Genomic DNA, 72089 nt, shown 5'->3' with positions numbered 1-72089 from the left:
AGCTTTACTGTTAATTCTGGTAATTGTAATAAATTTAACGATTAATTCAAATTCCAAATTAATTGTATAGTATATGAGACTGATATAACTAAATTGGCTATCATTTGTTGTTTTTAACTTAATACCTCTAAAGGAGCTTGGCATTATTCAGGTCATTGGAACTTTCTCAGATCAGTACTCAACCTGAAGTGTAACCATGAAGGAAAGGTTCAAGTCACTCAGGGGACTTTTACACCGGAAAGAACCAGGGGCGAGTTCGGAGCTCGGGCCAGATTTAGCACCAGTTCTTCGTCTTTCCACGGCCAAAGTCCGGGCCAATCAGGGGCTAAACTGGTGCTTCGCTGGCCCCACTTTGTCGCTGGACCAGAGCGGGGCCAGAGCGTGGTCTGACACGTGATCAGCGGGCGGAGTTATCATCGGAGTTATCGCTACCTACAAGGCAGAAGAGACGCTGAACCGGCTTTCTGAAATCTGCAGCGAACACAGAGCCCCAGAGTGGTTATAGAGAAAAAAATGAAAATAACGCGTAGGAACAATATATTAAGTCACTCCCTCAAGTTAATAATGCGAGGGAGCGAAATAATCTAATCTGTGCTCGGAGCCGTGGCTCTCGAGATGCTGCACAGGTCCTGCACTGCTCTGTCAGCTGCGTCGGATATAATTTAGAAGTAGTTTTCCATTGTCATTTTTTTCACGTCTTTTAAGGTAAGATCATTGTAACTAACTTCACTTCCAACTCTTGTTTTGCGTTATGACCGCAGGCTGAGGTCTGCGTGCGGCTGCGTTATGCTCCGCTAAGCCCCATTATTATCTTCTACCCACAGAACTTCTTTATAATGAAGCCATACTTGGTTCATCAGCAACTACAAAACAAACTACATACTACTGCAAATGACAGCTTGGATTTTTTACCCATAAAATGAGCCTTTTAATGGCGCTTCATGTGAAACAGAACTTTAATCAGCATGTGTTTACGTAGGTTGCCATAGGAAACGGTTGTAGAGCTGCTTTCTATCATTCTACACCTCCATTCCTCCGAAATGTTGAAGCATTTGATTCAGACACGTCCAGAAATAAAGTGAAAGGAACAGAAATTCACTATGGAATGCCAAAATGTTGAAAAATAAGACCCAAGCTCATTCACATGTTTTTGGTTTTTTTGGGGGTTTGTTTTGTTTCTCTGGTGCCACTCCGGGGCTCCGGACTAAAGCAAGACGGATGTGAAAAAACACCAATAGAGCCACAAGGAGATGCAATGTTTTCTCGCTCTTTGGTCTTCGTCCTGGACAAAACCGATGATGAAATCTCCTCGTTCCTATCGGTGAAATCAGTGACGTGTCACGTTTTGCAGTGATGCAATGACGTGGCTCTCACTTAGCTCCCTTAACGGTGGAGAAACAACCGGTTCATTGGCGGTGCTCATTTAAGAACTGGCCCTAGCACCGGGCCTGAACTAGAACCTGGTTCTTTTTGGTGGAAAAGCCCTAAGAGTGAGGAGCCGATTAGCTCTCTGGCCTCAGAGTGACCTGGTCCTGGTGTGGAGCAGAAGGGCAAAAGCTTGTTTGATCTTGATTATCAGTATGAATACAGACCGTGAAAGCAGGGCTTCGCGATCTTTCTGACTTTTTGGGTTTTGAGCAGGAGGTGTCAGAAAAGTTACCACAGGGATAACTGGTTTGTGGTGGCCAAACGTTAATAGCAATGTCGCATTTTGATCCTCCAATGTCGGCTCTTCCTATCATTGTGAAACAGAATTCACCAAAGGTTGGATTGTTCGCCCATTAATACAGAATGTGAGCTGGGCTTAGACCAGATTTCCTCAATTATTTCCCCCCGAGGGCCGAAATCAGACCAGCAGGCCAAACCAAGGGCTGGAACCGTCACGGGTGCTTTGCAGGACATCAGTAAAAGTTGTCTTAATTGCAAACGTTAGCTACTATTACCATTATTACTATTAGTATTGTTGCTATCATCATTATTATTATAGTAGTAGCAGTCAAGGTGGTTGCAGTAATAATTTAAGCCTGGGATTTTAATTTTGTGTTGAGGGTCACATAAAAAAGCACTCTTGAAAAAAGTAAGTGTAAAACCAAAAAAGGACTCGCAAAACCAACAATCTAATTATTACACACAGCGTAAAGGACCCAAATAGCTTGTTACTGTTGCTAGTTTTATTTTGAAGGTGCTTTTACACTGGTATTACTTGTTTTTCCGGAAGTTATATTAGAAATGGCAGGTTTTATTTTGAAGGGCTATAAAAACCAGAAGTCCAGTGAGACTAGGCAGAAACGGCACAGAGAAGACAAATAAGTTACGGTATTTAAAGTTTATTTTATTTCACAAAGCACCTGGTTGATAGAGGCACAAGGTTTGTACACATTTCAGGTACTATGTAAATTTATTTGGAGCAGTTTGTAGTTTTTTGTAGTCTCTTTGTGTTTGTGTGTTTATACTAACGTTTTCTTTATTCATTTTTTTAGCTCTTATGGTGTGTTCATGGATACAGAAAGGAACGGCATGAACCATCAGTAAAGGAGTCAAGTCATCAGTCAACCGGGGATGCTACAATAAGAGCTTTACCTCTTCTCTCACCATACTCGCAAATGGAAGCCTCTGAAAACTGAAACGCTAAAGACTCAGACCAGCCGTTAGACGACCGTCAGGCCAGTGAAAAGGAGGAACTTCGCCGCTCAGGTCGGTCACGGATTCCCACAGAAAAGATGCTGGCATTTCAGACAGAGCAGGCTCACAACAGGAGGAAGGGCTCATGCGTCTTTATGAACAATGGAAGACCCAGGCACGAAAGGCTCGGTAACAACTTAAAGAAGACATACCTGAAAGCCAAATTGCCTCTCTTATAGACACACTAGAAAGCAGTAAAGAAGATGTTACTAACTGTTATGTAGAAATCAGAGATCACCTTACACCATCTTGTGAGACAAGACGTTGTATTGATGCGTGTGAGGCAGTCACAAGGGACATTGTCAAAATTGCCTATGAACGGATCTCAGGTGTGGATGGAGAGTTTGACAGTGAAACTGTAAAACATCGTCTTTGCGAGCTGAGGAAAAATGATAACGCTGGTTCAATCTATGGCTCCACAATTACTCTGCCAATTCAACATTCAGGTCATTCAAGCCATTCCTCTGCAAGTTCCATTGTGGCTGCTGAAAGAGCAGATGCTGCAGCAGAGTTAGCAGCAAAGGAAGCAGAATATGTAATGATATTGGAAGAGGAAAGGCAAAAAGAAAAGATTCAGCTCCTGGAAGAACAGCAGAAGCAAGATCTCAGAGTCCAAAAAACGAGAGCTTGAAAGATTAAAAGCAGAGAAAGATAATAAAGCTGCATGAGCCTGATTGTTTTTGTTATAATCAGGAAATAACACGGGAAGAAGGTGTTTTCCCAGCGAGTATAAACTCTTACAGACAGCAACATGTCTGTTCACCGCATCCTGTAATCTCAGCTCCCTTTCAGCAGCCCAATTTTGCTCCAACTGCTGCACTTCTCCCAAGGACAGATGTGTCTTATCTTGCTCAGACGGTGCAAGATGCTATTTCACTAAACAGGCTCCTGATGCCCGAACCACCTGTGTTTACTGGTGATCCGATTCACTTCATTGAGTGGGTGGCCTCGTTCATTGCACTTATACACGGAAAGAACATTTCTTCTGCTGACAACCTGCATTATTTGACAAAGTATGCAGGACGTCCAGCCCGAAAGACTTTGGAAGGCATCTTTTTCAGAAGTGATGGGGAGGCCTACAAAGATGCGTGGAATCGTCTTAATCATAGGTATGGTCAGCCCTATGTCATACAACGAGCATTTCGAGAAAGACTGACACGTTGGCCAAAGATTCAGCCAAAGGATGCAGATGGATTTAGGATGTTGGCTGATTTTCTTCATGCATGTCAAGAAGCCATCCCTCATGTAAATGTTCTTGACATTTTGAATGACTGCAAGGAAAATCAAAAACTGCTGCAAAAGTTACCTGACTGGGCAGCGTCACGGTGGAATCGCCAGGTCACTCAAGTTATGCAGGATAAGCAGGAATATCCAAGCTTTCAAGATTTTGTCACCTTCACGCTAATTGAAGCAGAGATCGCATGCAATCCCATCGCTTCCTACCATGCTCTTCACACAACAGAGTCACATACAGACAAGCATCACATTAAAGATAAGTAATCCAAATCCAGTGTTTTTCTTACAGATTCAGTTACTGAGAATGAAAGACAAGTGAAGTCAAACATAGATGTAAAGCTGCCATGTATGTTCTGCCAAGATACTAAGCATCGTCTGCATGCTTGTCCTCAGTTCAAAGAGAAAACTCTGGATGAAAGAAGAACTTATGTAAAGGAAAAGAAACTCTGTTTTGCTTGTTTGAAACCAGGCCGTGATGCAAGGGACTATCGTCACAGACTGTTATGTGTCACGTGTAAGGGACGGCATCCAACCTGTCTCCATGATGACGATTTCAGGGCAAAGCCAGCTGTGGTCTCACACCAGAACCCCATAGACGAAGAAGCAACAACTCTGGCTCTCAACAATGAAACTGAGGAGTCGTCCAATGACACTTCAATGATCGTCCCAGTTTGGGTTTCTTCTGACAGTCCAGGTACAGAAAAACTTGTTTACGCTCTTCTAGACACACAAAGTGACACAGCCTTTATTGACAAAGAAATCAGCTGCAGCTTACAAACCAAGGCAATTCCTGTAAAACTGAAGCAAACCACCATGATCGGAAAAGATGAAATAGTGTACAGTGATAAGGTTTCCGTTCTCCGAGTGCGAGGTTACGACTCAACAGTCCTCATTCATCTCCCCTCAGCCTACACTAAAGATTGCATTCCAGTGAATCGAACGTACATTCCTACCTGTGAAACGGCAAGGCAGTGGAGACACCTCGAGACTAGCAGATGAAATCCCACCACAGCTGGATTGTGAAGTTGGTCTCTTATTAGGATACAACTGCTCAAGGGCACTGGCACCACGGCAAGTAATTTTTGGAGGAGATAATGAACCTTACGCAGTTCGCACAGATCGAGGATGGAGCATTGTGGGTTGTGCACCAGCTCATCTTGACAAATCGAACAGCATTAACTTATGCCCCAGACTAGCTGTCAGAGAGCTTCCACCAGTGGCTCCATCAGATGCCCTTAAGGTTCTTGAGCGTTACTTTGAAGACAACGGCAAAGATACCAAAACTGTGTCTCAAGATGACATCCTATTCTTGAACATCTTAGAGGAAGGTATTCAGAGAAACACATGTGGCCATTATGAGATGCCACTCCCCTTTAAAGAGAGATCCTGGACAATAAGCAACAAGCAATTATCCAACTCAGTCATCTCAAAGGAAAACTGCTTAAAGACTAAAACTACAAGGCACAGTATGTGAAGTTCATGACTGAGGTAATTGAGAAGGGTGAGGCAGGAGAAGTTTGTGATAAGGGAAAGGAAGGAGGAATATGGAATATTTCTCATCATGGTGTATATCACCCAAAGAAACCAGGAAAGCTTCGTGTTGTGTTTGACTGTTCTGCCAAGCACAGGGGGACAAGTCTTAATGACCATCTCATGACAGGTCCAGACCTGATAAATAATCTTGCAGGTGTACTCATCAGATTCAGGCAGCACAATATTGCACTGTGTGATATTGAAAAAATGTTTCACCAGTTCTATGTCAAAGAAAATGACAGAGACTTCCTACGGTTTGTCTGGTGGAAAAATGGGGACCTGAGTACAGAGCCACAGGAGTACCGCATGAAAGTTCACCTCTTTGGCGCTGCATCATCACCTGGATGTGCCAATTATGGACTAAAGTATCTCGCCAAGGAGAATGAGAAGCTGTTTCTTCTCGCCTCACAGTTTGTAGTGGTAGTCTAAGACTACACAAGTTCATAACAAACAGCAAATCAGTGTTGCAAAGCAGACCATCATCAGAATGTGCCATTGAGTCAGAGGCTCTGAACTTTGCTTTCAAAGAGCCCATCATGGAGAGAGCCTTGGGGATCCACTGGCACATTGAATCGGACACTTTCAGATTTCAAATCTGTTTAAAGGACCAACCAGCAACACGTCGAGGTATTCTGTCCACAGTTGCATCCATTTCTGATCCCCTGGGCCTCGTAGCTCCAGTCCTGCTCATCGGAAAAAGAGTGCTACAGGAAATGTGTCGACATGGCACAGGATGGGAAGACCCTCTGCTTGGTGAACCACAACCAGTTTGGCAACATTGGAAAGATGATCTTTGGAGAAAATCAACATACCTCGCTGTTATGTGCCAGCTGACTTTGGGAAAGTTTGGAAAAAAGACCTACACCATTTCTCTGATGCAAGCACATATGGACACGGCCAGTACTCATACTTGAGACATGTCAACGAAGATGGAAGAGTTTCCTGTGCTCTGGTAATAGCAAAATCCAGAGTCGCTCCCAAAAAGGTCCTGACAATCCCAAGGCGAGAGTTAACAGCTGCAGTGGTTTCAGTGAGAGCAAGAAACATTTTAAAGGATGAGCTTGATCTTAAAGACACGGATGAATACTTTTGGACTGATTCTAAAGTAGATCTCGGGGACATCAACAATGAGGCACGGTGCTTCCACACATTTATATCGAACAGGATACAAAGGATGCATCTCAGCACAACTCCTCAGCAGTGGAGATATGTTCCAATGGAAAAGAACCCTGCAGACCTTGCTTCAAGAGGTTCAAATGCAAGCGAACTCTGTTCTTCAAAGTGGTTCACAGGGCCTCAGTTCTTATGGGAGAAGGACTTACCTCCAGCCACGGAAGTCCTCACAGAAACCCCAGGGGGAGATCCTGAAGTGAAAAAGGTGCAGACGCTGAATGTACAAACCACAGAGCAAGTGAGCCTAATAGAACGTTTGTCAAAGTTCTCTTCCTGGTACAAAGTCATGCAGGCTGTTGCACGTCAGAGAAGTTTAAATGTGCTTTGTGACAAAATAAGTGATTTATGGCCCTGTTTGATGTCCGGCCTAAAAGGGGCGGGGCTTACAGGAGGCAGGGGTCACAAAAGGTGGAATTAAGAGTTTTATGACCGTTTTATGACCATTTTGTGGTCATTTTATGGCTTCAAAAGAGTTTTATGGTTTTATGAGGGGTTTGAAGAGTTTGCCAGATGTTTTTACTACTCTTTACATGGTTTTATGACCATTTTATGGCTTTCAAATGGGGTTTTATGGTTTTATGACGGGGTCTGAAAAATTTAATGAATGTTTTTACAGCACTTTAAATGGTTTTATGGCGGCATCTGGTGTAGTGTTTTCATAGGTGTTTGTTTTGTTTTACAACTTAAAGGTGTAGAGGGGGAGTAATGCTGGTGGGAGGGGGGAGATGAGAGCGAGGAGAGGTCAGGAGGGAGGGCCTGTACTTTGGATGGAGCGGTTCACGAATCTTTACTTAAGAAAGCTAAAACTCTATACACACGGTACATATATTCTATCGTCGTTTTTCAATAAAGTATCTTTCCCTCACACGTTAGGCCAGTTAAACTTTTGAAACTACGGAAGGTAAGATGGCCGAGAAGAGGGTCATAAAAAAACGTATTACAATCCTGTCCATCCCGGTAACCTGGGACGTGTAGACAGCTCGTGTAGAGGTAAAGGAGTCAAGTCATCAGTCAAACGGGGATGCTACACACAGAAAGACAGAAATACAGGAGAGATTTACAGTTTGTTATTTTTAAATTCCATAATTGTTGTTTCAGTGCTGCTTTGGTTTCTGTTCTCATTTCATCCATTTATTCTTTTTAATTGTGGTCTGTTGCATTTAAAGTATAAAAACTGCTATATAAATAAACTTATTATTACTATTGTTGTAATTTTTGTTATAATACACCAGTTAGATGCCAAATAAAAATGAATGAACAAAAACCAATGAATTCACTCACCAATCAGTGAGAAAAATGATGGGATGAGGAAATCCCTCTGATGTATGTTGCATCAGAAAATCTGTTTCTGGATTCTGTTTCTTTAAGTCAGTGATCAGAGGTGAAGAACTCTCCTCCACTAAATCCTCCACTCTTCTAGTTGCAGTATTATCCAACAGTTACCAAGATCATTTTCCATCATTCCTGTCACATTCCTGACATTCTTCATGTGACCTAATCCATCTGAATATCGTTCTTAAATGGGCCTGACATTCCTGATATTCCTGGAACATCTTTTTTATAATATATCTTCCAAGAATATCAAGAATCACCTGTATTGGTGAAGTTAGGAACTGAGCGTGTGGATTAGTAGTGATGTGTGTTGATGTGTTCTACAGTGTTACAGCATTCGCTCCCTGCAGCATCCTCCTCTCTGATCAACTCCATGGAGTTTCTCTGAATGCTGAGCGCTCTGGAGTGTGTCAACTGTTCAGTAGCTGCTGGTAGAAGAACTGGGGGGGGTGGAGTCACATATTTTTATACCCAGTTGCGGACCTGACTTGTTTTACGCCCTGGGCGAACACCCACCTCCACCAGACGCACCTGAGACGGTGATTCTCATGTCCTCTGGTTCACGGTGCGCTCTGGCGGCTGGACACGTCTCTCATAGTAAAATCCACAACTAAATATAACAAATTCTCCTGATTCACCACATTCCTGACAGATTAATGATAGAAAACTACGATACGCCTTTTCCGAGTTGAACACTTGTTCCCTTTATTTGCAAATAACTTGTTCTATACATACAGCTTCTTTCTGGACCGTTCTGCATCAGTCTGATACACCTATCACAGGTTATATTAAAAAAAAATCAATGCTCTAATTTGGCGATCAGGGTGTGCTACTGACTTCAACACCATTTCCACAAACCATTGTCATTAACATGAAAACACAACCGTATCTATCTATCTATCTATCTATCTATCTATCTATCTATCTATCTATCTATCTATCTATCTATCTATCTATCTATCTATCTATCTATCTATCTATCTATCTATCTATCTATCTATCTATCTATCTATCTATCTATCTATCTATACTGTATATCGTTGTTTTAGAATTGGCAGGAAGAAAAACAGAGATCCTCGGGTTTCTTTTTACATTGAACATATGAACATATAGAAGTTACCCAAACGGTTGTATGAAAAAAACAATAAAAACTCTTAATTGTCTTTTGAACATTCAAAGTGTCCACAAACTGTGTAACTTAGTGGGCCACCCACTCACCATACCAGGCTGGGGGTCTTCGCTGGCGGCTCGGCTTTGGAGAATGCAGACCCTGATGGTGCAGTCCCTCTGCATTGTCTGTCCCGCCCTGGGGAATCTCAACAGAGGAAATGTTCAGGTGAGAGGATGTGAAAGAGGGTAAGCAAGGCTGCTGCACCGGCGCCCTCTGCTGGGCATGATGAGGTGGGACTGGTGGCCTCCTCTGCATCAGTGCTGGAGAACAACTGAGACAGACCCAGCTCTGGATCCGCAGGATCTGTGTCCAGTGATGGGGAAGACACCTCTATGGGTGCCCAGCTACGAGCCTGCTCCATGGCCCAGGCGTTGTCCAGCGACTCGCGACAGCGTTAGGGCTTCAGCTGGTCATGGTGAACCACTTTGGTCTTTGTCTTTGGGCCTTTTTGTATCCTATACACCAGGTCATCCAGTTGTCCCAGGATGAAATACGGGCCATTATAGGATGGAAGGAATTTTCTTGCCCTGTTCTTGACCTCCCGTGTACCCTTGATGAGGTACCACACAGCATCCTCAATGTGATACTGTGTGCGACAGCAGTTCTTGTCATATTGTCTCTTTGCACGTTTCACAGACTCACCAAGTGCGTCTCTGGTGTCCAGACGCTCACGGAGGTGTTGGACATATTCAGGAGCTGAGAGGATTGCGTCTGGGTCTGGGGGCAAGCCAGTTACTAGATCCACAGGCTCACTCACGGCTAAACAACATGAAGTTGGTGGTGAACCCAGTAGCACTGTGCTTTGTTGCCCTATAGGCCATGACAGCATAGGGGATCATGAGGTCCCAGTCCCAGTGACAACGCTCAGCAGTGGTAGCCAGAATTTTCTGCAGAGTTGCATTGAATCTCTCAACCTGGCCCTCAGACTGTGGTCGAAATGGTATGGTGTGCGTTTTGTCTATGCCAAACAGAGTACACATCTCCTGAAACACCTCAGATTCAAAGTTTTGACGATGGTCACTGTGCAACACCTGTGGTGCTCCATAACAGCACACCCACTCTGAGGCTAGAACTTCAGCCACAGTCACAGTTTTGTCATCAGGCAAGGGGAAAGCTTCCACCCATTTTGTGAAGTACTCCTGTATCACGAGTACATAGCGGTTCCTACGCTCTGTTTCATTAAGTGGGCCCATGATGTTGAGGGCCACACGCTCCATGGGGGCCCCCACTGTGACAGTCCCCATTGGTGCCTGTGGTGTCTTTCGGGGTCTGGCCTTGGCTGCACAGTTGGTACAAGTGTGACACCAGAGCGACACGTCTTCTCTCATTTGATTCCAGTAGTGGCGGGTCTGAAACCGAGCCACTGTGCGCTCCACACTAAAATGTCCGCCCACCGGCCCTTCATGCATCTGTCTCATGACAACCGACTTGTGGGTAAAACTGTGTGTCATCCAGACAGTAGAACCTCCTCACCAATATTCCATTATGAATGTAGAGCCGCTTCCACTGGCTCCAGTATGTCTTAGTGGCAGGACCGTGTGGTGAAACTGTCACCCATGGGGGTCGCTCTCCTCCAGCCTCCATCCATGCTTTAACAGGTGCAATGTCTGGATCAGCTTCCTGGGCCTGCTGGAGCTCCTCCTGGGACCAACCAGAGAGCAGTGAGGCTTCATTGGTCTTAGACAGGAAGATCTTCTCAGAAAAGTTCTCTGCGTCAGTGCACTGTGTCACCTCTACCCCCACTGGACTCACCGCAGTGGTAACAGGGTGTCTCTCTACCCCCACCAGACTCTGCGTCGATTGCTCAACAACAGAGTCCAACTCACACTGCACAGCTTGGTGACTGATGTTCTCTGGCCGAGGGGAGGGGTCTGGCAGCTTACATGGACAAGACTGACGGCAGGGCCTCCTGGACAGGGAATCTGCATTGCTGTGCAAATGGCCAGGGCGATGATCTCGAAATTGTACTCACCAAGCTTTTCTAGCCACCTGGCGAGCTGTCCCTCAGGCTCCTTCATTCTCGTTAACCAGCGTAGGCTGCTGTGATCAGTACGCACGACAAAGGGCCGCCCCAGCAGGTACTGACGGAAATGTGATGTATACTCAACCACAGCTAGTAGCTCTTGTTGCGTGGTACAATAGTTCCGTTCAGTTGTTGACAGCTTACGACTCATATTAAGCCAACACTCGCTCCCTCCCCCCTTGAACTTGGGAGAGAACGGCACCAATGCCCACATCACTTGCATCTGTGTCTAATAACATGTCACCTTGGTCGAGTGGATAACCCAGGACTGGTGCAGTAGTGCGGAGGGGCTTCAGTTCATCAAATGCTTCTTGGCACTTTTCGGTCCACTGAAACCGGGCGTGCTTCTTTGTCAGCGTATGAAGGGGCTCAGAGGTGGAGGCAAAGTCTTTAACAAACCGGCAATAATATGAAGCAAGGCCAACAAATCTGCGTACCTCTTGAAGTGACGTGGGCACCGGCCACTCCTGCACCTTTTGGATTTTGCTGGGGTCCGTGGCCACACCGTCCTCGGACACAATGTGAGTTAGATAGGCCACCTGGCGGCGGAAGAGGCAGCACTTAGTGGGTTTCAGCTTTAGGTTGGCCTCGTGAAGTCTTTTGAAGACCTCACCAAGCCACTGCAGCATCTCTGGTACGCTGCTGCCCAGTACGATGATGTCGTCCAAGTAGACTAAGCAGGTCTCCCACTGCATGCCTGCCAAGACACGGTCCATCAACCGTTGGAATGTTGCCGGAGTATTGCACAGTCCAAATGGCATGACATTCCATTCAAACAGTCCATTTCTGCTGCAGAAGGCAGATGCTTTGCGTGCTCTGGGTGTCAGATCCACCTGCCAGTAACTGGAGGCAAGGTCAAGCGTGCTGAACCATTTGGCCGTAGAAAGCGTATCCAAAGTATCTTGAATGCGGGGCAGCAGGTAAGCATCTTTAAATGTGCATTCATTCAATGCTCGGTAATCTATGCATAGATGATACGTTCCATCTTTTTTACGTACCATCACTATTGGTGATACCCAGCTGCTGTGACTGTCGCGGGCCAGCCCTGCATCCAGTCTCTGCTGTATCTGTCGGTCTGCATCCTGTTGTTTCTCCCCTGCCATACGGTGTGGAGACTGCTTGACTGGGGCACCTGGCTGAGTGATGATCTCATGTTGTACCAGACTGGTACGGCCAAGGTCGCTGGGCCCGGTTGAGAACACTGCCATAGGTGGACAGCAGCTGTGCCAGCTGGAGCTGCTCTCCTCTGTTGAGCTCGGCGGAACTCTGGGCATAGAGCTCCTGCAGGTGTGGTGGAACAGGGATGGATGTTGTCACAGGCTGCTCAGGTTGGGCTTTGGCTGTGGAGTCAGCAGGTTGCACGGCTTATGCAGGCTGAAGAAACCCTGCAATGGCCCCCTCTTTGATAGTTATGGCCCTACATCCAGGATTGAATAGATGAAGTGGCACTGTCTTGCAAGGTTGAGCATCCACCAGGACTCGAGCAACCAGCACTTTGTGCTTCTCCACAAATCCTTTGGTGGGGCTCAGCATCACCTCCCCTCTTACTGGCTCTCTAAAATGAGGGTTACCTCACACTAGGTACTCCTGCCCAGCTTCCAGTACTACAGTGCGGGACACTCTCACTGCGTGTGTCTTTGGTTTTCTTTGGATGCCAAAATATGGCACTTCCTCGCCAAACAACATGATGCGTTGGTTCCCGAAATCAAGGCGTGCTCGAGCCTGAGCCAGGAACGAATGCCCTAAAAGGGCCTCATCACCAACTATGTCATCGACCAGGAAATGCATGCTTACTTGGCGGTTGTTGATCTGGAGAGGAATGGCGGTCTCACCAAGTACAGGCACATCTCCAGGGCCGACACCCAGCAGAGTCTTAACAGCTGAAATCTCAAGTGATGGGCAAATATCAGGGTGAATAGTGTTGTAATGGCGTAAAGGTAACACACTTTCCCGAGCACCACTGTCCAAAACATCGCATACTTCAAGATCATGCACGAGCATATGAATGCTCATTTCTTGGTTCGGGGTTTTAAGATGAAGCACATCAGGCTCTTGGTATTCAGTGGCAGTTGCTGAGCCTGACGATCTAGCCGCTTTCTTTGGCGAGGGGCAATTTCTCCTCATGTGGCCCAGGCCAGAACAATTGTGACAGCGGATCTTGGCCCATTTAGAGTCTGTATGGCTGCCTCGTTTAGATGGCGTGTACTGAGGGCGGGGGAACATGGGCTGCCAGCTGACTGTTGGAGGTGTTGCGAAGGCCCCCATCTCATCTCCTCTTATCCCTTCCCTGACCACAGCAGCACGGGGTCTAAGGTCAGCCGCGTGGCATGCCCTGGCCTGCATGAGGCTGGTGACATATGAGGCAGCCCGCTTGGTAGTCTCATGACGGCAAGCAATGTCATAAGCATGGGCTAGTGTGCGGGGCTGCAGCTCTAACAGTCTTTGTACAATCTCTGCATCTCCAAGAGCGCTGGTAAAAACTTCAACACAGACAATGTCCTGTTCAGTCTCAGTTCTGTCACTGTAAGCCACTGACACTTTGCCGTATATGTCATCCCTTAACACATGAAGAGCTTCGCTTGGCTCACGTACTCATTGTCTCAGCTCAGTGGCCATGGCAGCTGCATGCTCTGATGATGAACCATATGCCTTCTCCATTTCCTCCACCAGGCGGCAGTAGTCCCACTTAGAAGACCTGGGGCTTCTGTGGATGATTGCCCCCGCTGCACCCACCAGGCAGAACTTTAGCTGGATGGCCATAGTTCTTTCTGACCAGTAGTTGGCTCTGGCACAGCTTTCAAAACGGTACAGGAACTAATTCCAGGCAGTGCAGCCATCATACTGGCCAGGGCGTAAGGTGGGGATCGCAGTCTTCCTCACTCCCAGATGAAAGCTGATAACGCGCATGGGAAGGCTGACGGGGGCGTTGCTTGCCACACTTATTTCTGGTGGGGGCGCTCTGTAACTGCACAGTCTCATCATTAGTGTTATTTGGTGACATGCAGTAAGGGGCAGGCAGCCCGGAGCATGAGGGGCATGGAGAGTGACAGGGAACTGGCAAACACACAGAAAGGGATTTGTATGGGGTGTGCAAACAGTGGTAGCTGGTGGCATCGCTGTGGGGTGGTTGTGCACATAACGTTGTGGCTGTGGACCCTGAACACCAACCTCACAGTTCTCATGGCAGCAGAGTTCTTCATCCACGTTAATAAAGGCGCTGCTGCTGCAGCCACGCTTCGCCTCCTGTCCATCCGTTGCTCATTGCAGATAAAAGGGTTATAGTGCCCAAATCTCTCACTTATTTCACTCACACTGTCCCTTCCTGTTTCATAGCAGTCCTCGTTTACTGCAGTCAACGTCATGAATGGGTTACAGTGGCTGGTTACTTGTCCAAACACGTCATTCATGTCCAGGGAAGCTGGGACGTGGTTAGCGGCCGCCATCTTAGCTTAGCTTCTGACGAAGTAACTGCTAATTTTGCACTTTCAACTATAAGTCCCGTTTTTCTTTTTACTGTTTCGATGCTGACCACTGCTGTTCAGCTATATGTGAAGTAGTCCCTTCGTGGTCGCCAGTATTAACTTTTCCTGCTCCGGTCTTCAGACCATAGTCGGGAGAAACGGGGGAGACCAACTTCACTCCAGGGCCCTGTGGCAGCCAGTGAAAGAAACAGGACACGGGGCGCCGTTTCCGAGTTGCACACTTGTTCCCTTTATTTGCCAATAACTTGTTCTATGCATACAGCTTCTTTCTGGACCGTTCTGCATCAGAACACATGCTCCCTCCAGGACGTTGATCAGGCCAGCCAGGCCCCTGTTAAAGGGGCCACGCACCCACACATACACACTCTGATAACACTTTGTTTAATTTTGACTTTACTTCGCGGGTCGTGAAATTGAAATCCGTGGACGTCCGAGGAGAGCGCGCATTGACGTAATTACATCAGATGCGCACAGACGCCGGCTCCGACTACGGTGTGGGATGAGGTCCAAACAAGTTAGAGCAGCTCATTTTCCCCCACAAATCCCACTTTATTTTACGTTGATGTGCAGCTCATGGGCCGGCGCGGGCCAGACAGTTGGCTCCCGGCCCGCGGGCCGCCTACTGAGCACCCCTGGCTTAGACCATTGTGAAATAGGTCAGTAGCCTCCTGGCGATGTGGTGTTGCAATATTAATTCTATCATTGGTGTGGATGGCGTGAAGTTCCTGATGCATATCAATTAATTTGGACCCCAGAGGTTGTCTTTTTATTTGAGTTCCATTCTCATTTATCATCAAAAAAGGGCATAAAGTACAATATCAAATTACTCCCATTTCTCTCTGCTATGGCGATGGTAAGAACCTTCTTGTTCCCAACTTCCACACCTTCTCTTCACCTGTACTCATCATTACCTTTAACCTTTCACCTAAAACCCATGTGACTAATGACACCCTGTGCAATACAGCTCCAAGTGGTCAAAATAATGATAAACAAGTCTAAATCAAAGAGGTTATGACTTCAAAAGGCCCCTACACATGGGTTTAACTCTGTGTGGACTTTGCCTGTTCTCTCTGGATGGATTGAGGCAATGTGTTAACGACAGTGTGGGCTGTTGGCAAATCACAGGTAAATTATAATTCAATTCAAGTTTGTTGAAATATTTGCTGATCAAGATTTGGTTAAAAAGCTTTTTCCAAATGATGATGAAATCCTGAATATGATTAACTCCAGCGTGTGTATAAGTGGTTATAAATCTGATGTGTATACTCACCTCTACGGAAGAGTTTTAGGGCCACTGATGAAAAAAACCAATTCGGAGGCTGAAAAAACAAAAAACCTTTGTGGCTTCAGAAAAAGTCAAAAATCAAAGTCGAGATTTCTTTTTCTTTCACAGAGAGACGTCTGTCCATCCCTCATCATTTGCCCGTAGATGTGAATTCACATTAAATCCCTTAATTCTGACTATATCGGGTTGCTTACTGCTTATGGACGTGTGATTTTACACAGGATTTCCTTGATTAATAAGAACATTTAAATAAGCAGCCGGGATCCGTGTCTTTGTCCTTCGTACTCGACAAACTTCCTCTACAGAACCAGGCAGCAGGCTGCTCTGTCTCTTCTGGTCCTGATACTGATGATAACTGTTCCTCTACAGAACCAGGCAGCAGGCTGTTCTGTCTCTTCTGGTCCTGATACTGATGATAACTGTTCCTCTACAGAACCAGGCAGCAGGCTGTTCTGTCTCTTCTGGTCCTGATTCTGATGATAACTGTGTTCCTCTACAGAACCAGGCAGCAGGCTGTTCTGTCTCTTCTGGTCCTGATTCTGATGATAACTGTGTTCCTCTACAGAACCAGGCAGCAGGCTGTTCTGTCTCTTCTGGTCCTGGTTCTGATGATAACTGTGTTCCTCTACAGAACCAGGCAGCAGGCTGCTCTGTCTCTTCTGGTCCTGATACTGATGATAACTGTTCCTCTACAGAACCAGGCAGCAGGCTGCTCTGTCTCTTCTGGTCCTGATACTGATGATAACTGTGTTCCTCTACAGAACCAGGCAGCAGGCTGTTCTGTCTCTTCTGGTCCTGGTTCTGATGATAACTGTGTTCCTCTACAGAACCAGGCAGCAGGCTGCTCTGTCTCTTCTGGTCCTGATACTGATGATAACTGTTCCTCTACAGAACCAGGCAGCAGGCTGCTCTGTCTCTTCTGGTCCTGATACTGATGATAACTGTGTTCCTCTACAGAACCAGGCAGCAGGCTGTTCTGTCTCTTCTGGTCCTGATATTGATGGTAACTGACCGTGTTTATGAGCTCCATTCTGTCCTGAAGCATCTTTTCATCCCTTTATTAAACCGCCTGATATGCATTTTGAGGAAACAGTCACACCGCTGGCATGTGGAGGGACCGACTGTTTTTTCCGTGAAAAAAAAAAATCTCCACTTTGATTTTCGACTTTTTCTGGGGTCCCGAAAATTTTGTTTTTTTTTAGCCTCCGAAATTTTTTTTTTTCTTCAGTGGCCCTAAAACTCTTCCGTACACATCAACACCGAGCTGTGATGAACAAAAAATTATTGATTAGAAAGTTTTCAGTTAATTTCTGGTGCGTCTGTACTAAATGATTGTATCTGTGGATCGGCAGCCTCGGGGATGTCTGGACTGAAGATTTTAGGATTTTCAAGTGGGCTGTGTGGCTGAAATGCAGAAGTAACCCCCATCTTTAATGTACCGGCTTTTCCTTTGTTTTGAAGAGAAGCACGCAAACAACACAGGTTTGTTTGTGTGACCTCCCCAATGGGAAGCAGGTCATCACACAACCAGCCTTTGTCTTTTTAATGCCATGATTGCCTCTTTATGTTCACGGATTTACACACTCATGGGCCAACTGGAGATTCTGTGTGTGTGTGTGTGTGTGTGTGTGTGTGTGTGTGTGTGTGTGTGTGTGTGTGTGTGTGTGTGTGTGTGTGTGTGTGTGTGTGTGTGTGTGTGTGTGTGTGTAAGACTTGATGAGGAGCTTGTCCTGTTGGCTTATCCTGACAGCCCCTGCTGTCATTTTAATCTCACTTTCATGTGTTTGTTCACGTGCACTCTCTGACGCCACATAATGAAATAGACGTGCACGTGCAAACGCAAACATACGTTACTGTGTCTGTGTGTCACATGAGAGGATTAAAACCTCATGTCAGGAACAGTTTATGTCCACACTGATCAGAAAATGTTGCCACAAAGACTTATTGTCTGTTTGTGTCTGAGTGAGAGCAGCCGGACGGCCGCAGGGCTCGTCACAAAATACAGAAGCAGAGTCAAACTCCTTTCAGTTCCTGAAGCACATACCATACTGCTCTTAAAGGGGCCAATGTAAAAAGATATTGACCTACCAACTCAAAATGTTCCTTTAGTGTCTCTGTTCTTATATTAGTACATCTTGTAAGTGTTTGCATTTCATAACTTTATAATGTGAATAGAGTTTGTAGGGGAAAACATGTGCAAGCTGACGTCTGACTTTCTAATGATGACAGAAATCTGTTCTGTCTCTTTGATGTTTTCTGTTGCTGTGCCTGTTCACCTCAGGGTCTCAGTGTTTCTCCTTCCAGGAAACCAGAAATAACAGTTACTGTCAATGAAAGATACAGAAAATGTAGAATGACCATATTTTCATTTCCAAAAAAGAGCGTCAATAATACATGCTTTATAATGATAATAATAAGATAATAATCTCTCTGACAGTCAATGTGCAAAAATAACTTTGAATTTCCCAGGATCAGTACATAATGCTTCATCTGTATAGGAACTCAAAACAAGTCTAACAGGTCATTTGAAATCAAAAAATAAAAATGGTACATTTTCATATATTTTTATACTTCTGGTCAAAAATGGTCACGTCGGCAAAAAGAGGATGTCGGTTCAAACCCAGATGATAATATTTTTACATGACATGAGGTCATGTGAGGATGACATGGTGGAGCAGTGGGGAGCTCCCCTCCTTCACATCGTGAACATTGACGGAGGCAGGTCGTCTCCATAACATTTATGGAGGCAGGTCGTCTCCATAACATTGACGGAGGCAGGTCGTCTCCATAACATTGATGGAGGCGGGTCGTCTCCTGAACATTTATGGAGGCAGGTCGTCTCCTGAACATTGATGGAGGCGGGTCGTCTCCTGAACATTTGCGGGTGCAGGTCGTCTCCAGAACATTGATGGAGGCAGGTCGTCTCCAGAACATTTGCGGGTGCAGGTCGTCTCCAGAACATTTATGGAGGTGGGTCGTCTCCCGGGCTGGATTGGAACCTTTGTTCGTCCTGTTTCAGCCCGCGAGCCGCATGTTTAACGCCCCTGATTTGGCCCAATCAGGACGTCCTCTATTGGGAGGGTGGGTCCACGCCGCCGCCCCTGATCCAATAGAATGAGCATGACGCTAAATTGACAGCTTGGCCGGCCAATGAGCGCGCCGCTCTTCGCCACAGTGCCGTTGTGGAGCTTCGCCGCGGTGGGTGAAGGCAGACAAACATGTCGGCCTGTGAGAGTCACTCGGACTCTGGTTCTCCGGATGTGTGAGCGCCGCACACCGCCGTCCCCCTCCGAACCTCCGCGGTGACAGGCAGCCTGCATATGGGCGCCTCCTCTTCATTTGTGAGCGGATAGAGAGCAGCCCAGCCCCGGCTGGAGGTGCAGCTGGCTGCCTGGAGGAGACACCGTGAGGCGGATCCGCGGCGAGCTAGCCGTTCATCACTCCTCTTAGCTGGGCGCGGGAGCAGCTATCCACCGGGAGGAGACCCGGAGCGGGACGGACTCAGACCTGTTCCCCCCCTGGGTGCCATTCCAGAACCAGGTAACACGTCCCGGTCACCGTGAGGAGCCGCCGCCGCCGCCAGAGGAGCTGTTCAGGTGAGGGGAACGATTGGACTCCTGCTAGCCGCGGCTCCACACAGGCTGGCCGCGGCTAACCTGTGTGGAGCCGCGGGCTGGCTGTGTGGAGCCGCGGGCTGGCTGCTCGCGGACCATCCCTTCTGATTGAAGCTCGAGAAGAATGGGAATCAGTCCATGTTCGCTTCAACCTGCTCAGCGCTTTCTGTTCGGTACATTCATGGGTGGTGAAGCAGCTTCGACTGACGGCTGCTGTCTCCAGCTCCACCCAGCTCCCACTCCCACCATCACGAACTCCACACCCGTCTAACGGGGAACGGTCATTTAACGCAGGGATTCTCCTCCACACACCGGGACAGTGTGGTGCTAACCGCACCCTGGCTCAGTCCCCTGCCAGGCTCCATCCCCTGCCTGGCTCCATCTCCTGCCCCGGCTCCGGCTCCGTCCTCTGGCCGATTCATCCCCTGCCCCGGCTGCAGCCTCTCTGCCCCGGCCGGGGTCACACCACCTTTCCCCCCCACTGGGTTCCTGCACATTGGCCTCAGCCCACTTTCTGCCATGTGTCCATCCAGCCCTGAGTCATTTCGCATGTTGCTTTCAGCGCTGGAGGAAATGGCTCTGCTGAGATAACCCTTCTCCTTTAAAGCCCCTCAGAGGTGGAGGTGAGCTGGCAATCAGCTCTGCCCTGCCCCTCCATCAACACATCAGTGCGGCTCGGTTCGTCCCGTTTTACTGCTCACGTTTGCTTTAAAATGTCCCCTGAAGACAAGAGCTAGAAGTTAGGTTCAGCAGCGTCTTTCAACCTAGTATACACACACACACACACACACACACACACAGAGGAGCCCTTTTTCACCCGTGCTGGTTCAGTTCTTAGTAGTTCTGCTCAGATTCGTAGTCCGATCTGTCACTTCCTAAGAACCGGCTGCTTTTCCATTGGGAAGGAGTCTAATAAGAGCCGTGTCATTGCATCACAGTTAAACGTGACAGATGCTGAGATTACTAATGTCTCAAGTGTTCTGGGATCTTGAAGCCATTGTGGCTCGCTCTTTAAGTTCTTGCTTCCCACACCCATGTTGACCCATGTTCGAGACTGCGCAATGTCAATATGTCTTTCAAAATACGTTCTGTTTTGAACAGTCTTGGTTTCTTTCTTCAGCCTATGAACACAGACGTTCACTCCACAATGCTCTGTAGTCTTTATTTTAACTTGTTAATTTAGTTGAGGAGCTGGTGGAAGCTCCGCTGGCATCCTGCTGCAACGTCTCCCGCTGTATTTCCTTGAACACAGGCTTGATCCGAGAGGCTCCCTCCAACTTTTCGGGGCCCGCGGTCCTTGACACATCGCCTGTTATGAGAGGCTGGAGGGGCGGGGCTTAGGCAGAGGAAACACAAAGAGCTGGTGCTGAGTCCGGCTCTGGCTGCGAACTGGCGCTGGAACCAGCTCAGTTGAAAACGGCACCAGGGAACTCGCAGGGCTTCCTGGTGTCTCTGCAGGTGTGTGAGGACTGAATGGAGTTTGGAGTTGGTAGTTTGAGGGCTGATGCTGCAGGTATAAAGGCTGCACAATCTCACATGGACTCTTGAATACTACTCGGTTGTTTCTGTGTGTGAGAGGAGTGGTTGCAGCTTCATCCTCATTGCTGTGTCTCCTAACCTACTGTCTGGTGACCTTTGACCTCTGAGCTGCAGATGAAGTATAACTGACAGTCAAGCTAACAGCTCCTGGTGTGTCTCTGTCTCTGTCTCTGTGTCTGTCTCTGTGGTTTGGGTTCTACTGGGAGTGATTGAGATGTGATACTCTGGAGTTGGACATGATAGGAGAGGATGTTGTTGAACCTATTGGAGTGTTACAGCAAATCCACTCCTTAAAAAGTTCAGGATATTTGGCTTTCGGGTGAAACGTAAGCTTGATGCTGCAGTGATACATCATGAAAGTAGAGCATTCAAGTAGAATCATGCAATGGAGATGCAGGGAGTTTACTTGAGTATTGTTGCGGGGAGTTTACTCGAGTACCACTGCGGGCGCTTACTCCAGTACTACTGCTACTCGGGTCCTCGTGCAGCAGGACGACTGCTCCCTGCTCTGCACCCCCCCTCTGTTAGAGGGAGGGTGAATGACAATTCAGTAGTTCTTTGTATCTGAGTAAAACCCATCGTTATGTTGTAGACTAGTTGAAGAGCTTTCTTGATTAAAAGACTAGTTACTACATCACACATTTTCACCGAATAAGCTCTATGAAACTTCCCTGGTGAGCACACACTGAATCAGAGGACACCAGTGGAGGGGAGATGAAGCGTAGGCAGCCGGGTCTGTTACCTGAACAGGTGTGTTTTCTTTGGACTGTTGGCCCGTGTGTGTCTCTGATCCTTCATCAGGCAGGGAGGAGGCCCTGAACAGGCTTTATTCTCCAGAGGGAGACCATGTTGTCTGGACGTCTCTAACACACTTTCACTCATGAACAGTTTAAAAAAAAATGGTTTGATCACAAATTGAAAATAAAATCTAAACTTGTTTTTTTGTAATTAGTTACTCATATGTTTTATGTTTTATACGTGTTGGGAAAAAACAAAGTTTGCTGGTTTTCTGCATGAATGGTCTGAATTTGCAGTCTGTTTTAAATTTGGAAGTTAAACACAATGTAGTAACTTCCAACGTCTTTATCCAACAGCCATTAAACATTGACAGTACTGCTGGAACTGGAAGTGAACCTTGGATTGAATACCCGGCTGAAGTTCCTCCTGCATCACCTGACCAGAGCTGCACAGTGTTCAGGAGGAAGTGAAGGGAGTCAGAATCGGCCATGCAGCATGCAGCAGCCTTCTGGGTTCAGGTAAATGTCCTCTATCATGTCTTCGTGTATGATCATCCAGCTGGAGGACACACACCTTGATCCGACAATTAAGATAACAAGCACAATGTCGTTTCCTTTGGTAGAAACATTCAAATGTTAACATGCAACCATAAAACTTTAAAATGTGCATTATAGATGGCACCTTATGGCCATAAGAGGTAACTGCACTTAGTGCAAATTGTAGAGAAGAACCAAGAATACTTTTCTTTACATTCAGTACTAGACCTAGTGTTATAGATTTTATTTTATTGATTTATTTATTTATTTATTTTGAATGAAGGAACAATTAAAATTAGGTGAAAAAAAAAAAAAACTAACTCAAAAATAAATAAAAAGCCAATTTCAATATAAGACACATTTGACTGGTTGGAAAGGGGGTAGGAAGAAGCCTCGGCTTATCAAGTCCTACCCCTATTCTTCACCCATTAGAATAAAATAACTAAACAGGCAATACAAAAGAAAAACCAAAAACTACTCCAATCGAGCTACTTATGAAAACAGAATAGATAAAAAAAAAACACACAAAGAACAAAATGAACAAGCACCATTAACATCTGCGAGGTTTTCATTCTCCTCCTTCATTTCTGTGTTTTTCAAAGATTTATCTTTTGTAAAAATAAAAAAAAATTGCGTCGTCAAGACCATTCCACAAAACCAGCCCACAAATGGAAATACATGTACTTTTTAAATTGGTCTGAGCAGAATTCTGTTTCAAGTTTAGTTTCCCTCTAAAGTTATACCCCCCCCCCCCCCCCCCCCCCCTCTGTCTCTGAACAGTTTGTGTATGTTTACAGGAGCAGTTTATTTATTGCTTTATACATTATTTGTGCAGTCTTAAATTAACCAGATCCCCAAACTTTAAGGTGTGTACTTTTAAAAACAGTATATTGGTGTGTTCATAATATCCTACATTATTTACTATACGAATGGCTCTTTGTTGTATTGTGCTTGGTAAATGTAAGATGGTTTTATAAGGATTGCCCCATACTTCCACACAGTAATTTAAATATGGCAATACCAGTGTACAATACAGAATATAAAGTGCTCTCCCTTTCAAAACGTGCCTTGTTTTCCCCATCACTCCACTGCTCCGCGCTGCTTTGGATCCCACATGTTTTATGTGGGGTTTCCAATGTATTTATTTAGCATTTTCCAAACAGTATAAGTTTGGTTTTATTTAAATTTAATGATAGTTTATTCAAATCAAACCCAAGTTTTTTAGTTTACTCATTTCTGCTGTGACCGCCTCCAAAAGCTGCTGCAAAGTTTCCCCATCACCTTAAATATTAGTGTCATCTGCAAATAACACAAATTTTAAGACGTTTGACACCCTACATATATCATTAATATACAGAATAGATTATTTCGCACCCGAACCGGACCCCTGTGGGACTCCACAAGTTTTTATTTAAGCATGTTGATTTGCAATCCCCTATTTAAGAAGAATTTTAGAAAATCTTTGACACGCTTGCTGTGTCGTTTGCATCACTCTCGATGAGAATGTAGTAGCCGTACCATCTCTGTTTGCCTGCTGCATGCCCACTCTGTAAATAATGGAAATCATCATCATCATCATCTGACTGACACACACACACACACACACACACACACTCCTGTAATAACAAAACATGTTGCTGTGTTTCTTCTAGGATTTGTTCTTAACAGGGAACGTTTTATTCTCTAAATTAGCCGGATCTGTGTCGGACTTCCTGTCTCATTAAATGCTTCTGTGTACAGTACTGTCGGTACTGTCGGTACTGTCGGCTCTGACGCCCAGAGCTACGCAGTGGGGCAGAGTTAGGGGCCGTTCACATTAGGATAGTCCGGGACACGATACACCTTCATTTGGTTTGGTTTGCGTTCACGCTGGATTTTGAGAGCTGATCAAACAACCTGGAAAACATAGTGCAATTACAACAGATGTTCGTTTGGGGACGCTGTCGCTCAAAACAAACACTGACCAGAAAGGACAGTGTTTGTTTTGACACGGCTCATTGATTGGCCCGGACTGAAAGCGGAACATTTTTAACCCGCGATTTATTTTCAACTTTTTCTTTCTGCGTCTGCTTCTTCTGATTTGCGCGGTTCGTTTTGTTTGTTTATTACCCAAAATGCATTGTGCTCTGTCATGTCCTCTCAACCGGCTGGCTGGAAAGTCCGCTTTCATAGAACCAAGACCAAAATCTGCAAGGGGACCAGAGATTGCTTGTTAGATCTGGATCAGCATTCAGGGGACCGTTCACAGACGCCCAAAAGAAGCAAACTTTCCCAGAAAGTCCCTGAAAAGAACTCTGGTCCAGATCAAGTAGGGAACTGTGAACGCGCCTTTAGTTCCACGCCAGAGTGGAAACAGACCAAAAATGCCTCTCGACCCTGGAAGCAGCATGGCAATAATTAAATAACATTGTTATTTAATTGTTTATTTAATTAACATGCTATTGTATGGATTATGTCAACGTGTATTTTTACAGGAGTAACATTAGGTAGTTTCCGTTGTTGGTGAATTATAGGAAAGTTTGACAGACAATCCTTGACATTTTCTGCTATTCCTAAGGCTACGTTCACACAGCAGGTCTTTATGTTCAATTCCGATTTTTTGCTGGGATCTGATTTTGTTTGAGTGACCGTTCAAATTACATTTTAAAGGCGACGTATCAGACTGCCGTGTGAATGTTTTTGGTCCCCAGAGCCAGAAGACGCTGATTACGGAAGTAAGTATGGATGGCACAGTGGTCAGCACCAGGGTTGCCAGAGGCTACTTACTTGCCAAACAACATAAAACCCACACACCTCAATTAAAAACCCACATCTCAGCCTGTGTAGAAATCATGTCAATGTCCGGACTATTTAGCTCACGTGGATATAAGCCGCACCCACAAAATTTCAAAAGAAAACAAAAACATGGGGATTGCTCATATTTTGAGAGAGAGAGAGAATGTTAGTAGATCTGTGTGTAGACCAGGGGTGTCAAACTCGCGGCCCAATTGTGGCCCGCAGGACAATATTTTGTGGCCCTCGCCTTGATGTGTAAGTATAATATTGGTTCGGCCTGTGAGGAGAGTGGACCTCCGACATTGATGGTCGGGTCTAGGCTAAGCTGCGCCACCCCGGTAAGGCGATTGCTACTGGATGTAGCAGCCGCCTGAAATACATCAACCAACTCAGGTCCAGACGCTCAGTGCACAGGAGGGTCCGTGCTCTTTTAGTTGAAATAGGATGAAACAAACTCTCAACCGCTATAAATTTGAGAGAGACAAGTATAAGAAGAACACAAGGAGTTAAGCTTATCTTTTAAGCCTGCTGTTAGCGGCATAGACTTTTGTTTTGACAGTAAAACCAACAGGAACACCACGCTGGAGGACACTACGCACAAAACCCTCTTCACTCCCGGTTGCCAACTTACAACTAATAAACTAAACTAAACTATATGAACTAACTAAGCAACAAAAACAATGCAATCATTACCAACACGCCAAACCTAATATATCCCCAAATAATTACATCTAAAACACGACGAACAGAAACTCCCATAATGCACTGCAGCGATCAGCTCCGTGATCGCTGCATATTATTAAAACGGTGGAAATATGCGGGAGATCAGGGTTTTTAGAACCATGAGTGGTGTGGCTTTCAATGTCATTTAGTGATTCTTCATCATTTAGAGTTAAGAGAGCATTTGCCGCTCTCTGTGGCTGTGAGCATCAGCATGAAGCATCGGTCCTCCACACGTAGTGACGATCAGCACTCTCATGCCGTGTTGGTCATATACGCCGCTTTGTACACACTGGTGGTTATGTTGACTTGATTTTTTAAAAGGTGGCGCTCCGCGGTCTTCCAACGCGGCTGCCGTGAGCTGCGGCCGCAATTCTACGTTCTTCGCGCCACTATTGTTGCGTAATGACGTTCCATTCCTGCGTCGTTCACAACCCCGCCCACATTTTGCCGCACTCTGTCGTGGGACCGCGCAACACAGTTGGTCTGGATGCGCTTTGCCTTACCGTACCGTACCGTCCGGCCTACCGCGCCTGGGCCATTATAGGATTGCGATTAATGATCGTGAGAAATTTCAGGTCGATAACGGTGATCAGCTGTGACATATTTACTCGATCACACAAGGTGGAAATGTGTGCAAGACACATAATCCAGTAGGCGGCGGTAATGCAAAGTAGAATAAGGTGGCCATGTGCATGACAACAGCCAATCAGAGTCGACCTTTTCCTGCTCCACTTCCGCTTGTGATTTTCCAGAGATGTAAACAGAATGAGCGAACGCGGAGATAAAGGGGGAGCTGAGAGCAGTGAAACAGATGTCAGCCATGATTTGGGCTTATCCTCCGAAGATGAGGCTGTTGTTGAGAAGAAAAGTTACTCAACGTCGGTTTTGTGGCGGTGGTTTGGGCAACTCCGAAATGACGTGGAGCAAATTAAGCTAACGTGTAAGATATATCGGCAGTCAGTGCCCTCAAAAACCGGCAACACAACAAATTTGTTTAATCATTTGAAAAAGTATCACCCAAGTGATTATACGGAAAGCATGAAAAGATAAGATGTCTGGCCAGCAGAGTTGAAAAGACTAATACCGGACGCGTAGTCACAGGGGGATTAGGTGTTATGATTAGGGGGAACCCGAAAGGCCTTCCCATGCTCTCTGCAAGGCTCGTCTGCAAACGGTGCGCAGGTGGCGGGTGATTGTATCGATGCTACGCTCTGGGTTCACTTGTGTGCGCGTTCCATAACATAATGATCCCAAAAATATCTCCACTTCCACTGCTTGGCATTCTCCACCTTTCCTAAAGTAGTTTATGGTTCTGTTTACATGATAACGTTTCATATGACGACGCCTAAGCCGGAAAAAAAAGGAGTGTGTTTACACTGCAGCAGCTGACAAAGATGTAGTTAGCATGCCGGACCACTGGAGGGCGCTGTTGCTGGATTTTGTAATGAAACCACACAGATGTGTGCAGAGAACAAAACGCTATAAACGTGAAGAAAATGGAGAGAACCTGACATCCGTATGGACTGATGACGTATCGGATGCTATCAGGGGAGAGTCTCAACTATAAAACTACTGATATGAACGATAAAACTAGAATACAGACCGCGAGTCGTACCACTATGGGTCTGCCATGTTTTTGATGACCCGTTGGATGTGTGACCTGAACCAGCAACAGAATCAGATCTTAAGTCCACTCCTCTACCCTCTTGGCCACCACTGCTCACATAGAAGCAGTCTTCCATCCATCCATTTTCTCCCGCTTATCCGTTTCTGGGTCACAGGGTTGGCAGTCTGAGCTCTGAACCCAGATCACAATGCACCGATTAAGAACCTTTCCTACGGGTGGAGAGCCCACGGGAAGGTGGCACCCGGCGTGGGACACGAACCCACTACCTTAAGATTTTGAGTCTCATGCTCTACCAACGGAGCTCACCGGGGGCCTTAGAAGCAGTCTTACATCTTTGATTTCTGCAAAAATTTGCAAAAAAACTGTGTTTATATTTTTGTTGCGTGTCCTTCCACAAAAGGAGCGCAGTCCAACAGTGTTTCTGGCTACGTACCACTGCAGACACATTCTGTCCTACTGCCTGGTTTTTAGTCCTTTGGGAAAGTTTGTGCAGTGGAAACACCGTGCACCATTTTCATAATGATTTCTTGGAAAAACGTCTTGGAAATGTGAATTGCATGGAAAATAAACATGCACACAGAGACTCCATTAATTTAAAAAACAACTTTGATTTAAATTTAACCAGGATATTAACCTAACTTTTAACAGAACCGTGTCAGGTAAACCATTCTATGGAGTCTGGGTGGTTCAGAGCAAAGAAGACTGAGATCAACTGTGTTTCACCAAACCGTTTGTCTTTTTGTTCTTCCAGGTGAATCATCCCCGTCGAACATGTGACTGAGGACGCGCCGTCGTTCTCATCGTAAAGAGCGTCAGGAGGAGCTGAGAACATCAGACACAGCTGGCTGTGTTTCCCTCTTCTCAACTCGGTTGGGTTGAACTGGTTTTCAGGACACTGCTCTCCGCAGGGGAAGGAGGCCGTGGAAGTCCCAGCAGAAGGAAGGTGGTCTTCAGCGGGAGGCTGGTTGAGGTGTGACCTGCAGGTTACAGTCTGACGCACCAAAGCATGGAAAGCAGAGTGAACGTGTGAGGCTGCTGCACTGTGATCCGCCCTCAAATAACCTCCAGCATTCCACTTCAACACTCCTTCAGCCTGTTCTCAGCCTTCTCATGTTATGGATACTAATGGATGTTCCACTGGATTCACCTCCAGACATGTGGGAGACCCCCAGCCCCCCTCACCAGTGTGGTTTGAATTAGCCACAGGTGGGGTTCAGGGATGCCCCGGCACAAGACAAGCAGGCTGCTGCACTGGCCCGCGTACAGACTGCTCCCTGTAATACAAGTCCAGGACTGAAGGCCCACGTCGTTCTTCACACTCCTACACACTGCCCGCTACGCTGTGGATGTTAAAAACTTCACACTTTATTATTCTCATGGAGGACCTGACCTTCTCTGTTTTGCAGCTGAAGGAAGAAACCCACACTCTACTTTCTCTTTCAGCCTCATTTCACTTCATGATGGTTTGGTTGCATCTTATGTGCCCATCTTCTACTAAAACGGGTCAAATTGCGCCTCCACCGGTTCCTCGGACCAGTCAAAGTGGACCATCTCAGTCTTGAAGCCAGTCTTTATCTTTTAACACAAGAGTCCACGTAATTTTTGTTCATTGTACATATTTGGACTTGCACTGTTGTGGCGGGCTCTTTCAGGACTGACGGACTCTTTCAGGACTCCATAGAGCGTTATGACTAATCTGCTGTGAAGTGATGCACGTATATGGTTAAACAGGGTTTGCTCCTGCCACTCCACCACTGCAGCGCCTTCCCATCTGTTTTTATGGCTGCCAGGGAAACAATGTTTTTGCTGCACAGAGATTTTTAAGCTTCTTTTATTCTCTCCCACTCAGCACATCAGGATCGGCCTGCCAAAGCAAGCAGCCGCTCCTTCTGTGTGAGGACGGTCTGGCGAGGGAGTTTTCCTCCTCTTATCTGGAGGAACCTCTCTGTTCTGTTCTCCTCACCGCAGAGAACAACCACCTCTGAATGACAGACTGGGTAACCAAGTAGTTCCCCTACAAACACGCTGGTTACCCTCCCATACCAGGAGGGATGCCTGGTAGCAGCAGTAAGAGTGGAGGGCGGGGTCCGTCCTCCTCGCCCCTCCCTCATGCGGTGGTCCCGCCCAGCAGACCGCTGCGACCCTCCCGCTACGTCCCAGTGTCCGCCGCCACCTTCTTCCTGGTCGGCTCCACAACGCTCTTCTTTTGTTTCACGTAAGTAGCATCAGTGTACACACACACACACACACACACACACACACACACACTCACACATTGTGTGTAGGCCTGAGGCATCGACTTCTTTCCATCCATTTTCAGGTGCCATGGTTTGTTTAACTCAGTGATTTCTGCGCTATAAAGGTTCTGTGTGGGAGGGCTCATCAGTGGATCACACGTTTATCGGTATCACAATCACCCGTTCACAATAAGCAAATCATAAAACCATATGGCTCTGGAGTCCCTCCAGAGTCACTAGGTCACAGAGTGGCTGTGGAGAGTTTAGTGAGTCCTGATTGATGCGCATGGAGAAGAATCTGGAATGTGTGTTTATACCACGTAATGTTGGTGGTGTGAGATCACAGTTCATCTGACTGAATTGACCCTTTAATTAGCAGAAGGAGGTTCTTCCCTCCTGACTGATGTAGAGATTTCTTACCTCATAAGTCACTAGGTACCATTTATGTAGTGCAGTCCACCCACGGGATACCGATTATGTTGCGTTTTGGTAGTTTAGAATGTCAATAATATAATTAATAATTGTCTTTGATAATTATTCATCATTATCGATAGCCAATCTGATCTGTATCCGATACCTCGGGAGCACCACCTGTATAACAGGAAATTATAGCCAATTCAGTTATATCAGTCTCATAAAATATACTAAACAGTTAATTAGGAATTTGAATTCATAGTTAAATTAATTACAATTACTACATCCTAAAGCTTGAAGGATTTTGGAGTTCTTGACACAGAAGAGGTCGACATTTCATTCACCTTTGTGCTCATTAATAAGACAGCAAGTATGATTCCAAAAATTATATTTATTTACAATGAAAACGAATAAAAAACAGATTCTAACTACCTGTATACAGCTTGGTGTGTGTAGGTGTGTGTGTGTAGAGAGAGAGAGAGAGAGAGACGATTCTGGCGAGGTTCGTTCCGCAACCCGGTTCTCCACACAGAGATCCCAGTGGGCCTGGAGCTCCATTGGACCTCTGGTTCTGAGGTGGAAAACCCAAGTCCAGGACTTGGCTGGTGCACGTGAACGCGCGTACACAAACATCTGGGCCGCGACGGCTTCATCAGCGGCACATTGAAACACATTGCATGTTAGCTTCACGCTAATCTAACAACTTCTGCCCAGACAAAGCTCTCACCGTCCGGCGGTGCTGTGCTGGACAGATTTATTACAGTGTGTATAAACAAATTGATATTTTATTAGCATCGATCTAATTCATTTATCAATTAATTTATTTTCCAAGCATTTTCTTTATTTGAATTTAATCCTGTTATCTTAGCAAGAGGATAACTTGCTGGTGAAAGGAGACTCAGAGAGTGTGTGTGTGTGTGTGTGTGTGTGTGTGTGTGTGTGTGTGTGTGTGTGTGTGCGTGTGTGCGTGTGTGCGTGTGTGCGTGTGTGCGTGTGTGCGTGTGTGCGTGTGTGCGTGTGTGCGTGTGTGTGTGTGTGAGATTATTGAGAGAAATAGGCCAACTGTCACCCTGACAAAAGCTCATCATGCGGTCTTTATAGTGTGTGTGTGTGTGTGTGTGTGTGTGTATGTGTCACCACAGACACACTAACAGGTGTAAATCAGATATTTCGGAATAATTTTTTTCTTCATCGGCCCTAAAACTCTTCTGTACATACACAAACCCGCGTGCGAGAAGGTGGAAGTGGGACTGAGCTCCCGGTGTCACATGACTATATAGACTCACGTGAGCCACCAGGAGGTCACAAGTGACTTTGTTGTTATAATATTCTCGACCTGCGTATGCGCAAGGATGATCATCCAGTACTTAAAGCACCGCCTCTGGCGGTCTGGAGGGATGAAATAGAACTAATAATACTATTATCACAATGCACATTCAGTATATACTATACACAGGTTTTATACATATATAGTTAATACATGCACATCAAACATATATACATACATAAATGTACATGACATGTACATAATATTAAAAAAGAACATTTACAAATATTAATATTAAGAATATACTATTTAAAATAATAATACTAATTGATGAAATTTAAATACAAAATATAGTGTGTCAATATTTAAGTTGATAATCTCTATTACAATATATACCTTTTTTATGTTAAGTATTCATATATTTTATATCATTATATACATATTACATATTGCTGTCCTTGGTCAAATTGTTGCTCTTCTTTCGTATACTTACTGATGATATATGATTTAAAAGCTTTTTAAATTGGTTCATGTTGGTGCTTTGCTTTACTTCATCCTTGAGGCAGTTCCATAATTTAACCCCTGCTGTTGTTATACTCCTCCTTTCCAGTGTCGTTCTACCATATTGCATTTTGAAATGTAGTTTTCCTCTTAAATTATATTCCCCTTCTCTCTCTAAAACTCTTTTCTGCAACCCTTTTGGACGTGCACTATGGCTTGCTATACATAGCATGTGTCATGTTTCAGGTGTCCGTGGCTCTCGGAGCGTTTCTCCGTGGCCGTGCCCATCTACAACGGAATCGTCTTCCTCTTTGTTTTGGCAAATTTCTGCATGGCCACATTCATGGACCCCGGCATCTTCCCGAGAGGTGAGAGTTCATATGGTGACCCAGACTGACCCAGAGCACTAACCCTGACCCGGTCAGTTCAACATGAGCAAGTAGAGGAGACGATGGAAAGGGAAAACTTTCAACAGGAAAAAACCTGCAGATCCAGACTCGGCGCTGGAGACTCTGTGCTGTTCTGGTTGGTGTTTGTAGATTCCAGAGAAGAGAACGGGCCAGACGGCAACAAGCAAACAGCAACAGTTACAAGAAAAAGTATAAGAAGCCTTTGGGATTACTTAGATTTCTGCATAAATTACTCAAATGTGTTCTGATCTTTATCTAAATCACAACAATAAACAAACAGTCTGCTTAAACAAATACTGCACACAAAAGTACATGTTTTCATTGAACACAACATGTAAACATTCACAATCCAGGGTGGAAAATGTATGTGAAGCTTTAGTCTATATGTTCTGAAAGTACGGCCCGTAGGCCAATGGTGGCCCATAGCAACATTTCTGGGGGCCAGCAATGAATTACAGTTGTTAGTTTTAATCCAGCTGTGCAAGTTTTGAAAGGATGGATCTCTGTTTTGTGGTCTTTGGCGACATCTACAGGTATAGGGATCAGCGGTAATTACAAGTGTGGCCTTTAGTGTCGCCGTGACTCGCCAAACACACCAAAAATGCAGAAAACATAGAAATATAGAAGTTGACTCCCGCTCATAGATTTCGATATAACTCTGGGTCATATAGGTCTATGTTCCTGCTCCTCCTGGTGCTAACCGACTAGTATCAGTACTAAGGAGCATGTAGTCCCCCATTGTTGTTGTTTTTAGAAGACATCACGGACCGAGGGGGGCGGGGGGGTTGTTTTCCGCAGATGTGTGTCTTATACCTCAATGCCAGCCGGATGGTTTAGAATTAAAAAAAAAAAAAAAAAACGTTTTCGGGATTCAACAACACCGCAACGTATGGATGATCGGCCAAAAGCAGTACGTTTTTGCGTGAAATGCCGTTCTTATGTGGACTGACTGTTCTAAATAAGTTTTTCCATATATTCTGAAATGGACCGCACACAGGACTGTCATATCCCAAATTTTAACTGCAGAGGGCAGAAAACCCCATTTTGGATTTAGTGTACATTACAATGTTTCTTTAGGTTTTTCTCAAGTGTTGCCATGTTTAGCATATATTAATTAAAATATATAAGTGCTGTCAATCGATTAAAAAAAATTACTAATTGCACAATATTCTGTAATCAGTTGCGATTAATCGCATTGGTTTTTCTCCTGAAGACTGCAGCTTATAAAACCACGGAATTAATGTCGACTCAACACACAGAGACGATATTTAAATTCAAAGACTATTTTATTACGTCCTTTTAGCTTTGCATGAATGCTGCTTCTCTCCAAGATTAGCAAAAATAATAAAAACATGAATTAATAAACATCTCACATCAGTCTGGGTTTTGTTAGAGTCCACCACTTTGAGAATTTCAATATTTCTAGAAACAAAATTGCAAACTTATCGCATCAACAAAGTGGCAATAATATACTGTAGTGTACACGCATGCACACACGAGAGTAACACTCAGAGAGAGAGATGGTACACACACACTTGCACTTACACCACATACAGGTGAGCCAGGGGAGCGAGAGAGAGAATAAATTAGTATTTTCCCTGCAAGTATTTCCTCCAGCTTTACCAGTTTGGTGGCTACTGGTCAGCCAACATGGCAACCTGCTGTTTTGCTGCAGAATTACTTCTGTGGTCGTTAAATTCAGCTTTACAAAGTAAAGCTAATGACTTTCACTTACTCAATCAGCCATCGGGTAACATTTTAAGTTGAAACTCTCTACCTTAGTATTATTCCACTTGGTATTGTGCTGCTCTGTCGTCACGGTGCTGCGCCCATCGACGCTGCAAACGCTACTGCTTCGGTAAGGGATTTAAAAAAAACAAAAAAAACGGAAGTAAACAAAACTGTGTTAATTCCGTAACATTTTTCAACAAGTTAAATGCTTCAAAACATATTATTAAATTAACGTGTTATTTTTTACAGCACTAAAATGTCTTTATTGCTCGTTACTGAATGCAGACCAATAAATGGAAATCCTAGAGATGCAACCTGGACATTAAAATCATTACAAATGGGATTTATTTCTCAGATTTTTCCTTTTTTCCTTTTCCTCCCGGCGGTCCTCAGTCCAATGTTGGGTTCCTAAATCGCCCCTCGATTATCAAAACTTTGAGAACCGATGCTTTAGACTAAGGACTTCTCCAAAAGCTCTTTGGAGGCCGCAGTAAGCCAACCTGGAGTCCAATCTATGTGAAGTGATTGGGTGTGTTGGTTAAAGCTGCTCTCCCTGATGAAAACACATTTTTATTATTCTTTCTATTATTGTGAAGATCAGACTTTAGACCAACTTATGCAGAAATCCCAGTAACCCCAAAGGGTTCAGTCTAATGAAAACTGTGACTTCAGTATACGACCAGTTCACAGAGAGAAAATGTACATTTTAAAGGTTTAAATTCTACGATCTGAGCTTTCAGTGATGCTTGTGTGTGTGATGCTGTGCACAGCCGAGGAGGACGAGGATAAGGAGGATGACTTCCGGGCCCCCCTCTACAAGACGGTGGAGATCAGGGGGATCCAGGTCAGGATGAAGTGGTGCTCCACCTGTCGCTTCTACAGACCACCACGCTGCTCCCACTGCTCGGTCTGCGACAACTGTGTGGAGGTGCGATCACACTCAGACAGCGTGGTGGGGGGGTCTGTGTATTCAATGTGTCCACTGACGTGATGCTGTGGTGGAGAAAGACACAAGTGGTCAGCGTTCTGAAACAAGGTTTAGGCTCCAACACAGTAAATCAGACTCACTTGTGACAGTTTCTTTGTGAATCTGACCACTGGCAAACATCTACAGCAGGGCTGGTCCAACAGGTCCTGGAGGGTTTCTGTCCTCTAAGTTTACAAATCAAATCTTCATTGACATGGACCGTATCGACGGCTCGTTCAGACCTACTATGGGCATGCCAAACCTGTAGGGGGCAGTGTAACGAGAAGCATAATGCCATGCTAGCAAATCAGAATTCTGGAAAAACATGGCGTCACGAGTTGTGAGGTAAATCTTTTATCAATATTCTCAAACCATATCACGATACCCGATATATATCTTGATATTTTGCCTTAGCGGATGAGGATTCTATGTCTACATCAATAATGTACGCTAATATTTAACTTGGATGCAAGGAGGGGGAATCACAACGAAGTGAATCTTGCCAATGCAGTATTTATTAAACAGCATTTTTCTTCACTCACTTGAATAAGCTTTCTCTGCAAAATATTTGTGACCAGGTAGATTATATCTTGGATCAAATGTGTTTTCTGAATCCGGTCTTTTCAACCACTATAACTGGGACCATGTCTTCTCTATGTGGTGGGTTACCGTGGAGGGTGAAGGGAACCCCCGCCGTGATGTGGGAGGCGTTGAACCGTGGGGGGCCGGTTGGGTACCCGGAGGGGAAAGCCTGGGCCGGGCCGCCGCAACTGTGTTTCCGGTCTGAGTTCCGAATGTGGGCCCCCGGCGTGGAGCTGAACGTGGAATCCACGCGACGCCATCCTCCCCTGGGCGGGTGTCCCAGCAGCCACCGGGACGACCCGTGGCGGGGAGATCAATGGGCAGGCAACACGGGCCCGTAGCGTTCGTCCAGCTCCGGAGCTGGACGGAGGTGTTGCCTCGGGGCGACGGGAACCGGCCGCCTCGCCTACTAGCACTCTGCTAAGCTAAAGCGTATGACGTAGCTCTCGCGAGAGAACGGGATGTCTGTAGGTGCTCTTGTTTTGTCTCTGAGAGCCCGCCAACTGCAGCCGGCAATTCTAACCTGCGGCTAAAAGCTACAGTATGATCCTCAAGTTTTCACGATAGTCATTTTCTACATCGCACAGAGAATAAGCCGCGATACATCGAGTATATTCAATATATCGCCCAGCCCTATCTCCGTCTACCCCGCTTTAGGTGCAAACAGAGACCAGGAGTTTCTCTAAATCTTTCCTGTGGCTCAGTTCCTCGGAATTAAAAAAACTTTAACAAATGAGATGTTTTCAGTCTGCGCTGTGGAATTAACTCCAGTCAGGAGAATACAGGTAAAATAGATAAACTGTTACTGCCACACAGAACAAAACCAGATCAGTATCAGTCATCATGTTTGTGCTTCCTTCTATCTTCATTTTGTACTCATTTACTCAGTCTCCCACTCACTAAAACAAGCGGCAGCTTTTCTTGTTTTGCTTTTCCGTGAAGTGTAAGATCAGTCTGAGCTCTTCCACTGCCCTGTCACCATGCAGGACTTTGACCACCACTGTCCCTGGGTCAACAACTGCATCGGCCGGAGAAACTACCGCTACTTCTTCCTCTTCCTCCTGTCGTTGACGGCCCACATCATGGCTGTGTTTGGCTTCGGCCTGCTCTTCATCCTCTACCATCGACAGAACATCGACCGCCTGCACGCCATCGTCACGTATCCTTCAACATGCTCCACTGGATTAAACCTCATCTCTTAGTTAAATGCAGCTCTACTCTCAACTGATAATGTGGAAATAAAGATTGCTCTGAAGCTGATGTGAGGGCCGGAGATGCTCCTTGACTCCTGCTGCGTTCAGGCTGGCTGTAATGTGCGTCGCAGGTCTGTTCTTCATCCCTGTTGCTGGGCTCACAGGCTTCCACATCGTACTCGTGGCCCGAGGCAGGACCACCAATGAACAGGTTATGGCAGCCTCTTGGTGTTTTTACTCTCATGTGAAGTAAACCCAGCGATGCTGGAGTCAAACACCATCTACATACAAACATGGTCCATAAAGTCAGTGTGCTGAGACAGATTTCAGTCAGTGTGTTTTAAAGATCATTTATATTTATATTAGGTGCAAATCATCATGTTTTCTAACTAATTATAATCCATTTTATTTATAAGCGCCTTTCACACCACTCAAGGTCACCTCACAAAAGTTTAAAACAATATAAAAACCAAATTAATCAATGTGAGTCGGTGTAATTCTGACATTCCAGCAGCTTGTTTCACTGGTTTTACGATCACGTGGAGATTAGGAGCTGCTCTGTGAGATGTTTGTCCAGGTAACGGTGACCGTCGGTGTCTGCATGCACATCGTCTCAGGTAAACAATCTGTCCAATCGGTCCAGAGCCCGGTACTACGACGCTGGATTTTCTCTTAACGAGATAACTTCAAGGATTAATCCTGGATTTTCCGTACTACGACGCTCGCTCATTCCTCACCGGGATAAATCACCCTGGCTGAATGTCTAACCTGCTCCCGAGCTGGCTATGATCACAGGAAGAGGTCAGAGCTCCGCCTAATGACCAATCGGATCTCTTTGAAAATGACCTGCCCATTGTTAAATGATGGTGATTGGTGCGCTGTTTCAATTCAATTCAACTTTATTTTCTAGTGGCAAATACAGCACAGGTTCAGCGCGGAGCTGCAGCCGAGAGGAGAAAGTGATCAGAGCGATCTTTTTGACATAATAAAATAAATCCTCATCACTGAGGCTTTAAAGGATGTTCTTGTTCTTGACTTGTTCCAAGTCTGTTTAGGGTTGATCTGGAAGTTAATGATAATGGTCACGCTGACAGAACTGCAGAAACATGAATTTATGAAACGCAGAACTGTTCATGCCTTCACGGTGACCAATTAATATTTCAACACAAAACAAAGTCACATAAATCAGCTGAATGTAAAATATAAACTAAAAGAAGAGCAGTGGGGAAGTTCTGCTTCATACGGTTCTGCTGTAATGAAGTGAAACTGACTGATCGCAGTGCCGTCCGTTTCTATAGCCGATGAATTAATATCATTCGATCTGACAAAGTCAGGAATGTTCTGGCTTTGAATTGCTTTTAGCCTGGTGGGTATGTTTTCATTTTTCATTTTACCAGAGGATAATTGATCCTTCTGTAATCTGTAGACTGCGCTTCAGAGTCTGTGTGTTTGATTGGTCAGACGCTGCAAACTCCGCCCCTTTCATGTGAACCCGCACGCAGGTCTGGGTTGGACCAGTGAGTTGATAACCTGCTTGGTAGTAACGGTGACCAGGATCCAAAGTGTCTGGATCAGTAAACCAGGAAACAGAGAGAGATCCTGGATATGTTGATCTCGGTTCGTAGTCCAGGACTCAGGGGGGTATTCCAGAAAGGAGGTTCAACAATCTCTGAGTTGACTGACGCTGAGATGGGAAATTCAGAGTTTCCAGTTCCAGGACAGCTGATCTGAATTACTTCAATCAACTCAGTATGTGAACCTTGGGTGCTTCCGAATAGTCCCTCCTTTCCTCCTCTTACTTTTCCTTCACCCCGTGGATGACGTCACGGGGTGAAGGAAAGGTGTTAGGAGACTTCCTAAAGGAGTTGGGAAAGGCGATCCCGTTGTTGTGACAGTCAAACTGCACTTCCACTCTGTGACGTAATAATTATCCGTAGGTAAGCGACGTCTGCCGTGGTGAAAAACTACAAATTTCCGAAAATGGACCCCAGAAAGCGCATTTCTACCACTTTCCCCTGTGCCTCGAACCGCTGATATAATGTCAAATATCACAAAGTAAGAATTTTCTTAAACACTGCGCGGTTAAGGAGATAGGAAAAGGAGATCGGAGGTACTATTCGGATGCCCCCCTTGAGTTACGCGAATGCACCACCACAATAAAAAGCCATCATCAATGGAGCCCCGATACCACGGGTCACTATGGCAACAGACTGAAGAGTTATTTTACTGTAAAAGTCCCAGTGGAGGAGAGACGACCGGGAGAAAACTGCTGTCAGAGTCGACGCACAAGTTTAAAGGCATCACTCCATTAACTCAACATTTAACTTAAGACCACACAATACAGGTAGAAATAATAAATACGTAAAATCTGAATTTCATTGCGGTGCAATCCAACAGGAGAAAGGCGACTTGGAAGCAGCTAAATATGAAATATAAAAACATCTTTCAGAATGAAAAAGGCTTTTATTTATATATGCTTTGATTGTACTTCATTCTGATTTTACTTTTAGCATTTAAATACTACTCCTCTTCCTCCTGTGAGCTCACCACCCACAGAGGCAACCGTAGGGGTTGGGTGCAATGTGGATTGGGTGGCAGTCGACGGCAGGGGCCTCGACGACCTGATCCCCGGACACGGAACCTAGCTTTTGGGACATGGAACGTCACCTCGCTGGGGGGGAAGGAGCCTGAGCTTGTGCGGGAGGTAGAGAGATACCGGCTAGATATAGTCGGGCTCACCTCCACCCACAGCTTGGACTCTGGAACCCAGCTCCTTGACAGGGGCTGGACACTCCACTTCTCTGGAGTTGCCCGCGGTGAGAGGCGGCGGGCTGGCGTGGGCTTGCTTATTGCCCCACAGCTCAGCCGCCATGTGTTGGAGTTCACCCCGGTGAGCGAGAGGGTTGCGTCCCTACGCCTTCGGGTAGGGGACAGGTCTCTGACTGTTGTCTCGGCCTACGGACCGAACAGCAGTACAGAGTACCCGACCTTCTTGGAGTCCCTGGGAGGGGTGCTGGATAGTGCTCCAACTGGGGACTCCATTGTTCTATTGGGGGACTTCAATGCCCACGTGGGCAACGACAGTGTGACCTGGAAAGGGGTGATTGGGAGGAACGGCCTCCCTCATCTGAACCCGAGCGGTGTTCTGTTATTGGACTTCTGTGCTAGTCACAGTTTGGCCATAACGAACACCATGTTTGAGCACAGGGGTGTCCATAAGTGCACTTGGCACCAGGACACCCTAGGCTGGAGGTCAATGATAGACTTTGTGGTCGTGTCATCTGACCTCCGGCCACGTGTCTTGGACACTCGGGTAAAGAGAGGGGCAGAGCTGTCAACTGATCACCACCTGGTGGTGAGTTGGATGCGCTGGACGGGGAGAAGGCCGGACAGACTCGGCAGGCCCAAACGTGTCACGAGGGTCTGTTGGGAACGCCTGGCCGAGCCCTCTGTCCGCGCAGTCTTCAACTCCCGCCTCCGGGAGAGCTTCTCACGGATTCCGGGGGAGGTTGGAGACATTGAGTCCGAGTGGACTATGTTCTCCACCTCCATTGTTGAAGCTGCTACTTGGAGCTGTGGTCGCAGGGTCTCTGGTGCCTGTCGTGGCGGCAACCCCCGAACCCGGTGGTGGACACCGGAAGTAAGGGATGTCGTCAAGCTGAAGAAGGAGTCCTATCGGGCGCTGTTAGCTCATAGGACTCCTGAGGCAGCTGACGGGTACCGGCAGGCCAGGCGGGCCGCAGCCCGGGCCGTGGTGGAGGCAAAAACTCGGGCCTGGGAGGAGTTCGGGGAGGCCATGGAGGAGGACTATCGGTCGGCCCCGAGGAAATTCTGGCAAACCGTCCGGCGCCTCAGGAGGGGGAAGCAGTTTTTCACCAACACCGTTTACAGTGGAGGTGGGGAGCTGTTGACCTCAACTGGAGATGTCGTCGGGCGGTGGAAGGAATACTTCGAGGACCTCCTCAATCCCACCATCACGTCTTCCGCTGAGGAAGCAGAGGCTGGGTTCTCAGAGGTAGACTCGTCCATTACCCGGGCTGAAGTCACCGAGGTAGTTGCTAAGCTCCTCGGTGGCAAGGCACCGGGAGTGGATGAGATTCGCCCTGAGTTCCTTAAGTCTCTGGATGTGCAGGGACTGTCGTGGCTGACACGTCTCTGCAACATTGCGTGGCGGTCGGGGACAGTGCCTCTGGAGTGGCAGACCGGGGTGGTGGTCCCTCTTTTTAAGAAGGGGGATCGGAGGGTGTGTTCCAACTACAGGGGGATCACACTCCTCAGCCTCCCTGGGAAAGTTTATTCCAGGGTACTGGAGAGGAGGATCCGGCCGTTAGTCGAACCTCGGATCCAAGAGGAACAATGCGGTTTTCGTCCAGGTCGTGGAACACTGGACCAGCTCTATACCCTCCACCGGCTACTCGAGGGTTCATGGGAGTTCGCCCAATCAGTCCACATGTGTTTTGTGGACCTGGAGAAGGCGTTCGACTGTGTCCCTCGGGACGTCCTGTGGGGGGTGCTCCGGGAGTATGGAGTCCGGGACCCTTTGCTAAGGGCTGTCCGGTCCCTGTACGCCCGGAGCAGGAGTTTGGTTCGCATTGCCGGCAGTAAGTCGGACCTGTTCCCAGTGCACGTTGGCCTCCGGCAGGGCTGTCCTTTGTCACCGGTTCTGTTCATAACTTTTATGGACAGAATTTCTAGGCACAGCCAGGGACCGGAGGGGGTCTGGTTTGGGGACCACAGGATCTCGTCTCTGCTTTTTGCAGACGATGTGGTCCTGGTGGCTTCATCAAACCTGGACCTTCAGCGTGCACTGGCGCGGTTCGCAGCCGAGTGTGACGCAACTGGGATGAGGATCAGCACCTCTAAATCCGAGGCCATGGTTCTCGACCGGAAAAAGGTGGCTTGCCCCCTTCAGGTCGGTGGAGAGCCCTTGTCCCAAGTGGAGGAGTTCAAGTATCTCGGGGTCTTGTTCACGAGTGGGGGGAAGATGGAGCGTGAGATCGACAGGCGGATCGGTGCAGCGTCTGCAGTTATGCGGTCGCTGTATCGGTCCGTCGTGGTGAAGAAGGAGCTAAGCCAAAAGGCGAGGCTCTCGATTTACCAGTCGATCTTCGTTCCTACCCTCACCTATGGTCATGAGCTTTGGGTCATGACCGAAAGAACGAGATCCCGGATACAAGCGGCTGAAATGAGTTTCCTCCGTAGGGTGGCTGGGCGCACCCTAAGAGATAGGGTGAGGAGCTCAGTCACCAGGGAGGAGCTCGGAGTAGAGCCGCTGCTCCTCCACATCCAGAGGAGCCAGCTGAGGTGGCTCGGGCATCTGTTTTGGATGCCCCATGGACGCCTCCCTCGGGAGGTGTTCCGGGCATGTCCCTCCGGTAGGAGGCCTCGGGGCAGACCTAGGACACGCTGGAGAGACTATGTCTTTCGGCTGGCCTGGGAACGCCTCGGGGTCCCACCGGAAGAGCTGGAGGACGTGTCTGGGGCGAGGGAAGTCTGGGCTTCCTTGCTTAGACTGCTGCCCCCGCGACCCGGCCCCGGATAAGCGGAAGAAAATGGATGGATGGATGGATTTAAATACTACAATTAAAATGTATTCAGTAGCTACTTCAAGTAGTAATTTAAACCAGTAACAAACTGATGTTTGAACGTGTCCTCTCTTAATATCCTACTTAGTAGATTAACAATGTTTACACATTTATTAGACTGGAGTGTGACGATGTGTACATCAACCCTCAATAAACTAATGAAATATTACACACACACATTCACACATACATAAATATATAGGCATTACTTTATTTATATAACCCCCTCCCCAAAAAATAGTTTTAATTTGTTACAGTGCAAGGGTGACTCCTCTAACCGCTCTACACACTGTTGCTTTACCAATATTATAAAACAACCGATCATTTCACACAAAGAACGTAATGCTGTACATAAAATGTGCTCTGATGTGAGGCACTGGTCGATTCAGGAAGGAATTATTACAGTCAAAACAAATCTAATCTGGGCCGGAAGACTCTTGTGACATAAGTTATCTCAGATGATTTCTGCCTCGATGTCGATTGGGTTTGGAAATAATCCGTTTCTAGTAGCTGCTTCAGGTGGGAGGAAACGGTAGAAACTCTGGGTTTCCTCCACAAAACCTGCCAGCTAGCAGGGTCAGTTCAGAGTCTGTTACCGTGGTGACTGACCCTGAGCTTCATTAAGCTCTCTTTCAGGAAGGGAAAACTCAGAGTTTCCCTCATTTCAGGGTTAACATGCTCTGAGTTTTCACAAAACCCACTCTCTGGAATACCCCCCGAATAACCAGGCTGGAGTGTTTCATGTTGGACAGCTTGGTGTGAATATTAGCAGAGTGCCTGTTTCTGCTGTCTGTATAAAAGTCTTCTGCCTCCATCTTGTTTTCTACAGGTAACAGGGAAGTTCCGAGGAGGAGTGAATCCTTTCACTAACGGCTGCTGGAAGAACGTCTCCCATGTGCTGTGCAGCTCGCAGGCACCCAGGTGCTGTGCCTCTTTTTAACAAAAGTCAGATGACAGAGGAACCACCAGGAGTCTGTCCAGAAAACCGTGTTGAGAGTATACTATATAGTATTTTATACACACTCAAAGAGCCAGTTTACCCAGAGAAATCAGGCTAAAAGACTCACTCATAACATAAACAAATCTCAGGTGTGATAGCAAACACACACACACACACACACACACACACACACACACACACACACACACACACACACACACACACACTGCCACTGTCTGTCATTAAATAATATATATTAATTCTAGTAATAAGTATATCAAAGTATATTACTTATTATATTACACACACTGGAGATACGAGCTACTGTAAATAAGAAAAAAACTAGTTATTATTGGGAAAGTAACTAAAGTTACTTTGTGTAGTTGTTTTTCTCAATCACTCATCCGATGTCTGTTCCTACTATTTGATCAGGCTTGACCATGTATCAGGAGTTACACTCTTACATGTTAGTACTATCGCTCGAGTAATGTGACGTCTCTCAGTGTAAAGTGATAGTACTCGAGCGTTGCGTGCTCTTTCTCGGCTCAGGATGTTCCTGTTCTCACTTTTCAACAATCCTCCAAACCTTCAGCTCATGTCCTGTGTGAAGCTACAGACTTCTTCACTGAGCTGATATCAGCGGGGATCTCAGGCTTCCTGCTTCACACCCGCCGATCACTGAGTGGAAGTTAATGAATAAGCTGAAGTTTATGGAGGAGAAGGGGAACACAATGTGAGACCGGTTACGTCTCACCACAGCATTGCCGTTCAAAGAGAAACTGGTCGTTGCACCTGTGGATCTCTGCTGAAGATAATCTGAGGCCACGTTTACACGTACTGGGGTTTTTAGAAAAATGGATATTTCCTCCTCCACATTTACAAAATACAATCTTCAGTTACACAAACCCGCATATACACCTGGTGCTACTGTGAGCATGCCAAACCTGTAGAGGGCAGTGTGTCAAGAAGCGAGCTAATCAGAATCCTGGAAAAAAACACCACGTCAGAAATTGTGCCGTAAATCTCCACCTAACCCTCATTAGATACAGACAGATCTAATCTAAACAGATCTTAATATCTCCACTGTGGCCGGAGTTTTCCAGAAATCATCATTTGTTGTGACTCGTAGCTGCGATTATGTGCAATTGCCCAAGGCCCAAACACAGAGAAATATCACCGTTTTGTAAATACCTCGGTACGTGAAAACGTGGCCTGATTCAGAGTAACACCTTCAGTCTGGCCAGAGGAGAAAACAGGAAGTACACAGGCAGGTTCAAGAAGTCACATTCAAGTACTGCCCTCCAATGGACTGTGTATTCAATCACTTAAATGAGTGTTTTTGACTGAACGCAATATGTGTAAAGGGTTAACAGAGTCTCTAGAGTCGGCACATAGAGCAGGCAGTTTGTGGATGACCTCATGGTATCGTTCTCTCAGCGCTTTTCACTGTATCAGTGAGCGGGAAACCCAGCAGCCTAAACAGTGTGTGTGTGTGTGTGTGTGTGTGTGTGTGTGTGTGTGTGTGTGTGTGTGTGTGTGTGTGTGTGTGTGTGTGTGTGTGTGTGTGTGTGTGTGTGTGTGTGTGTGTGTGTGTGTGTGTGTGTGTGTGTGTGTGTGTGTGTGTGTGTGTGTGTGTGTGTGTGTGTGTGTGTGTGTGTGTGTGTGTGTGTGTGTGTGTGCAGGTATTTGGGCAGGAAGAAGTGTGTGCAGAGTGTGTGTGTGCAGCCTCCCTTCCTGCGGCCGCAGCGGACCGAGGCTCAGCTGGCTGCCAAGATCCTGGACAATGGTATTCATGGAGACCTGCACAGGGTGAGGAGAGGCACACGGGTTTCGTTTCATCTCTGCATACATCCAGGTCACATCGGGGAGGCCCTGCTCGACCTCAGTCTGAAGTCTCGACCTCCTGCTGGTCCGGGTGTCGGGCCTGGGCCTCATCTTTCCACGGTCACTGTCAGCAGAATGTCTCTGGGGTGTTCTCGTGTACCATAAACAGTGTACCATGTTATTGTGAATTCAATACTCAGGACCCGTTTACACGACAACAAATTTGAGTGTATCTGCAAAAACTTTCTTCCCTTTTGGGGGGTCCGTTTACACGACACCAGTGTTCTGATCCACTGTATCCACAAAGTTTTTAATCCGGCTCCCAAAGTGGAAAGATTCTTTCACGGCGCTAATCCCTCCTGCAGAGACTGATGGAGGCTACAGAGCCTGTTACTGCTCATCTCTCCCCCTCCCTCCTGCTCTCCAGTTGTAAACAAACATGGCGGCCGATAGTGGTACGACCCGTAGTGGTACGACCCGTAGTGGTACGACCCGTAGTGGTACGACCCGTAGTGGAACGACCCGTAGTGGTACGACCCGTGGTGGTACGACCCGTGGTGGTACGACCCGTGGTGGTACGACCCGTAGTGGTACGACCCGCGGTCCATATTCTAGTTTTATCCTCCAGATCAGTAGTTTAATAGTTGAGACTCTCCCTGATATCATCCGATGCCTCATCAGTCCATACTGATGTCAGGTTCTCTCCATTTTCTTCACCTTTATAGTGTTTTGTATCGTCTGTGGAGTTTCATTACAAAATCAAGCAACAGCGCCCTCCAGTGGCGCGGCATACTAACTACATCGTTGTCTCTTTGTCTGCTGCTGCAGTGGAAACACACTCCTTTATTTTAGCAGGTTAGGTGTTGTCATGTGAACCGTTGTCATGTAAACAGGGCCTGAGCTTTCAAATCATAGACAGGATCATAGATTCCTGTTTTTATCTCAAACGTGTTTGAGAGTTTTGTGTGTTGGGGGGGGGGGGTCATTGTCCACTCACCTCTTATCTTGAACACAACATAGAAATGCAGAGTGAAAGCTAACATGTGTTTTGTTTCCAGTCTAAGTCCAGTTTGGAGATGATGGAGAGCCAATCATGTGACGCTGAGCCGCCGCCTCCTCCCAAACCGGAGCTGCGTTACCCTGGAATCACCCGCGGAAACACCGAGGGTAACTTTAGCCAACGGCGGCCTGCAGCTCGGACTTTGAGTCTCATTGTGGTTCTGACATCTTGTGTCGGTTCTCCTCCAGAGTGCAGTCTGCTGAACAAATCCCCGCCCACCCCCACCATGTACAAGTACAGGCCCACCTACAGCCCCGGCAAGAACCACACCGCTCTTACACACGCTTATGCCAACCAGGTATTAACCCCACCACCACCTGCAAAGTGCCTTTTGTTTTTGACCAGAGGACGTCTGCTTCCATTTGTTTGTGCTTCTTGTGTCACTTTCATTTCTATCTAATGCATCTCCTTTTTTTTTTCCACTTTATTCTCTGTTGGACTTCTTGCTTTGGTTTCTCAGTGGCTTTCTTTTGATCCATATAAGTAAGTGATTATTCTGAAAGCATTTTCTCCTCTTATCTTCCCTTCTAACTTACTCTCCTCTGTTTGTTCTGGACGTGGGGAATACTGTGGGAAATGTCTCAGATGAATACTTGCCGGGAAGCTTTTTGTTCTGCACAGCAAAATATCTTCACAGCATCAGTTCTTTCACTCAGAGCATCACTGTCATTGAGTTAGAACCAGAGGAGTTCATGAATAATTAGAACCAGTAACGTTCAGGAGAGAATCCATGTGAACAACCTGTTGATCTCCATATTTCTTTTGTTTTGACACTGAGAACTCACATAGTGGACCGATGCAGGAGGGGAGCCTTGAATAAAATAGCAATAGAAGTGTTAGATTAGACTTTTTCTGAAATGTACACTGGTGGAAAAAAGTTTTCAGACGACCTTAAAAAATGTACAAAATCTCAAATATTGTCATAAATATTTGTGGAAAAATCTTGTCGTGTTTCAAATAGTGTGGCTGCATGAGACAGGCACACAAACAAACATAATATTTATGTTTATGGTTTACAAGAAAAACTATCAAATCTAAATTCTTGACCGTTTCAATATTTCTGCTCTCATCGAAGTCGACAAATCCCAGAGAATGTGTGCAAACAGAACCAAAACTAAACAAATCATCAAATGAATATTTAGTTGTCCTGCCATCAGCCGGCAGTAGAACTCTAATCCTGGCTGCATGTTCCCCACAAGTCTTTCACGCTGTTGAGGGGGAATCTTGTCCCACTAATCTTCTATTACTGCTTTTAAGTCTTGGAAATTCTTTGGTTTTCATTTTGAAACAGACCATCAGAAAATCCACCTCAGATTTCCAAAGAGGCTCATGTCCGGAGATTGAGCTGACCACTCCAAGACCTGGACCCTGTGTTCCTGCAGCCCGGTTCTACTGGGCCTGGATGTGTGGCAAGAGCCACCATCTTGTTAAAACATCCAGTTTTGACCTCGACGTGCAGAAGGGAGCATGAGGGGTTCAGGAATGGCCCAATACTTAGCAGAGTTTAATGTGCCATCACAGACAGTGAGATGACCAGCAGCACTCATGCATCCCCAAACCATGATACTGCCTCCTCCATGCTCGACAGTAGGTACTTTACATGCTGGAGATAATGCTTCATGTGGCCTGTGTACTCTCACGTTAGCAGGAGGAAGATAAAGCTGGAAACTTGACTCATCTGACCAGTGAAGCTTCTTCAGTGAAGCTGCTCACTTCTTGTGCGCTTGGGGCCAAATGGCATCAGGCTGGCCTCCGCCTCTCATTGGTCAGGGGCTTCATGACAGCTCTGTAGGACCTGATGTAGAAGACGGCCACGTACAGTGCAGGTGGAACACTGGACACCAGTTTGGTTTGACCACTGCTGCTGAAGCTCCTGTGATGTCATTCAGTGGTTTTCCTGCACATGCGGATCAGGATGCGGTCAGTTCTTGCAGGTTTAGATCTTGGTTCGTCTTCCAGTCTGTTGGTTCGTCTGTATTTCTGCAGAGTATCCAAGTGCTGAAGAGCTGCATCGGCTCTTCCTGGCTCTCTTGCGGCAGCTCTCCCCTCCCTGGTTGAGAATCTGTGTATTCAGGCGTGTTTCCTGCAATAGGTTCCTTGTTTTAGCCTTTTTTTTGTTTTGTTTTGTTTTGTTTTGTGTCTCTAAAGAACTTCCACATGTGCTGGTTTTCTAAAGACACAAAGCAACAAACATGTGTCTTTTGATAAAAAGCAAGACCTTCATTAGTGGACTACTGGTACCAAAATGATCCAGTACTCAAAATGTGTTATGTATTCTTATGGAACCAATCAAGTTCAACTTTTTAATTGGTGTTTTAGGATTGATTTGGTGGTTTGGCTGTTACTCTACTTAAAGAAAATACATTTGAAGACCTAAGAGTGATTCTTATTGTATTTTTCCACAAATACACGGGGTGTCTGAAAACCTTATTCCACCACTGGAGTTGTTGCACTTAAAACCTCAGGCTGCTCCTGTGACCACTGCTTTAAACGCTCTTAGACTGAAACATCGATATACTGAACCAGTGCAAACTGAATCAGGAATAAGTACCTGGTTCATGGCTGGTGAGGCACTGGCTCCTCTGGAGTCAGAGCTCCAGTTGTAGGAACTCAAAAGAGCATCTTATTCCACTGTTCATCCAACAGCATGCAACTGGTAATGCTTCCTATCCCGTCAGCATTCCTCTTTCAATTACACAAACACAGGAACACATTTGTCCTACAAAAAAAGTTTATTTTATAGAAATGGATAGCACACCGTTCTTGTGTCTAAGCAATTTAAATTTATTGTAAACAAATGAAGGTATAGAGGTGTGTGCAGCACAAATTACATTTTGAACTTCAGTAAAAATTTCTGTTTTTCAAACTTTAAATTCTGGTGCTTTAATGAATTTTAATAAAAGTTGTCTATCAAAATGATAAGAAAGAAAAAAAATCTTTTAGGCCAAAAGTTTAGTGATCACACACTTGAAACTGTCAGTTTCCGTACGCCCCCTTGAGGTGAGGCAGAGTACTGCCTGCCTCACCTGCTGACATTTCTCTGCCCTTTCTTGTTACAATCAGCCCGAACAATTCTCTCACACATACAGTAAAGACATTATACTAACTGGAGAGGGTCATGCTGTGTGCCAAATATTTCTATAAAGTTCATATTGGCGATATGCTGAGGAACAGAAACAGGCACGCGTCACATGACCCAGTTTGTACTGGATCGCCCCGTCAGATATGAGGCACCGCTCTCCACTGCCTCACCCAGGATTTCCGCCCACAAAACTCACATTCTGTGGTTTTTACTTAAGGAAATGTAGAAAAAGGTGAAGCGTCATACTGAAAATACATCTTTAGAACCAATCAGTGGAAAATATTAATATTTATTTTATGTACTTTTTCTTTCTTTTTCCCTGACCCTTGACCGCATGTCACTGCTCCACTCATCCACAGGCTTTCTCACTCTGGAGTAACTTCTCCGAGGTTAGAAAACAAAGAGCTCGATAGTGTCCGTTATAACAGAACCAACTCATGGCACATTTAGAGAAAAACAACAATCCCACATTAGAAAGCAAAGTAAGCAAAAACCTCCCATTTACCAGGAAGAAAGCTGCAGGTGATACACAAATCCATTTACTGAGTAAACCCGATGATTCTGATCCACTTGTCGAATTAGAAGTTTGTCTTAACGATATAAAAGCCTGGATGAGCTGTAGTTTTCTGCTGAACTCCCATTCTACTTGTAGAAAACCTAGGAAGAAACCTTGATAAGCAGTACTCTGAGAGCAGGGTTGCAAAGGGGCGGAAACTTTCCATGGGAAGTTAAGCTGGGGAATTTGGGAAATATTCCAAATTGGAAACTTTCTCTAGGAATTAAGGGAATCTATGGGAATTAACTGGAAATATGAGGTAATTTAAACAAACTGTATCATATACAAACATAAATGTAAATATTTGTGTTTTTGTCATAAGCAAACATCCATGTAAAATAATACAATTAAGAAACATGACATTTCAACTGATTTATTTGAGTAGAACTTTAGTTTTAATTCTTCAATAATGAACAATCGATTATTTTAATGAACAACAAAAACATGAACATGAACTCCCCCACCCAATCAAAAAGTAAAATGCCCCCCCACCCCCCCAAAAAAAGTCCCATTCAAACTTTTAAATGAAACTAGAAGAAACAGCATTTGAGGGAGTTATAATAAGCTCGCCTCTTAAATGGTAAATAAAATGAATATTATCGTTACATTGAGCAGCTCACTTACCAGCGAGCCAGCTACCATATCATTACATTATTTAATTTTTGCAAGTTAAACAGTAATACCATTATAGATCAAATATATTTACCCCATAATATTATATAAAAAAAACTTACTTGACTTTATATAATCTGCAGGCTCACCTGTGTGGCTTCAAAAGTCTTGTGCTTTGGGCTGAAAGTGTGAAAGTGTGGCCTCCAGGGGTGAAGCAATCATCTGCATGTGATGGAGGAGTGCACGGTGCATGCAGGGGGCGTGGCCTCAATAGCCCTGCAGGGGGCGTGGCCTCAATAGCTCTGCAATAAGCAGTGCTGTGTGCATGTGATGGAGGAGTGTACTTGTATTAAATCTGGTTGTTTTAGCCAAGATTATGTTACAATATATTTTCTCCAACAATATTTAAGTTCCCTGTTGAGGGACAACCTTCAATTTTTAAAATGTATGTTTTATTCCCATAAATTCCCATTAATTTCCATAAATTCCTGTTAATTCCCATGGAAAGTTTCCAACTTTGAAAATTCATGGCATTTTGCCGCCCTATGTGAGAGCCTAGTGTTGTTGGGTAATCTGGGACTAACGGCTCTTCAACATGTGATGAAGCTGCTTGTTAAGAGCTTTTAAAGTGAACAAAGGATTTTAAATTCTGTTCTAGATTTACCAGGAATACAACGAAGAGAAGCTATAATTGGAGTGATGATGGAGCGTTTCCTACAAGAAGTGTGTATAATGGGAAGACATTAGGTCCTAAAGCAGCTCTGGAGAACGCCACGTTTCACTTTGGTCTAAGTTCAGAAGTCATCAACATGAAGGAAGTGGACTCTAAACCAGTTTAGTTCTGAACCTTTAACCACCAGGAAATGTTCCCGTCTCTGTAGTAGGATGTTCTGATCAATAGTATTAACGCAGCACTGAGATCTCACAGGACAAGAACAGAGACCCGTCCTTTGTCTGAGGCCGTGAGAAGATGATCAGTAGCTGTGACCATCTTCATCAGGAGAGGAGGTGCTGCTCTGCATCGAACCCAAACTCTCTCTTTGTCGTCCAACATGAAGAAGGATGAGGCCGAAGTAACTGGATCATATCGTTTTATTCTTAATTCAACTTAATCCAGTGGTGGCCTGAGTGGACAATGACTGCTTTCACACAGTATTCATGTCCATGTCTCCCCACCCGTCTGTCCAACCCTCCTCCACTTCTTCTTAGTTGGTTTCGAGTCGCCATTTCCACTTTAATTCTCTTTTTTAGTAGTTAGAACCCCCCCTCCCCCCTCCCCCCCACTAACCCCCCCACCACCACCACAGAAATAAATTACACACACACACACACACACACACACACACACACACACACACACACACACACACACACACACACTGGAGCAAGAAGGAGAAATGATGTATTTTAAAGAGCTGAAACCTTTTGAAAGGTGTTTGTCTGGTAAAAACCTGAGAAGTTGCTGGAATTGAGTTAAAGACTTCTCAGATGTGATCAATCATAGATTCAAACAACTGATGGAAATTATACTTTGTTGATTTCTGAAGTTGATCAAATGTTCCTGTTTTCCGAAGCTGTAATGTTTCTGTAGATGTGAGTTCTCCTCTTTACTCCTCATGGAGGCTCAGACTCCTCGGAGGACATGAGGAGGTGGACGTGACTGCAATGGGACATTTAGCTTTGTTGGATGTGAGAGCAGAGGACAGGTCCCGTCCTGAAACGCTGCTCCTCCTTCCTAACTCTCCTCTCCTCCCTCTCCTTTCCCTCTCCTCCTCTTCCTACTCTCCTCCCTCTCTCTACTTTCCTCCCTGACTTCATCCCCCTCCTCCTCCTCTCTCCTCCTCCTCCTCCTCCTCCAGCTGAGTCGGGGGGAGAGTGTTGGCAGTGCCAAGGACTCCTCCTCCTCCACCTCCTCCCTCCTGCAGGCGAGCCAGCAGCCGGGTTTCCGCTCGCAGCCCAGCCTGGACCGGAGGGACCCCCCGCCCGACCGGGGGAGTGGGGAGAGGAGGGAGGTGGGATGCAGAGAGGGGGGTGGAGGGGGTATCCCCGGGTACTCCCTGGGCGGGCGCTCCTATCCCTCCTTCTCCGACCCAACGGTGCTGTCCGGAGCTGCGTCCCGGTCTTCCAGCTCCACCCACACCTCCACCGGCGCCACCCACATGTCCGAGGCCACGTCGGCCAGCTTTAAGAGCCTGGCCAACCAGACCCCCCCATCTCACCACCCCTCCCGCAACGGAAGCCTGTCGTACGACAGCCTGCTGACCGGGGGGGAGGGGTCTGACGCCCCGCCAGGCCCGGCTGGCCCCGACGGATCCTCCAGGAGGGCCTGCACGGCCTCCACCGGGGGCTACAGCCCCTCCTTCCTGACGTCACAGCAGAGAGACGCTGAGAGGCAGTCACCCCACCACCACCGCTCCTTCCACCACCACCAACACCCTTTCCTTCACCGCTCCTCCTCCTCCACCTCCTCCTCCCCACCGGCTCCTCCGGAGAGGGAGCACCTGCTGGGTGAAGCCCACCCTGCACACGTCAACCAAGGCTCTGGACCCCCTACCTCTGCAGCCCCACCTCCCCCACACCACCACCACCACCACCATCATCATCACCACCACGCCCACCACCACCACCACTCCTCCTCCACCTCTCGTCCCCCACGCTTCGCCGCCCCCCTCGCACCCCCCCACCACGCCTACCCCTACCGCACCCGCTCCACCGATACCCCCCTGGGCACCTCCTCCACCACCCACCCTCCCCGCTCCCCGCACCCCCCTCCCCTCGGGAAGTCGCTCTCGTACTCCAGCGCCGCCGCCGCCGAGATGCAGTACCGGCTCGTCCGCAAGGCGTCAGCTTCTGCCGGGGCCAACGCAGCGGGGGTGGGGGGAGGAGGAGGAGGAGGAGGAGGGGGAGGAGGAGGGGGAGGAGGAGGGGCGGGGGGGAAAGGAGGAGGAGGAATTCAAGCCCCAAAGTGAGTATGTTCATCTTTTGTCAGGATGATTGATTTACTGCTAACACAGAAAACTCCACCCGCCTGCCTGAAAACTACTACCAACTACCTGATCGACTGCTCCTCTTCCTGCTCCTCCTCTTCCTCCCACTCCTCCTCCTGCTCCTCCTCCTGCCAGATCTCCTGTGAGTTCCTCTTTCTTTCATGTGTGAAGTTGCAGTGTTTGTTCTCCTGTAGACACATGAAACATCAGACCATAGAGCAGTGAGCTCCTCTGCTCCTCTCTTCTCTCCTTTCTGCTCCTCCTCTCTCCTCCTAACTGCTCCTCTCTACTCCTCCTCTCTCCTCTCTACTCCTCTCTCCTCCTCTTCTCTGCTCCTCCTCTCTCTTCTCTGCTCCTCCTCTCTCCTCTCTACTCCTCCTCTCTCCTCTCTACTCCTCCTCTCTCCTCCTAACTGCTCCTCTCTACTCCTCCTCTCTCCTCTCTACTCCTCTCTGCTCCTCCTCTCTGCTCCTCCTCTCTCCTCCTCCTCCTCTCTACTTCTCCTCTCTCCTCTCTGCTCCTCCTCTCTCCTCTCTGCTCCTCCTCTCTACTCCTCCTCTCTCCTCTCTGCTCCTCCTCTCTCCTCTCTACTCCTCCTCTCTCATCTCTGCTCCTCCTCTCTCCTCTCTGCTCCTCCTCTCTACTCCTCCTCTCTCCTCTCTGCTCCTCCTCTCTCCTCTCTGCTCCTCCTCTCTCCTCTCTACTCCTCCTCTCTCCTCTCTACTCCTCCTCTCTCTTCTCTACTCCTCCTCTCTGCTCCTCCTCTCTCCTCTCTGCTCCTCCTCTCTCCTCCTCTCTCGTCCTCCTCTCTCCTCTCTGCTCCTCCTCTCTCCTCTCTGCTCCTCCTCTCTCGTCCTCCTCTCTCGTCCTCCTCTCTCGTCCTCCTCTCTCCTCTCTGCTCCTCCTCTCTCCTCTCTACTCCTCCTCTCTACTCCTCCTCTCTACTCCTCCTCTCTCTTCTCTACTCCTCCTCTCTACTCCTCCTCTCTCCTCTCTACTCCTCCTCTCTCCTCTCTACTCCTCCTCTCTCCTCTCTGCTCCTCCTCTCTACTCCTCCTCTCTCCTCTCTGCTCCTCCTCTCTCCTCTCTACTCCTCCTCTCTCCTCTCTACTCCTCCTCTCTCTTCTCTACTCCTCCTCTCTACTCCTCCTCTCTCCTCTCTACTCCTCCTCTCTCCTCTCTGCTCCTCCTCTCTCCTCTCTGCTCCTCCTCTCTACTCCTCCTCTCTCCTCTCTGCTCCTCCTCTCTCCTCTCTACTCCTCCTCTCTCCTCTCTGCTCCTCCTCTCTGCTCCTCCTCTCTGCTCCTCCTCTCTCCTCCTCCTCTCTCCTCTCTGCTCCTCCTCTCTGCTCCTCCTCTCTGCTCCTCCTCTCTCCTCCTCCTCTCTCCTCTCTACTCCTCCTCTCTCCTCTCTACTCCTCCTCTCTCCTCTCTGCTCCTCCTCGCTCCTCTCTACTCCTCCTCTCTCCTCTCTACTCCTCCTCTCTCCTCTCTGCTCCTCCTCTCTGCTCCTCCTCTCTCCTCTCTGCTCCTCCTCTCTGCTCCTCCTCTCTCCTCTCTGCTCCTCCTCTCTGCTCCTCCTCTCTCCTCTCTGCTCCTCCTCTCTCCTCTCTGCTCCTCCTCTCTCCTCTCTGCTCTGAATCATTTCCTCCTGATTGACGGCTGCAGGTTCTCAGCAGCTGTGAGACGATGAGCCGGTTCTTCATGTTTTCTTCAGTCTTCCTGGTTTCAAACCAAAGACCAATTAAAGGAGCTTAAATTAACATTAAACACTGCGACCGAAACATCCGTTAGTAAAAAGTTCATATTCAAAGAGACTCTTGTTATTCTGCTTCAGTAAAATATCTGATAATGGGCCTGGTTCCTGCAGTTATCGAACAAACATAGAAAGTATATGGAAAGAATAAGGAAAAGTCCAATTTATTTTCCTTGTGTGGGAAACAACAGGAGAGGTTCTGAGGTGTGGACCGCTCCGTCACGTAGGAACCGCCTCTAGAGGGACCATGTGGACAATGATCCATCTAAACCTGTTCAATCTGGAATCTTGGTCACTTTTGTCCCGAAGGTTTTGATTGTTATGAATCTTTATTCTGACTCCCAGTTCTGCAGCATCACAATATTTAAGGAAAGATTCTGATCGACGTGATCAGATGTTCTGATCGACATGATTCAGTTTAAACAACCAGGAGTGAAGCGAGGCTGTGAGAGGTGTGTGGATCGTGCGGTGGAAACTGTTTTCAGTTCCTGCTCGCTTCACTGCTTCTCCTCCGGGTGAACAAAGCTTCTCACGTTTCCTTCAGATCAGAAGTGTCGAACTCACACTTCCTCTCTGGTGGAACAACTAAACAGTCCTGAATGGATCCAATCTGGAAGATCAATCTGTGTAATGTAATCTCATTCAATCTCATTCAATCTCATTCAATCAGCTCAGAAGGTCTCCTGGTTCAGTGAAACGTATAACTATAGACTGCTCCGCAAGAAACCTGCTCATAGGGAGGAAACACACACACACACACACACACACACACACACACACACACACACACACACACACACACACACACACACACACACACACACACACACACACACGCTCGTCTGTTGTTTCTGTGGTTGATGTGTTAGAGTTATATCCTACTGTGACCGTGTGTGTGTGTGTGTGTGTGTGTGTGTGTGTGTGTGTGTGTGTGTGTGTGTGTGTGTGTGTGTGTGTGTGTGTGTGTGTGTGTGTGTGTGTGTGTGTGTGTGTGTGTGTGTGTGTGTGTCCATCCTCAGGGGTGACGAGCTGATCCAGGTGAACCCTCTCAGTCGGACCAATGGCAGTCAGCCCCTCTCACCCCCCTCCTCCTCTTGCTCCGCCCCCTCCTCTCCGTCTCACTTCACCAGCGGGACCGCCCACCCCAGCGCGACGCCGAGCCCCGCCCACCGGTCTCAGGGCGGCGGAGTGAAGAAGGTGACAGGTGTGGGCGGCACCACGTACGAGATCTCTGTGTGAAGGGCAGCGTGAGCAGCGAGGGGGCTCTGGTGATCCGGACTGTAATCCACCCCCACCCTCCACCCCCCCCCCCCCCCCCCCCAAACAGTTGGTCTCACTGGACTGGAGTCAGGGGCTGGACCCCCGCCACAGCACAGAGAGGGACTGGAGGAGTGTGTGACGGAGGAGTGAGGACAAGGTGTTGCAGTGTGAGTGAAGGAGGCGGTGAAGGGATGAACTTGCCTTCAAACACACCGACCGCGTGAAAACCAGAGAAACATCACGTAATCTTAATCTACTGAACCTCCAGCCGTCTGGCTTAAGCTGCGGGCCCACCGCACCTTTTGTGTTGGGACGGGCCGGGGCGGGATGGGTTTTCGTGTGGTCCCACTGAAAAGTGGGCGGTACGGAAAAACAACCGCGACCACAGGCTACGATTTTCCGTCACCCCTCCGTTGAGGTACCCAGCACTGAGGACCGGGTCTGTGAGGGGAAGCGACATCACAGCTGTCTGCTGATTGGTCGTGACGATCGTCACTCTCAACTTGCCCGCAATTTTTCATCGGCCGTAAACCCTCCCGTTGTTGTTTACATACGCCCCTTTGCACTCGCTGGTTGTTTTGTGAACTGGGTTTATTGAAATGTCAGCGTGCGAGACAACACTGCAGTCTTTCAACGAGGTGCAGACGCTCCTCTCAGTAACAGGAGGAGGAGGAGCTTCAGCAGGAGCTGGACGCTGCGGTTCACAATGAGAAAGTTTGTGCTATGTCACAGAGAACGACTCGGATGGTCGCAGAGCTGCAGTCGGGTGAAGCCGGCCAACCTACATGTTAACCGTACGGTCTGTGGTGCGACCGCGCCACAGAGTTGGGCCTGGGTGCGCTTTGCCCCGCCCCGCTCCGGCACGTACCGCGCGGTGGAACCGCGGCTGAACACACTGACAGCTCCTGTCTGAGGATCCATTCTGATCCAAATAAGGGAAATGACATCACTCTCCCATTAAATAAAATAGCCGCCGCTCCGACTTGTTCTGTCATCAACTGACCAGCAGGTGGCAGTAAAACAGGATTAGCGTGAGGTTGAAATCTTATTGAATAACTTATTCTTAAAGTGAATAAGATGCTAATCTCTTCAACCGTGAACTTGGGAGTCGAGAGCCGACTGACCGCTGTCCGGTGTCCAGCAGGTGACCCGTGGAGCAGAACCGGGCCACCTGCTGGCCATCGCTGTAAGAGCAACCGTGAAGTGGAATTAAAGTGAAAGCATTAAAACCAGAAGAATGAAGAGAATAAACTTCTACTAAAGACAAAGAGATGTTCCTTTAGATCCCAGTAACATCGACAATAACCACAGCTTTCAGAAACAGGAAGGATCATGTAAGTTTGTTCACATGTCGGTGGGTTTGATGGCAGATCTCCTGATGATTCACTGACCTCCTCAGAGTCGAACCATGAAATGAGCGATATTGGACCAAGTGAAAAGTGTGTGCGTGCGTGTGTGCGTGCGTGTGCCTGTGCGTGTCTCCATGTTTGTACAGGCTGGTGTGATTCGTATATTGTGAACAGTGGACTGCAGCATGCACTTCTCCAGCACCGCCACTACAGGGCGCTGTGATTGGCTGGTGAACAGGAAGTGAGTGGACACGTGCGGTATAAATCCACGTTAAAGACTGAGTTTTCTAGAACATGAATTCCTCGAACAATTGCCTTGATAATTCAAGTGTTGTTGTTTTTTAATTGTACTTATTTAATTTGACCTTGTTTTCTATGAATTTCTATGGAATATAGCTATTGATAAATGAAGACTTTTTAAAATGGCCTCTTACGTCTGTCAGTGTGAGCATGATTAAAATCCAGATGTGTGGCGGCTCTGTGGCGCGTCGTGAAGCTGGAACGTCAGAACCAGCGGGGTCCCACAGTCCCAGCCGGCTTTGTAACGTCCATCACTGGTGAGATTAAAGATCTGATCTGGACCTTTGTGGCTCCGCCTCTTTCCTACTCCATCGCCCTGAACGCCCCAAACCACGGCTTCTGGTTCCACGTGTTCCGGATCCTGCAACACTCAATGATTCTTGTTTTTAACCCTTTAAACGTCATCTTGAAAAGTAAGGAAACGTTTTTGCCATGAGGAATGTTTTTCATTCTGCTCCATTCAAACATTCAGTCACTTATTTATCTTTTTAAAAACTCAACTGCTTCATTGTTTTTCTCACAATTTAAATATTTTCAGCCTGTATGCATGAAATCCCCGTTCAAATCAACTTATTACATATTAATTTAGTTTTATGATTAGGCTTAATTTTATTTATTTATTTATTTATTTATTAAATTAAGGTCTGCTCTAATCATTAATGTTGAATTTTTATATTCTATCTGTGTGGAAAATATATTATTTTCTTTTGCCATGTTCATTAACATGAATGAATTTAAGGAGACATATCATGCTTTTAAATCCTTCCTTTTTACATATAAATCATACAGTTGTGGTCTATACAACGCGAAACTGCAATGCTTGGGTCTGAATTCCTCATTATTAGAGCTCCACAGGCCCCTTTTCAACCCCTTTTCTGATGCGCTTCTGAGAGCAACTCGTTTTGGGGCGGTCTCTTCAAATGCAAATGAGACACTTCATACCCCGCCTCCTCTCCAGGTTGCAGAGGTCACACTCGGTTCAACGTCACCCTGTTCGGCCATCTTTGTAGTTTGATAGAACAGATACAATTATCTAGCGGCGCAGAAACTTTATATTCACACATTATTTACAAAATGTCAACAACAGAAGATTTGTCCATCCAGCCATACATGTTGGAGCCAGAGTCGGACCCGGCGGAGCGAGATGAAAATGACGATGATGCACCTTCAGAACAACGTCTTCATATGGATGTAACGCAATGGTGTGTTACTATATTTACACTAACTTCTCCATCCATGCCCACTACTACAATACTGCCTGTATTACAACGACTATTTAACACAGAAGTTACATTCTAATCTAAAACGAGCACACAGCGCTAACATATGAAGACGGTGCAACTGCTAATGCTAACAAAACAATGACAGGGACGTCTTATCATCACACTTTTTAGCGTTATATACAGCTTACCGAAGTGCTCTGTTCGTCGTCTCCATAGATAGAAGGAACTGACCGCTCAATCAGACCAAGTCTTTCGGCAAATCCTTCTTTATACTGGCGGAGGTTGCTGAAGCAGTCGTCCTTAAAGTGCTTCGCGCACACAAAAATGACCTTACCCACAGATGTGGGTACATTTCTGTGAAAAATAAAACTCAACCAGGCACTTCGAAAAGGTTCTGATACTGGGAGACGGTGTAACGAAGCTTGTGGGTTACTACATCCAACAACCGAACATTTCCACTTATCCTCTCGTAACTTCGGTTGGACTACAAAATCGCAGCGAGAAACAAAAATGGCGGATTGCTCGAAACGTCGATGTCCTAATTTGGCAGTTCCGCTGAGAATACTGTGACGTCATTGTTCAAAAAACGTAATAGAGAATAGAAAAATCGAAACCGATCGCAAAATATGACCAAAACAGAATATAAAGATATCAACGGAGCACCTGAAGAGACTACTTTGAACTTTTCTGTACTTCTAAACACTCTAAATATACAACAAAATGCATTTAAGGGCTAAAAAAGTGGATTTAGCATGATATGTCCCCTTTAAGAGTCAACTGGTTTTCGGGGGTGGGGGGTGGGGGTGGGGGTAACTGTTGGTCTGTTAATCCCGTCCTGGACTGCGGCCTTGGAGAGAGGGGGGTCTGGGTGGTCTAGTGACCTTAAAGCTACAGTATGTTATCCGGCGGTTCTGCTCCTGGTTGGGCCGCTGGACAGGTCTGGGCTGAGGGGTCTCACCCCTGTTCAGGACATCCAGTACTGCGTTCCCTCCCTGGACCGGTATCACCGGGTTCTACGCCCGGAGCCAAACCCGCAGGTGGTGTTCATCATGGAGTGGCTGGTTATCGGGGAGCACACGAGTCCTGGTCAAGCACAGCCATGTGGGAGGGCGACGTGGGCCCACCAAGTCCAACATGAGGGGCTGGTCCAATGCTCGCTGCGGGGAGCCAGGCTCCTCGTGGACCACGAGCCCTCGGCTGGCAGCCACACAGTTGGACTTTGTCCCACTGGACAAGAGGGACGCCTCCCTGAGGCTTAAGGTGGCGGGGAGGGAAACTCTGTTTGTGCTCTGAAATGACTGTTGGATTTGACGCCACATAAATAAAATTGAAATGAATTTTCATTGTTTAAAGGTGATTTTCAGTTTGAGCTTGAACTTTTTACACAAACTGCTGCGGAGTATCACAGGGTCCGGTCATTCTTCTGAACGCTGGAGGGCCCAGCAGGCTTTCTCCTACCCCCCATTCTATAGATATAAAACCTGGACGCTGCACAGCCTATCAGCGCCTGTTGACGCGACGTGTCTGCAGCGCCGCCATCTTGGGGAGGTCTCCCGCTTGTACTAGACATAGATCCCAGGCTAGAAAATCCACAAAATACATTCGTAGCTCGCTTCATAGTCCACGTATGAACACAAATAATACCTCATTTTAAAGCTGAGGAAAAGCTCCATCCCATGGACACAATTATTGTGAAGGGGAAAAGTGTAATAAAGACTAATAAAGCTGGGAACAAACAATTTTAATTTTAATTAATTCAGCCGGTAAGTGTCAAAGGACGCCTCAACGGCACCCGTAAACAAAGGATGGGTGTCCATGGCAACCCCCCCCCCCCCCCCCCCCCCCCCCCCCCCCCCCCAAACACACACACACACACACACACACACACACACACACACACACACAATTAAATCAAATTCGGACTTCAAGGAAACCTATTCCAATCATATCTTTTTTTATTTTTCCCGACCAAACGACCCCACAAAAAGTGCCTTGAGAAAGTCAGAGAAGCTAAATATCAATTATGTCTGGTCTTAGTTAAATAAAAAATTACCAATATTACATAAGTTACTTTTGTTACATCGAGATACTTGCAACACAGCCTGTGTCAAGAAATTACAATGTCATTTATTACGAAGAACTACATACATTCACTGTAAATACTGTACATGTCAAATAGCAGGGAAATCAGTTCAGGCAGACATACTGCTTGTTTGCTTGCTTTCTCCCCCTCCCAATAATTCCTCCATGAGGTTTCCAGGGTATAGAGCTTTTCCTCAGCTTTAAAATGAGGTATTACTTGTGTTGATACGACACCCTGGCCGGCGCTGCCTGGGAGCAGCCCGGCTGCTTTTCCTCTCAAATCTCTGCGTCACATCATTTCTCAGCCAATTGGGTTTTTTTGGTTCTTTTACTCTTCAGCTTCGGAGGACAATTAATATGCAAGATGTCCGCGATATTCTTCCCCGTCCAATCGCATGGAAAATGGTTGGGTTTTGACCATAGACATAGACATATATGTCTATGTCTATGTCTATGTATATGTACGTATATGTATATGGTTGTGACCCGGCAACCAATGACAGATCGAGCGCAAGTTCACCTGAGAAATTTATCTCTCCGTCGGTGTAGGCATAGACATATACACTAGAACATAGACATAAACACTAGACATAGACATATACACTAGACATAGACATAAACACTAGACATAGACATATACACTAGACCATAGACATAAACACTAGACATAGACATAAACACTAGACATAGACATATACACTAGACCATAGACATAAACACTAGACATAGACATAAACACTAGACATAGACATATACACTAGACCATAGACATAAACACTAGACATAGACATAAACACTAGAACATAAACATATACACTAGACCATAGACATAAACACTAGACCATAGACATAAACACTAGACATAGACATATACACTAGACCATAGACATAAACACTAGAACATAAACATATACACTAGACCATAGACATAAACACTAGACATAGACATATACACTAGACCATAGACATAAACACTAGAACATAAACATAAACACTAGACCATAGACATAAACACTAGACCATAGACATTAACACTAGACCATAGACATAAACACTAGACATAGACATAAACACTAGAACATAAACATATACACTAGACCATAGACATAAACACTAGACCATAGACATAAACACTAGACATAGACATATACACTAGACCATAGACATAAACACTAGAACATAAACATATACACTAGACCATAGACATAAACACTAGACATAGACATATACACTAGACCATAGACATTAACACTAGACCATAGACATAAACACTAGACATAGACATAAACACTAGACCATAGACATATACACTAGACCATAGACATAAACACTAGACCATAGACATAAACACTAGACATAGACATATACACTAGACCATAGACATAAACACTAGAACATAAACATATACACTAGACCATAGACATAAACACTAGACATAGACATATACACTAGACCATAGACATATACACTAGACCATAGACATAAACACTAGACATAGACATATACACCAGACCATAGACATAAACACTAGAACATAAACATAAACACTAGACATAGACATATACACTAGACCATAGACATATACACTAGACCATAGACATAAACACTAGAACATAAACATAAACACTAGACCATAGACATAAACACTAGACCATAGACATTAACACTAGACCATAGACATAAACACTAGACCATAGACATAAACACTAGACCATAGACATTAACACTAGACCATAGACATAAACACTAGACCATAGACATAAACACTAGACATAGACATATACACTAGACCATAGACATAAACACTAGACGCCTCACCGACTGGCAGGAACATACGTCAGTGCGTCCGCCATCTTGGGAGGGGCATTTGTCAGGACTGCAGCAACGATACTGCATCACTGTTCTGCTTTTGGTTGTACAAACAGACAAAATCAGGACAATGGACTGCGTGGGATTACCTTCTACAGGGAGGAAAAACTTATTTTCCGGACTAATTGGACCAGATCTCACTGCTCCGACTCAGACAGACGGGAAAACAACATCCGCAAATTCTGCAACGCCGCTGAGTCGGCAAACTTCCCCTGAGTCAACGCCACCGACCCGCGGACAGTGACTTTGATTGGTAACTTGAATCTGATTACCGGTTTGGAACTAGTAACGTGTAAGATTACTCATTACCAAAAAAAGTCATATTAGAGTAACGCGTTATCGGCATCACTGCTTGGGGGGGCGGGGGTGAAGTTTAACATCACAGTACAGGACAGAAGCATCATAGCATCGTGTGTACAATCTGTGTTTACAGTTTGGATTCTCTTAAAGCAGTGATGGTTTTTACGTTTGTGCAAAAGAAGGAGTGCTCTGAGGCTCTGAGGCTCTGAGGCTCTGAGGCTCTGAGGCTCTGAGGACGACTTTTCCTCCCACCAAGACCAACGTTGTTGGATCCAACCTGAGTGAAATGAAGTTCTCCCAGAGGAAAACAAAGGCAGTGGCAGGAAGTACGTTTCAGAGCGAGGCGTTCACTAGTGCTGGTCTCAGTCAATCCACCCCTCAACAACTATTTTATGGCCACAAAAATCCAGTTATCATGCAGAAATACAGAATAACGAGCCGTTGCATCACAGATAGATAAATACCTTTACGGATGAAATTTAAAAAAAAAAAGAAGAAAACAACTCTCCTTCTGCTGCAGCTGCATAAAAACTTGTGGGGGTGGAGGAGGGTGACCAACGTCAGCTTTTCATGGTCTTGAAAATATTATGATGGCAAATCAGATAATCCAAACTCCTCCATGGAAGTTGTAGTGAGGGTAAATTGGACCTCGTTGCACTTGGAGTTCAATGACCTCTTGAAAATGTTTTTCACAATAAATCTGCAACCAAATCTCTTTATCTCCACCAGCCATGGTCGGCTGACCAAACCGCTATTAAATCAACACAACTATATTTTTCTTAGTTACCGATGGAGTCAGCGAGCGCTGGAGAGTAAACTGACGATCCAGTCAGACGGCGGGAAAGCGCTGAGGTTACCTGCTAGCAGGCCCTGAGTCGCCAACTCAACGTCTGATTGGTTGACGCAGCAGCGTGAGCGACTCTTATTTTACGCTGCAGGATGGAACGTGAACTCCTCAACTTCCTCTGACAGCTTCTCCCCCGGCTGCGCTGCTTCCAGACGCGTATTTCCATTTTAAAGCTTTTAACCAATCACAGTTCAGCCGTCATACACATGACTTTTACATTTATAAGTACTCATATCTCCTATAGTACTCATTTTGGAAAACGGGTGGAAACGTCCCTGAGACAGTTTCAAAAAGAGTCATGGCCAACAGTACATTTTAATAGTTTCTTTATTTGTGCATGTCTATTGCAGACAGAACAGAATAAATACTGTGTAGTGCAGAATAATTATGTTGCTTTATGGAACTGCTTTATATGTATGTGTATGGATATGTATGTATAAGAGTCTATGAGTATGTATGTAGGTAGGTAGGTAGGTAGGTAGGTAGGTAGGTAGGTAGGTAGGTAGGTAGGTAGGTAGGTATATATATATATATATATATATAGGTAGGTATATATATATATATATATATCCCCCCACCCACCCCTCCACCGGAGCTCAGCAGGGGTCGGACCATGAGGCACAACTATAAAAGTCCAACACGCGAAAATTCAACCGTCTCCAAGACGGACTGGCGTTGATCCAGACGCAGAACTTCATATGGGGACACAAAGGGCTGCGTGTTGACACACACGGACTGGGCCGGAACACTTCCAACTGGCAGGACGAGCTGGAGAAGCCGTGGAAACCTACTTTTGTTCCTCTTTTCAACGGGACCCACACAGCTGCAAGCCAACTTCGTTCCCCCTCCAGACGCGCAGCGTCCCCGTGCCTGCTAACCTGAAGCTCGCTTCTGCACCCACACACCCATAGCCATCTACATAAATCTGTAAAGCTGTAAAGCTGCTGCACCAGCACATACTGGTGCCCAGCTCTTCTACAACTTGCCTGAAAGCCCAGCAGGGCAGGCTGTACTTAAAAGAAGATCCTGTACATCACCGTCCCTGAATGTACCACCAACGGTTCGGCCAAGGATGTCTGCTCAGAGGCAGATCTTTCCACCCCCACCCCCACCACTACCCCCACCACCACTACCCACCTTTGCCCCTGTACCTGTGGTGTTCACTCCCAGCCTTTCCACCAGCCCCTTCATATTTCGGGCCCCCCAGCTTCCACAAGTTAGTGTACCAGTAAGAATTGCACCTGCTGGCCCTCTTCCTCACAATGTGATCTGGGTGACGGTGCTCAGACTGACACCACCCATAAACAGTGCCTCTGAAGTCCAGATGATTTGTGTATTTCTGTATAAGGAAGGTCAAACTCGCTAAAATGACATGAGGAACATGCATTTAAAACCATTTCATAATTGATTTAATTGACCTTGTTATTTGGAAGATAATCAATACAAATAGAAAAGAATAAACAACAAACAACAAAACAATTGCTTATACAGCTTTGTAAATATCACATAAATGAAAGATGTTTTTGTAAATCTGACGAGTCAGCAATACATTTACCATAGGCTACTCATATTTTTATGGCACGGTTAGTTGTATCTCAAACGTTATCAACAGCTGCTTAGAAATTCCGTTAGAACATTCATGGCACCAGCTGGGCTCGAACCGACGGCAATTGCAGCAGCATCTTCCCTCCATGCTGCCAGGAAATCACCGCTTCTGCCTAAGTTATTGAAGTTTAAGTAATAAATTGGGTGCAAGTCAAACAGAAATGAAGCAAAGTCTAAAGAACATCTCTCTTTCTCTTCTTTTTCCTCTTCCCCCCTTTATCCCCCTCCCAAACAGATTAATCTTCCCCAGCTTTAGCTCAGTCGGTAGAGCATGAGACTCTCAGTCTCAAGGTAGAGGGTTCATGTCCCACGCCGGGCGCCACCTTCCTGTGGGCTCTCCACCTTCCTGTGGGCTCTCCACCTTCCTGTGGGCTCTCCACCTGCAGGAAGGTTCTTAATGGTGCAGTGTGATCAGGGTGACGGTGCTCAGACTGACACCGCCACCACCCGGAAACGGATAAGAGGGAGAAGATGGATGTGTTGATACGTGGACTAGCAAGCGAGCAATAAAGTATTTGTGTGTATTTTCTAGGCTGGGATCTTTATGTTTAGTACAAGCGGGAGACTGCCCCAAAGTGACGGAGGGTGAGGCACGCCACAGGCAGCGCCCTGAGGCATTTAGTGTTTTATATCCATGCCTCAGACCCTATCAACAGACTCCTCCCACCGGACCACAGATTTCACCCACACCCACCACGAATTTTGGAAATATTCCAAATTGGAAACTTTCTCTAGGAATTAAGGGAATCTATGGGAATTAACTGGAAATATGAGGTAATTTAAACAAACTGTATCATATACAAACATAAATGTAAATATTTGTGTTTTTGTCATAAGCAAACATCCATGTAAAATAATACAATTAAGAAACATGACATTTCAACTGATTTATTTGAGTAGAACTTTAGTTTTAATTCTTCAATAATGAACAATCGATTATTTTAATGAACAACAAAAACATGAACATGAACTCCCCCACCCAATCAAAAAGTAAAATGCCCCCCCACCCCCCCAAAAAAAGTCCCATTAAAACTTTCACTTACCAGCGAGCCAGCTACTGTATCATTGCATTTCTATTTCATTTTTGCAAGTTAAACAGTATGTGCATGCAGAGGGCGTGGCCTCAATCGCTCTGCAGGGGGCGTGGCCTCAATCGCCCTGCAGGGGGCGTGGCCTCAATCGCCCTGCAGGGGGCGTGGCCTCAATAGCCTGCAGTAAGCAGTGCAGTGTGCATCTGATGGAGGAGTGTACTTGTATTAAATCTGGTTGTTTTAGCCAAGATTATGTTACAATATATTTTCTCCAACAATATTTAAGTTCCCTGTTGAGGGACAACCTTCAATTTTTAAAATGTATGTTTTATTCCCATAAATTCCTGTTAATTCCCATGGAATGTTTCCAAACTTTGAAAACTTCCCAGAATTTTGCAACCCCCCCCCCCCACACACACACACACAATGATTTTGATGTGAAATCTAAAAGTCAAATAGTCATATTGGCCTTTGCCTCTGTGTGTGTGTGTGTGTGTGTGTGTGTGTGTGTGTGTGTGTGTGTGTGTGTGTGTGTGTGTGTGTGTGTGTGTGTGTGTGTGTGTGTGTGTGTGTGTGAGACAGTGAAGCAGACTGCAGTGTCTTTACAGTAACGTCAGTTTATTGCGTTGCAGTTCTCAGCAGCTCCTTCACTCTGCAGCAGGAATGAAATGTAACATGGCACAAACACAAACACAAACACGTCACTTAAAAAATGTTAATCAACAAGAAAAGGAATGAGAAAGAAAAAACATCACAGTGTAAAAACAGTTTCCTACTTTTATGTTAGAAACACTTTCTTAAAATGAGCAACAGATCGATTCCACTGGAAAACAAGACCATGAATAAAAACATGTTTTACTTAAAGTGAGAGGAACTCTGGACTCGCACACTCTCACATGTATCACTGACTCATCAGACCACAAGTGGCCTCAGCCAATCAGAACGCAGGACGTAGTCACACTGGTCCAGGTACCTGGTTCAGTCCCCCCCCCGGCTCTGCAGACTGGTGGAGTCCCTCGATGAGCAGTCAGGGTCCAGGACGTAACAGAAACATCTGCTTACATTCACTAAAGCTAAATTACAACAGCTCCATAATCCCAGCTGCTCTGGTGGGAACCCAGATGTTCTGCTCCCACAAACTGCAGCAGATTGAAAAGTTTCCTCGAGTACTGCTGCGAGACTAGAGTACTGCAGCAGGGAGTATACCCGAGTACTGCTACAGGACGGGAGCACTACCACAGGGAGTATACTCGAGTACTGCTCCTGTGTCCCTTTATACATGAAAATAACACTGACTGGATTTAGTTTGATTAACAGTGTGAGTGTAAAAATTAATTAATAAAAAAACAAAAATGAACATCAAATGAGAATCAGGAGGAAAACTGTGCAGAAACCATCAAAACAAGAAAATCTCTTGTTTTAGAATCAAAACATGGAATGAAAATAAAGTGGAATGAGGCCACAGGAGTGCAAACACAGCGTGTACAGACAGGAAGTGATGGAACGAAGGGGGGGGTGTGTGTGTGTGTGTGTGTGTGTGTGTGTGTGTGTGTGTGTGTGTGTGTGTGTGTGTGTGTGTGTGTGTGTGTTCTGCAGACATGTCTCACATGGGGCTTTTCCACCAGAAAAGAACCAGGTGCTAGTTTGGGGTCAGGGCTGGATTCAGCACCAGTTCTCCAGGCTCCACCAAAGCCCCGGGGCTATCAGGGGCTGAACGGGTGCTGAGCCGGCCCACATCGTTACTGGGCCAGACCGGGGCCTGACACGTCATCAGCTGGGGGCGGAGTTATCGCTGCCTAACAGATTCTTAACTGGCATTCTGAAAACTACAGCAAAGACGGAGCCCCGGATGGTTATAGAGGAAAATAAATAATAACACGTAAGAAGGACCAAACCGATGAAGACAGTCCGTCTCCTCGTGTGTGTCTGAGCGCTGCTGGCGCTACTGTGTGACTCAGTGACGCACAACGTTTTGGAGGTTCTCACTCGGCTCCATTGGCAATGAAAAAAACCACCGGTTCTTTGGCGGTGCTCATTTAAGAACTGGCCCTGGCACCTGAACTGGCTCCTGGTTCTTTTTGGTGGAAAAGCCCCATCAGTCCCTTGAGTGTTTGCTGCTCCTTCAGTGTGAGTCTAAGTTCTCGGACGTTGGGGGACTTTGAGGGGGTCGGAGGCATTGGAGGACTTTGAGGGGGTTAACTAAAGACTTTAAAGCAGGGGTTCTCCATTCCGGGCCTTGAGGGCCGGTGTCCTGCATGTTTTATGTTTCTCCCTGTTGCGACACACCTGAATCCAATAAGGGGCTCGTTACTTGGCTTTTTTACAAGCTAGACGATGATCAGCATCAGATCGAGGTGAGCTGAAGCTGGGAGAGCTGGAACGTGCAGGACACCGGCCCTCGAGGCCCGGAATTGAGAACCCCTGCTTTAAAGGAACCGTACAGACGAGGTGGCCGAGTTGTCTGAGCTAAGACCTCCAGCTGTCCATTTCTCTGCTCCTATTTGTCCTTCTTTGATTCGGGCTCCTGCGGCCCCCCCGGGTGTCCGGCGGCCCCGGGCTGGTCTGGCTCGTCCTCCTCGGGGACGGGGGGGAAGTGGGACGGGCTCAGCATGTCACCTTTGTTCTTGCCGAGCTTCTTGGACTTCTGGTAGAGCTCGTTGAGGTTGAACTCTCGGATGATGTTCTCCTGGAACAGAGCAGAAGGTTCCGTCACGTAAATGTTCCCACACTGAGATTTTAACAACCTTTAGTCGTCACAGCCGCTCACTGCACAAGACGAATGTCTGCAGACTCTACCAACACACACACTTGACGGGGGGGGGGGGGACACTGGACTGTGTTTACACCAACAACAAAGATGCACACAGAGCTGTCCCCCACCCCCACCCGGGCTTCTCCGACCACATCTCCATCATGCTGGTCCCTGCCTATCGTCCTCTCCTCAGACGCCACTCACCAACACTGAGGACCATCACAGTGTGGCCCAGTGATGCTGTCCCCACACTACAGGACTGTGTAGAGACTGACAGATCTTCAGGGAGGCAGCTGCCTGCTCAGGAGGGGTGGACCTGGAGGACTACACGTCAGCTGTCCTTGGCTACATCAATAAGTGCACCGAGGATGTCAGCAGCACCAGGACTGTAACACACTATCCAGACCAGAAACCCTGGCTCAATGCAGAGGTCCGGTCAGGTCCTGTGACAGAGTGGCACTCAGAGCGGCGAGGAGAGAGCTGAACGCGGGAGTGAAGAGGGCAAAGGCTGCATACACCCAGAGGTTCCAAGGACACTTCACATCCAATGATCTAAGGAGAATGCGGAGGGGCAATAAAGTGCATCACAGACAATAACATCAGAGGGGCACAATGCCCCAGGGACCCCTCTCTGCCCGACGCACTCAACACCTTCTACGCCCGCTTCGAGGACTCCAACACCTCCCCCAGCATCAGATTCACCACTCCACCAGGAGAAGAGCCCCCCAGTGTGACACCAGCAGAAGTAAGAAAGACCCTCCAGAGGATTAACCCCCGCGAAGCTGCTGGACCCGACAACATCCCTGGAGGGGTGCTGAAGGACTGTGCACACCAGCTCACTGAGGTGCTGACGGACATTTTTAACACCTCTCTCAAGCAGGCAGCAGTCCCCACCTGCCTGAAGACCGCCACGATCATCCCAATCCCCAAAACGTCCACAGTGACAGGTCTGAATGACTATCTGCCGGTAGCCCTCACCCCAATAGTCATGAAATGCTTTGAGAGACTGGTCATGACCCGCATCAAAGACTCCATAGACATCACTGTGGACCCGCACCAGTATGCTTTTAGGAAACACCGATCCACAGAAGACGCCATCCCCTCTGTGGTCCACACAACTCTCACCCACTCAGAGAACAAGGACTCCTATGTTCGCCTGGTCTTTGTGGACTACTCCTCAGCTTTTAATACAATTATTCCACACACCCTGATCCAGAAGTTAAACATACTTGGACTGAGCTCCACACTGTGCAACTGGGTCCTAGACTCCCTAACAGACAGGCTGCAGTCTGTGAGGATCCACGACGTCTCCTCCTCCCCCATGCCTCTCAGCACCGGCCCCCCCCAGGGCTGTGTGCTGAGCCCCCTCCTGTTCACCCTAAGTCTTATTTTCTGCCGCCAAGCAGCTGCCATGCCACACGATGATACAATAGGACAGGACGCTCTCCACAACGCATCTGTAGACGGAGGTCAGGACTGAGCTCCCCAGTCTGGCGCGACTCAGCCTCCTGAGGAAGTAGAGGTGCTGGTGTGCCTTCCTAATCAGGCAGGAACTGTTGGTGCTCCAGGTGAGGTTGTCAGTGATGTGTACGCCCAGGTACCTGGAGCTCGAGACCACTTCCACCGCAGTCCCTCCGGTGTGCAGGGGAGGAGGGACCGCGAGATGAATATCTGTTTAAGATATTACGAGCAGCAAGCAAGAAAGTGATTCTCAGATTGTGGTGCAAAGTGGAGCCGCCGACCCAGGAGCAGCGGCTACGCGCTGTGGAGGAATTATTTGTAATGGAGAGACTCACTCACAAACTAAGATTAGCTGAGTCCCAATTTGAAGAAAAATGGACTGATTTGAGGAGGACAGAGGAGGACACCACCACCACCGGATAATAGAGACATTGGTTGATGAAAGGTGGATAGATTTATATCTGTTTGCCCTGAAACTGAAACTGAAACTGTGAAAACTGAAAAAATTCAATGAAAAATGAAGTTAAAAAAAACCAAAACACACTCCATGTAAACCAAACAGGTTGTTTCGTTCAGGCTGCAGGTCGCTGCAACAGCTGCCGCTGTGACTCCCCACATATCACACACAATCCGACCGATACTTTGACTGTCTGACAACCCGACCGATTTGATCGTGGATTTTTACTCACGATTCTCCTGTGATTCGATGTTTCGTCTCAGACGGACGAAAAATCTTCCCGTTTGAGGACAGTGGACACTTAACAGTCAGGACTCCTGGACCGCCTGGTCGGCACTGGGATCACTGCTGCTGGTCCTGGTTCACTTTATTCCTCACTAA

General features: G+C 46.6%; 2 protein-coding genes across 2 annotated transcripts in view; one reads left to right on the top strand and one right to left on the bottom strand.

Moving 5' to 3' along the window:
* Window positions 1–29520: 29520 nt before the first annotated feature.
* Window positions 29521–58362, top strand: zdhhc5a (zDHHC palmitoyltransferase 5a; the record flags this gene model as incomplete). Its single annotated transcript, XM_080463992.1, has 11 exons — window positions 29521–29684; window positions 32135–32256; window positions 34800–34957; window positions 36565–36737; window positions 36880–36982; window positions 43186–43277; window positions 44979–45105; window positions 46179–46287; window positions 46369–46478; window positions 52290–53395; window positions 56192–58362. 11 exons carry the CDS (start codon window positions 29521–29523, stop codon window positions 56409–56411), a joined length of 2484 nt encoding a protein of 827 aa, XP_080320118.1. The 3' UTR covers window positions 56412–58362.
* Window positions 58363–67639: 9277 nt separating this feature from the next.
* The window catches only part of tmx2b (thioredoxin-related transmembrane protein 2b), a 14556-nt gene continuing 10106 nt past the window's right edge, over window positions 67640–72089 (bottom strand). Inside the window, exon 8 of the mRNA XM_080464001.1 lies at window positions 67640–69724. Within this exon, the coding sequence (XP_080320127.1) occupies window positions 69536–69724 (189 nt within the window). The 3' untranslated portion in view covers window positions 67640–69535. The remainder of the gene's footprint in view (window positions 69725–72089) is intronic.

This window comes from Lipophrys pholis (genome assembly GCF_963383615.2).
Source record: "Lipophrys pholis genome assembly, chromosome: 5".
Classification (NCBI taxonomy): Eukaryota; Metazoa; Chordata; class Actinopteri; order Blenniiformes; family Blenniidae; genus Lipophrys; species Lipophrys pholis.
Note: the sequence above shows the minus strand (reverse complement) of the source record. Positions and strands in the feature narration are given on the sequence as shown.